This window comes from Ipomoea nil, unplaced genomic scaffold (assembly GCF_001879475.1).
Source record: "Ipomoea nil cultivar Tokyo-kokei standard unplaced genomic scaffold, Asagao_1.1 scaffold2662, whole genome shotgun sequence".
NCBI classification, from domain to species: Eukaryota; Viridiplantae; Streptophyta; class Magnoliopsida; order Solanales; family Convolvulaceae; genus Ipomoea; species Ipomoea nil.
This window is the reverse complement of record NW_017619090.1, coordinates 1470854-1542942: the sequence shown is the minus strand read 5'-3', so window position 1 is coordinate 1542942 and position 72089 is coordinate 1470854. Positions and strand designations below refer to the sequence as shown.

At 35.1% G+C, this 72089-nt stretch overlaps 7 protein-coding genes and 1 long non-coding RNA gene across 10 annotated transcripts; 3 read left to right on the top strand and 5 right to left on the bottom strand.

Moving 5' to 3' along the window:
- The first annotated feature begins 26980 nt into the window (after positions 1-26980).
- On the top strand, positions 26981-28036 carry LOC109154906 (uncharacterized protein At2g29880-like). The gene is made up of 2 exons (XM_019302646.1): positions 26981-27334; positions 27425-28036. Exons 1-2 carry the CDS (start codon positions 26981-26983, stop codon positions 28034-28036), a joined length of 966 nt encoding a protein of 321 aa, XP_019158191.1.
- A 246-nt stretch (positions 28037-28282) lies between these two features.
- Positions 28283-29775, top strand: LOC109154905. The gene is made up of 3 exons (XM_019302645.1): positions 28283-28861; positions 28975-29200; positions 29285-29775. The coding sequence occupies exons 1-3, from the start codon at positions 28283-28285 to the stop codon at positions 29773-29775; spliced, it is 1296 nt and encodes a 431-aa protein (XP_019158190.1).
- Positions 29776-35822: 6047 nt separating this feature from the next.
- LOC109154984 (laccase-12-like) lies at positions 35823-38720 on the bottom strand. The gene is made up of 6 exons (XM_019302723.1): positions 38544-38720; positions 38269-38420; positions 37890-38134; positions 37618-37746; positions 36329-37264; positions 35823-36211 (listed from the first exon to the last, which is right to left on the bottom strand). The coding sequence occupies exons 1-6, from the start codon at positions 38664-38666 to the stop codon at positions 36081-36083; spliced, it is 1716 nt and encodes a 571-aa protein (XP_019158268.1). The 5' UTR covers positions 38667-38720; the 3' UTR covers positions 35823-36080.
- LOC109154985 lies at positions 37157-39224 on the top strand. 2 transcript variants are annotated; one of them, XR_002049830.1, is made up of 3 exons: positions 37157-37226; positions 37917-38043; positions 38570-39224. It is a non-coding gene; the product is annotated as an uncharacterized LOC109154985 (long non-coding RNA). The 2 variants fall into 2 exon arrangements; XR_002049831.1 differs by lacking the exon at positions 37157-37226 and adding an exon at positions 37786-37826.
- Positions 39225-47945: 8721 nt separating this feature from the next.
- On the bottom strand, positions 47946-51009 carry LOC109154982 (probable leucine-rich repeat receptor-like protein kinase IMK3). 2 transcript variants are annotated; one of them, XM_019302722.1, is made up of 3 exons: positions 49977-51009; positions 48924-49904; positions 47946-48795 (listed from the first exon to the last, which is right to left on the bottom strand). In XM_019302722.1, the coding sequence occupies exons 1-3, from the start codon at positions 50578-50580 to the stop codon at positions 48209-48211; spliced, it is 2172 nt and encodes a 723-aa protein (XP_019158267.1). In that variant the 5' UTR covers positions 50581-51009; the 3' UTR covers positions 47946-48208. The 2 variants fall into 2 exon arrangements, with proteins under 2 accessions (XP_019158267.1, XP_019158266.1); XM_019302721.1 differs by having other exon boundaries at positions 48924-51009.
- Positions 51010-54942: 3933 nt separating this feature from the next.
- On the bottom strand, positions 54943-56044 carry LOC109154999 (PRA1 family protein B3-like). Its single transcript, XM_019302739.1, has one exon. It carries the CDS (start codon positions 55911-55913, stop codon positions 55266-55268), a length of 648 nt encoding a protein of 215 aa, XP_019158284.1. The 5' UTR covers positions 55914-56044; the 3' UTR covers positions 54943-55265.
- Positions 56045-58209: 2165 nt separating this feature from the next.
- Positions 58210-62746, bottom strand: LOC109154867 (biotin carboxyl carrier protein of acetyl-CoA carboxylase-like). Its single transcript, XM_019302606.1, has 9 exons — positions 62476-62746; positions 61514-61702; positions 61087-61172; positions 60891-60944; positions 59871-60125; positions 59649-59711; positions 59179-59247; positions 59034-59079; positions 58210-58637 (listed from the first exon to the last, which is right to left on the bottom strand). The coding sequence occupies exons 1-9, from the start codon at positions 62507-62509 to the stop codon at positions 58594-58596; spliced, it is 840 nt and encodes a 279-aa protein (XP_019158151.1). The 5' UTR covers positions 62510-62746; the 3' UTR covers positions 58210-58593.
- Positions 62747-64666: 1920 nt separating this feature from the next.
- On the bottom strand, positions 64667-70902 carry LOC109154874. Its single transcript, XM_019302613.1, has 11 exons — positions 70723-70902; positions 69953-70149; positions 69664-69845; positions 68636-69568; positions 68461-68538; positions 66605-66926; positions 66326-66525; positions 66080-66156; positions 65817-65918; positions 65388-65574; positions 64667-64999 (listed from the first exon to the last, which is right to left on the bottom strand). Exons 2-11 carry the CDS (start codon positions 70107-70109, stop codon positions 64910-64912), a joined length of 2328 nt encoding a protein of 775 aa, XP_019158158.1. The 5' UTR covers positions 70110-70149; positions 70723-70902; the 3' UTR covers positions 64667-64909.
- Positions 70903-72089: the final 1187 nt, after the last annotated feature.

Below are 72089 nucleotides of genomic sequence, written 5' to 3'. Positions count from 1 at the left end.
CATAATTTCTACCACAAATCTATATCCATAATTTCTATACTATAGATCCATAATTTCTATACTATATATCTATAATTTTGAGACTCTCGGTGAGCTAAAAATTATACTTTAGATTCATAATTTTAACTCATTGAGAGTCTAGAAAATTATGAATCTACAGTATAGAAATTATAGATATAGATTCGTGTGCACCATGTGCATGGTGAGCACGTGCTCACAGCATAATTTGCGAGACCACAAGGTCTTGGTAAAAAAATATATGCATGCTTTTTTTACTAGTAATGCCTTTCTTTTTGTAATATGCCTAACCCCCTTCATTTGTTGTTTAATTTATTTGGTTTGCATAATAATTTGGTTGTCTACTAACCATATTATATTAATGTGGTTTGTAGCTGAGCTTGAAAAAACAAGAGCGAAATTAAAGGGCTAGGTGAATAGGTGTATGCACTTTTTTACTGTTGTAATAAACCCTTGTGAAAATTGAACTTCACTAATAGGAAAATTTTACAATGTTTGATCGATAACGGTACAATTATGTATGGTATACATCTTGTATTCGGGACAGTTGACATAAAAAAATTTCCAATAGCATTATGTCTCACATATATAGTTAGGGTCCGACCAATTTGGATATCCAAAAAAGCGATCAGAAATAACAACCACTTTGAGTCATCGGGAAAAAAATAATTGGACGGATTTTGGATTTTCTGACCACTTTAAATTTTCTGTTTCTCTTGCTACTTTTCTACAAATTATCAACTGCTTTAGCAATTTTAAAACAAGTATAAATTTATAGCACTACAATATCACTACAAAAATTATATATTTTAATAGCAAACTAGTATTTGCACCCGTGCGATGCACGGAATGAATTTGTTGTAATATAGTAAGAATATATGAATCGATATATAATCATTTAAATTAGAACATCAAATATTATATAGTGTTATTCAAGATGTAGTTTGGATTATTTATGTGTTTCGATGTTATCATTGCTTGAATTTGAGCAAATAATTGCTCAAATTATAGCTAATGTGTAGATGTACGCATGCGGTGCTGTAACTTTGGAGATTTTATTTATCATTTGTTTAGTATTTTTTTTTATAAATTAGGCAAATGTAGCCGTTCTCTAGCAACACAGCTATAGGAATGAATTGCTATCTTAATTAATTCATTTGTATGGAAGATATATTTTTTTGTCTAGCAAGATACATAGCAATTTTGTCATTTCAAAAAACATAATATCAACGATTGTATTTACACATTATTGAAACTTCTTTGTAGAAGACATTGGTAGTAGCAACACAATCTTGTCCATCATCTTCTAGAGTTAACACCTTCAGTCGGATGAGTAACTCGGATGAAAATATATAATGGTAGAATATTAGTAAATTAACGATCCTTTTATATTTTAAGTCAATTAGTAATATCAGATTCATTTTCAGTCGATTATTATTTTTTATTTTTAGTCAATTAGATTATCATATGCAGTGATATTTTAACCTAATTTCTGTTCCATTTTTTTTTCTATTGATGATGTGTATACTATTATTATTGAAATATTTTCGTTCCATTTTTAATTTACCTTTTACTATTGTTTAAAATATGCATTTACTATTTATGATGTAGAATATTATTATTGAAATATTTCCCTCCAATTTTAGTTTCTGTTCCATTTTTAATTAAAATGCAATGATCTAACCATTTTTTTTCATATTAGTTAATTATTGATCATTTTTTATTTGCAGTCAACTATTAGTATTCATTTCTTTTTATATTTTCAGTCAATTAGTAATATCATATTTATTTTCAGTCAAATAATCTTTTGTATTTCTAGTCAATTAGCCAATTAGGATATCATATGCAGTGATATTTTTACCCAATTTTCGTTCCATTTTTAATTGATGATGTAGAATATTATTATTGAAATATTTCTGTTTCATTTTTAATTTTCGTTGCATTTTAATTTACCTTTACTTTTGTTTAAAATATGTCTTTATTATTGATGATGTAGAATATTATTATTGAAATATTTCATTTTCATTTTTAATTTACCTTTACTTGATGATGTAGAATATTATTATTTTAATATTTCCATTCCATTTTTAATTTCCGTTTCAATTTTTAAAATTGAAAAAAATTTATGACATAATTGTGATTTGATTTATTATACTGTATAATATTATTGTAAAAAACTAAAATGCAATGATTTGACTATTTCCTTTTCTATTTTAGTCAATTATGAATCATTTTTTATTTTCAGTCAATTATTAATATTCATTTCTTTTTTCAATTAATCTAATTTGTGTTCCTTTTTTTCATTTTTAATTTTCAGTCAATTATTAATATTCATTTTTTTTTCAATTTACCTCATTTTTATTTCATTTTTAATTGATGATGATGTAGAATATTATTGTGAAATATTTCTCTTCCTTTTTTTTCCATTTTTTTTATATTTACCTTTACTATTTACTATTGTTTGGATGGGAAATCAAGTAAATATGATTTTGTTTTTAATTATAGTATAGATTAGTATGACACTTGTGTTCAAAAAATATCTCGCATTCCAATTAACCTAATTTATGTTCCTTTTTCCATTTTTAATTTTCAGTCAATTATTAATATTCATTTATTTTTCCAATTTACATAATTTTGTTCCATTTCAATTGATGATGATGTAGAGTATTATTGTGAAATATTTTTGTTCCTTTTTAATTTACCTTTACTGTACTATTTACTATTGTTTGGGCGGGAAATCAAATAAATAAGATTTTGTTTTTATTTATTTATAGTATAGATTTTTATTTTTAAAATATTTTCCGACAACCCAAACACTCCCTTAATTAGTCTCCCATCAAAAACTGATAAAGAAAAGTCATTTCATTAAGAAATTTAAAACTAATTAAAGTAAATCTAATCATGCTATATTTATTTGTAAATGTAGATTAATTTCATTTTGAAATCATTGGTTCACATATTTGAATTATTTATTTTTTTCTTTAATTATTATAAACATAAATGATATTGTACTAATTAATTTATGATATTTATCAAATTTAATTTTTAATAATATAGTTTTTTACCCGTTTGTTGCACGGAAATTTTTTGCTGTTATGAATTTAAAATTGAAAATAGAAAAAAATGAAAAGATGTTAATGTAACACCCCAATTTTCATATTCAAATTTTTCCTTACAATAATTGTTTTTCTCAATTGAAAATTAACTAAAATCATAGCGGAAGCATTTACTAACCAAAATAAATGGATGTTACCACCACACTTAGGCAACCAACAACCTAAGTGCTAAGGCCAAAAATTACAACTTACAAATAAACAATCCAAATTCAACAACACAATAAAGTTAAAATTTCTACACAACTGTATAACCCTCAAAATAACAAATCTTCATCATGTCTATTCTTAGATAGACTTAATTCCTTCACGACTTGAATTCATCTCGAATTCCTATATCCATGTTCACCTATAAAAATAATTTGCAAACAGAATAGGGTGTAGACAAAATTTAGCATAAGCTAAGCAATAATCACCTCACCCCGTAAAATATAGGCTTGGATTTTTATATTCCAAAGCTCATATAATTTTATACTTTTCCAAGATACCTATGGAGTTATACTTTTTCTTTTATAGAGAATTAGTATTTATAAATGAAGAAATAACCAATTTTTTAAAAATCCACTTAGACTAAAACCTATGTGCACACCCCTAGAGGATTCCAAGCCACTGGGTAGTATATGATCCAAGTAGTCAGGTTTTCTAACTACTACCACTCAAACAATTTAAAAACTAGATCATAACATGTGATACACCCTCATGGGATTCCAAATCCAATGAGTAGTAAATAGTCCAAGTGGACAGTACTCACTTTACTGAACACCACACAATATAATATTTTCTCAAAATTACATTATTTCTCCACAAATAAATATCCTTCTCCAAAAATAACATTTTCTCCAAAATATATCATTTCTCCAAAATATTTTCAGAACATATTTTTGTAGACATATTTTATCCAAAATCATCTTTACTCCACAATATAGAGGTAATACAAATTCCACCACATATATACACACCAAAATTTCTCAAGCCAACTTACACACATAGGGCTCGACACGTCGAAGTCCATTCTCGATATTTCGAGAATCACCACACAACAATGAAATTTATCAATAAATTCACATGTGATCACTTAAATATTATAGTTCATATAATATCACACAGTTCATAGCAATACATTTTTGTAACAAATAATTTGATAGATATAAACACTCATGAATATATATATATATATATATATATATGTGTGTGTGTGTGTGTGTGTGTGTGTGTGTGTGTGTGTGTGTGTGTGTGTGTGTGTGTGTGTGTGTGTGTGTGTGTGTGGTGTGTGTGTGTGTGTGTGTGTCACCTCATTGGCTTTTAAGCCCATCGCCCTTGATGTATCAAGGATAGCCTTTCGATTTAGGCCTTTCATGAAAGGATCAGCTATATTCCTTTCAGATCTCACAAATTCCATTGTGATTACCCCATTCAATATTAACTGCCTTACAGACTCATGTCTGACTCTTATGTGTCTTCTCTTACCATTGTAGACACTATTTTGTGCCACACAAATGGCAGTTTGAGGATCACAATGAATTGGCACGGCAGGAGCAGGACTCCCCCACAATGGCACGTCTGCCAACAAATTTCTTAGCCATTCGGCCTCTTGGCTAGCCAGATCTAAAGCTATGAACTCTGCTTCCATAGTTGATCTGGCTATGCATGACAGTTTGGTTGATTTCCACGACACGACAGCCTCACAGAGTGTAAACGCATATCCACTTGTAGAGCTTACATCATCACTATCGTTTACCCAGCTCGCGTCACAAAACCCTTCTAGCATAGCTGGGTATCCTTTGAAGTTGAGACCCCAGTCTAATGTGCCTCTCAGATACCGGAGTATCCTCTTTAGTGCGTCCCAATGTGGACCACTAGGGTTATGAGTGAAGCGACTAAGTTTATTCAACGCAAATGCAATGTCGGGTCGGGTATAGTTCATCAAGAACATTAGACTCCCAATTACTTTTGCATATTTCTCTTGAAACACACCTGACTCCATGTTCTTTATTAGTTTGACACTAGGATCGTAAGGAGTCTTAGCCGGAACAACATCAAAACTGTCAAACTTCCTCAGAAGTTTTTCTGTGTAATGACCTTGGGATAGAAGGTAACCTTCCTTGGTTTTGGTGACCTTTATCCCGAGTATCACATCGGCTTCTCCTAGATCCTTCATTTCAAACTTTTGACATAGAGTTCGTTTGGTTTCATTAATAGCCTCAATACTTGAGCTAAAAATCAACATGTCATCCACATAGAGACATATTATTACAACTGGATTGGACCTCTTTTGAGTACAAACAGGCATCTGACCGTTAGTCGTGTAGCTTAGGTCCATTAAGGTCTTGTGAAATTTTTCATTCCACTGTTTGGGGGCCTGTTTTAGGCCATAAAGAGATCTTTTTAATTTACATACCCTTCCTTCTTGCCCTGGATCAACATAACCAGGTGGTTGTTCCATGTAGATCTCTTCTTCTAATTCACCATTGAGGAATGTAGTTTTTACATCCATTTGGTGAACTATCCAGTTGTGTAAAGAAGCTAATGCAAATAGAACTCGAATGGTTCCCACTTTTGTCACTGGTGAGTATGTGTAAAAATAATCCTCACCGAATCTCTGTGTAAAGTCGTTGGCTACTAGCTTGGCTTTGAACCTTTTAATAGACCCATCTGGTTTAAGTTTTCTTTTGAAGATCCATTTGCAGCCAATTGGCTTGCACCCTTTGGGTAGTTTTACCAACTCCCAGGTGTGGTTGGACTGAATAGAGTCTAATTCACTTTTGATTGCTTCTTTCCACAAAATAGAGTCGACTGACTGCATTGCTTCTTTAAACGTTTTTGGTTCTTCTTCCAATATTAATTGGCACACAAACTGATCACACAGTTCATTTGAATCTTTTAGTTCTGTGACATATGTTATGAAGTCAGAACCAAAATTCTTCTCTATCCTGGGTCTTTTGCTTCTTCTGGGCTCATCCAAATCAATTGTAATGCGAGGAAAATTGGCATTATCATTTTGACACAGAGTATCAACTGGTGAGACATAAGCATTTTTTAAAGGAAAGATATGTTCAAAGAATATTACATTTCTTGATTCACACATAGAACGGTTTTCTAGACACATAAACCTATATGCTGCACTATTCTCGGCATATCCAACAAAAACGGCATCAAAGGTTTTGGGTCCTATGTTGGACCTTTTCAGGGATGGTAGACCCACCTTAGCCAAGCATCCCCACACCTTAAAGTGTTTCAGGTTCGGGGCGTGCCCTTTCTACATCTCATAAGGGGTTTTTTCGAACCCTTTATGTGGGACTCTATTTAAAATGTGGTTCAACGTTAGAACAGCTTCCCCCCACATAGAGGCTGGTTCCCCTGAACTGATCAACATTGCGTCAATCATTTCTTTAAGGGTTCTATTTTTCCTTTCAGCGATGCCATTTTGTTGGGGAGAGTAAGGTGCAGTTACTTCATGGATTATACCCGAAGTTTCACATAAGGTTTTTAGCGATAAAGATTCATACTCTCCACCTCTGTCAGAATGAAGCCTCTTTATTTTCAAGTTTAACTGTTTTCTACCTCAGTTTTAAAAATCACAAATTTGTGTTCACCTTCATCTTTTGTTCTCAAGAGGTATAGTTTTGTAAAGCGAGAATAGTCATCTATAAAAGTTATATAATATAGTTTTCCACCTTCACTTTCAGTGGTTTTAAAATCTGCTAGATCAGAGTGAATCAATTCAAGTACAGATGAAGTTCTATGAGTTACAGCAGAAAAGGGCTTCCTAGCAAATTTTGCTTCAGCACAAGTTTCACATTGGGAGAATGCATCATTAGACAAGTTTGGCAACATATTTAGGCTTTTTAATCTATTTAAGCACTTTGAGCCAACGTGTCATAATCTACCATGCCACAAATTAACTAAAACAGTGATATAAGCCGAAGGGGAAGCATTATTATTATTGATAGATTCTGGTCCAATTACAGATATGTCTAACACAAATAATCCCCTCCCCCCCCCCCCCCCCCCCGCGGCCTGTAGATACCCTTTTCCGGGAAAAGTTCCACACCGATTCATAACCAATAGGTTTGACTCAAGGACAATTTTGATCCCGGCCTTATTACGTAGGCCCCCAGAAATTAAGTTTCTACGCAGAGAGGGAACATACAACACATTGTTCAGTAATAACTTCTTGCCCGAATTAAGCAATAACTCTACTTTTCCTCTACCACTTACCTCAGAAATGATGGAGTTGCCCATGAAGACTTGTTCTCCTCCAGTGACGGGCTCGAACGCCTTGAAAAAGGAATTGTTGTTGCAGAAGTGACGAGATGCCCCCGTGTCCACGACCCACTCGTCTGGGTCTCCGACCATGTTAATCTCAGTAATCACCGCTGCTACGGCCTCGTCATCCTCCGTGGTTTCTACCACATTTGCTTGATTTTTGGATCCGTCCTTCTCTGAATATTTATTTGTGGACCCTTTGCGATGATAGCACTGTGCAGCTCGGTGTCCCCGTTTCCCACAAACATAGCACTCGTCGCCCTTGCCCTTTTTCTGAATTTTTCCATTTTTGATGCGATTGTTGTTATTTTTCGCATTCCTTTTTTGATTTTTATTTTGATCACCTTTTTTATGCCTATCATCTTTTCCTGTAGTCTCAACAATGTTAGCCTTTGAATTAAAAGAAAAGGATTCAGATTTTTGTACCATGCGATTTTCTTCTTCAGTGTTGATGCTATTGATAAGTTCTTGAAGGGTGTATTTGCGTCGCTCGTGTTTCATTTTACTTTTGAAGTCTACCCACGACTCGGGAAACTTATCAACGAGTGCATCACACAGGAATGCATCGTTGACTTTAGCACCTTCAGTTCGCATATCAGAACCATATTTTCGAAGTCATGTACCTGTTCCACCACGGTTTTGGATTCGGTCATTTGAAAATGCAGCCAACGTCCCACAACGTACTTCCTTCTACCGGTGTCATCAGAACCATACTTTTCTTGCAATTGTTCCCAGATAACTTTTGCAGATTTTTCCAAAGAAAACATTTCAAAAATAGAATTTGTTACCAGTTGAAGACTGGATGCCCGTGCAGTTTTGTTGTCTTTCACATATTTTGGACAGACTTGCGACGTGCTTCGTACAGGTCTCGGTGCAGGAGCTTGATCAGCTGCCTTGTCCGATTGATCAGCTATCTTGTCAAACTTGTCAGCTGTCTCGGTTGTGGCAGTAGTCGTGGCCACGGTCGTAGCAGTCAGGATGAAGGTGGCGGGATCATCATAAATCACGTAGTCAACATCCTCTTCTCTTCCAGCAGCATGATGATCCTTGCAGCCCATCATTTGTAGTTCATACCACCGGTTAGAATTTCGATGGGTGTGACATCAGAAGCTGGCTTCGTTGCTGTAGACATCGCCTCCCTGATTTTAAATATCTTTAACTGTTGTGCGTAACAACAAGAATAAATACCTGGAAGGTAGTTTGCGATGCGTCGTTGCTTTGGGACAGGAAACCGGCAGCGTTTTGTGTCATGTTTTGCAACACTATCTTAAAGATATTTAACGACCAGGGTATCGTTATATCTTCGACTGATAGCACAGAAACAAATAAACAGCTTAATTCCAGAACTTAGGGACTAAGAATTTCATGTTGGAGCAAATTGTTTCCTTGTTCTGCTTTAAGTGACACTGCCAAAGGCTTTATTTATAATGGTTTGTGCACTTCTTACACCTTACCACCATTGTAGGCAGTGTGTGGACAATCAGCATAAGATTAGGCTTTGTATGGCCAAGCATCATGCAACCAATGCTGGCCACTTAATTTGCTTGCTTAATTTGTTCAGACAAACTAAGAGATGATCCACTAAAATAAGGATCTCACTTGAAGCCTTTGCTTAGAATTTTTCCCAACAATATATATATATATATTTGGGGAAAAGTAATTTTAGTGAACATGAAAACTTACCTTTGAAGCCTAAAACTCTTATGAATTCTTAATAGCATCTTAGTCACCATTTCACCGTCATCAACTTCATCTCTACGCCATTGACAACTTTAATTATCATCATTATCTAATCATCTCAACAAATTTCATCATCATAATCCTTCATTTTTTTATCACAAAAATAGATATTGCTATATCATTAAAAACTCACCTTCCGTCATCATCATCTTTATCATCAACACATAAGTCGCCGTTACTTTTTCCGACTACACAGCCGGTCAACACTGCGAGAGAGAAAATGCGGGAAAGATCGTGCTTATGTATATGTTGGTGTATATAATTATCTAGAGTAGAGAGATAGACGTGATAGAATAGAGATGAGAGAGAATTTGGGTAGAGCTCTTAAGGAGAGAGACATGAGGGAGGGATGGAAACATATACCGGAAGTTTTCATACACATATATGTAAGTATAACCAAGAGAGATGGAAGGAAAATGATGAAATTATGGAAATTATGAATATATTTAGATTTAGATTAGGAAAAATGAGTAACATATATGTACATATCTTACAATTAGTAACGTATTTATATATACCTATATTTATTATATAATTAATATATATACATATTTAGGTAGGATTAAAAAAAATAGTAGATACATATATATTGTAGATAATAAAAACGTATATCTATATCATATATGTACATATATAAATTCTGTAAATTTGAGGAAAAGAAATATATAAGGTTTAGGAAACAAAGATAATACAAATATATATATATATATATATATATATATATATATATATATAGAGAGAGAGAGAGAGAGAGAGAGTAAATTTCAATTCTGGTCCATTGACTATTGCACTTATGTTAATTGCAACACTTGACTATCAAAAATGTTAATTTAGTACCTTGACTATGCAATTTTTATTAATTTTGGTCACGCCGGGCAAATATGACCAGAAAATATTAATAGGTCAAATAATGAGGGTATTATAGTCATTTTCCTCCTTTTTTTCTTTCTTCCCCGATGAATCCATCTCTTCCCTCTAGTTTCCGGCGATTGTTTCTTCCATCGTTCATGAAGCTGCCGCCGCCATCCTTCATCGTCTCTCCCTGTTCGGATGAGTTTTGTCCTCTCTTCTTTCCAAAGCCAAGAACGGCAGTGACAAAGCAGCGGTGGCATACAGTTCAAGAAACCAGACAACAAAAATAAACACAACCAAACAACAAATATACTATAATACAGTATAGATTATTACTTGAGTTTTATTTATTTATTTATTTATCCAGCAATGATAAAAAGAGGGCGAATTCTGAAGATGAAGGAATCAATCTCTTCGCTCAGAGCTCTGTTCGGAGAATTAATCTGTGGTGCGGCGGTGGCTGGAGGTACTCCAGTCGGTGGCGTGGAAATTTCTCCGGAGCAGCAACGCGCACTACTCTGGTTCTTCTTTCTTTTGCTTTCTTAATTTGTTGCGCAATATGATTCTATATACTCATCTCAATTCCAATTTATTATGTGACTGTGTGCTGCAAATTATTAAGGTTAGTGCCTAAGTATGACACTAATTGCAGGCTTAATTATGCTGCCCATTCGGTGATTGAAAATGGCATCTAAGCTTCAGTAAAAATTTTCCGGCGGCGTAGAATATAAGAAACGGAGAAAAAAAAGAGTTAATGACTAAATTGCCCTCAAAATTTTATCCATTAAAATTTTTCGGTCATGGCCGGTAATTTGGCCGGCGTGACCAAAATTGATAAAAATAGCATAGTCAAGGTACTAAATTAACATTTTTGATAGTCAAGTGTTGCAATTAACACAAGTGCAATAGTCAGTGGACCAAAATTGAAATTTACTATATATATATATATATATATATATATATATATATATATATATATATATATATATATATATATATATATATATATATATATATATATAGGGAAGGGATCAGGTGCATTTGTGCGGTGGCCGTGCGGTTGTGCGGTGGATTAATGTGCATGAGGTTTATACTTAATGTGCGTGAGTGTTGTGCTTAATGTGCCTGAGATTTGTACTTAATGTGCGTAATGTTAATATGCGTGAGTTTTGTACTTAATGTGCTTGAGTATTGTGCTTAATATGCGTGAGATTTGTGTTTAATATGCGTGAGATTTGTGCTTAATGTGCGTGAATAGTTCAGAATTACGAGCTCAGAAGGAAGCAGAACAGAAAACTCACGCACATTAACGCCCAAGCTTCTTGTTACTTCTTCCTTCAATTTGGCCAAGGATTCTGGATTATCAGCTACCTTCAGTACAGTTGAATGTTTATATAGATGACGCACGCACAGCAAAATATGCACACCTGCTAAGTGTGAATTTCTGTTGTATTATTCCCATAATTCTTAATCACCATAGCCCGCCTCCGCATCATCATCATCAGGGAGGGGGCAATGGCTACTGGGGATGGGGAAGAAGCTGACATCCATATTTTCTACTGCATTTTACATATTCACGCACATTAAGTACAAATCTCAGGCAAATTAAGCACAACACTCACGCACATTGAATAAAAATCTCACGCACATTAATCAACCGCACAACCGCACGGGAACCTTTCTATATATATATATATATATATATATATATATATATATATATATATATATATATATATATATATAATTTATTTAAAAAAATATAGAAAGTAAAGTAAGGTAATAAAATTATTATTATTATTATATATATTAAATATTAAATATTAAATATTAATTGTATATAATATCTATATATATAAATGGTTGATACTACAAAAATGTCTCTAAATTTTGGGGGAAAAACTTTGCTAGGACTACTAGGAGGATTTTACTTTTATATATAGATTTAGTTACACTAAAAAAAAGGTTAAAATCTTTGATCTATTTGTATTGCGTGAGAGATTGTGTGTCATCATTGAATCCAATGACATCTAGCCGACTATACCTAACATCTAGCTGACTACCGCAAGCTCTAGTTCAATGACATCTAGCTGACTACCACAAGCTCTAGTTCAATGACATCTAGTTGACTACTGCAAGCTCTAGCGGACTACTGCAAGCTTTAGTCGACAGCCGACCTCCGACCACCGCAAGTTCAATGACATCTAGCCGACTACCGCAAGCTGCATGTGCCGATGATTGTTCAAATTGATTTTTCTATTCATCATCTCTTCTCTCATCATCTATAGTCTAAGCATTCAAAGTCATGTCTCAATGCTATATATGCATTTTATGATGTATTTATCATTTTTTGTATTACATTTCATTATATGTACAAATCTAGGGTATCACGATCAGAAACTTACATATAAAGATGGACAGAAAGATGGATGGAGATAGTATTAGCATTATGTGTGATGTAGATCTTAATAGTTGCATTCAGTTGTTTAAAGCATTATATTGTAATGTAATCGATGGATTTATTATTACCTATGTGTATATATATTTTAGTTAATACCCAAAATCGTCCTCGACTATAGTGGTTTTTCTCAATTTCGTCCTAAACGACTTTGGTGACCTAATATCGTCCCAGACTTTTGTGTTTCGCTCAATTTAGTCCTCCATTTGTTATTCCGTCAAATTGGTGTTAAATTAAGGGACAATTCAGTAATGTCAATATTGATCTCTCTTTACTTTCAACTTGTGAAGTGCGAAATTCCTCTTTCTTGTACGAATTACACGCAGAATTACTCCCGTACCTGCAAATCAAATTTTATATTCGGCAGTTTTAAGAGTAATTCTGGGAGTAATTCGTAAAAAAAAGGGATTTCGCAATTCACTTGTCTATGAGTAAAGAGATGCCAATATTAAAATTACTGAATTGTCTATTTATTTAACACCAAATGGACAGAATAACAAATGAGGGACTAAATTGAGCAAAAACACAAAATTCTGGGACTAAATTGAGCGAAACACAAAAGCCTGGGACGATATTAGGTCATCAAAGTCGTTTAGGACGAAATTGAGAAAAATCACTATAGTCCAGGACGATTTTGGGTATTAACTCATTTTTAAAAAGTTTGAAAATTGACTCATCAAAATGTATAGAATTAGAGTTATATTGAACAATTACAAATAAATCTTATTTTTTTTATTTTAATTGATAATATTATCCACACCTCTCTCTCTCTCTCTCTACATATATATATATATATATATATATATATATATATATATAGGCGAGTTCAGGTGCGGGAGTGTCTTACGGTACAACAGTGCGGCAACACCAATACTTCAACAAATATGCACCATCAACGTTAGGAAAATACACCACAAAAAACAGAGTAAACAGAACCCCGCATCACCAGACACACACCATTAGGTGTGAGTAAAAACACCATACACTGTTCGAAAATACACCATTGGGGTGGTGAATTATATGGTGTATTTTTTTGAGTCTGTTGTGTATTTTGTGATGTTTTATTGCATTTCATTATGGTGTGTTTTTCTTACACTGTTGGTGCATATTGTTAACACTGTTGGTGTATTCTGGAATTCCGTCGCACCGCCTCACGGGAAGACCCCGCCGCATTTGAACTTTATTATTATTATTATATATATATATATATATATATATATATATATATATATATATATATATATCATGGTTGCAAAACTCGGCCGCCTAGGCGCTAGGCGGCACCCATCCTTGTCGTTTTGGCCTATACTCGGCAGGCCGCCTAAGCGGCCAACTCGGCCGACTTGGTCAACTCGGCCAACTTGGTCAACTCGGCTGAGTCGGCCGATTTCGTCCGATTTTGACTAATTTCGTTCCATTTTGACTGATTTCGTCTGATTCCGCCTTTCATTAATTATTGATTTTAATATTATTATGATGTTATGACTTATAAATTATCATTATTTCATTTATTTGGAGGTGTTATTTGATTGAATGTTGAAAACAGGCTCATTAAAATTGTCAAACTATAAGTCTGTGACTATTTTTTTTTTGGTGCCCGCCTAGCGCCGCCTAGGCGCTAGGCGCTGCCCGACCGCCCAACTAGCGCCTAGCGCCTACTGCAACCTTGATATATGAGAACAGGTCTTCCCGTGCGGTCATTGCGACATACACCATTAGGTATGCAAAAATGCACCATACAGTGTTCGAGAATACACCAGAATGAAATGTCAAAAAATGCACCACACACAAAAAAATACACCACACATAACGGTGTATTTTCGAACACTGTGTGGTGCATTTATGCATTTATTATATATATATATATATATATATATATATATATATATATATATATATATATGGATATACTCAGGTGCGAATAAGTGCCCAGGAGGGAATATGCGAACGAATCTGCGCGCGACACGTGTCCAGATCTAATAGATTAAAAAAAAATGTGGTGGAATTTTCGTAAATAATTAAACATCGAAGTGCAAGTAAAATCACTTACAAGTGCATCTACTTTCACCTATAAGTGCATGTAAGTTTTCCTTGTTAACATTCACTTCCCGCAAACATTTATGCACCTGGGTGCACCTACTTATAACTATAGATGAAACTATTTATAACTACATGTGATGAGATAACAGAATATCGATTAAGTTCCAATAGGATAAGAATACAATACAAATAGATGATTAGTTCTACGCAAATAAGTCCTATCTAATAGGCAAGCCACAGAAGACTAAACTATTACAAAGACTAATCAACAATATAATAAAGCGTAACAATATATAAAATATTACTATAGCTAACACACCCCCTCAAGCTCAAGGGTGGTAAGCAACAACATTGAGCTTGTCCCGTAGAGCTGAAAACCGCGGACCTGGCAGTGGTTTTGTGAAAATATCTGCGAGTTGATCTTTTGTTGACACGAAATTGACCAATAAGTCCCCTGACGCGACCTTGTCCCGCACAAAGTGAAAATCAATCTCGACATGTTTTGTCCGGGCATGAAAGACTGGATTCGCACACAGATACGTCGCCCCCAAATTATCACACCAAAGAGTCGGAGGCTCGCCAGTATGTAGTCTAAGTTCCTGAAGTAAAGAAATAACCCAGGTTACCTCCGCAGCCACATCTGCGAGAGCCTTGTACTCAGCTTCAGTCGAGGACCGCGCAACTGTACGCTGTTTCCTGGATAGCCATGAGATCATATTCTTGCCTAAGAACACTGCATACCCACCAGTGCTCTTCCTATCAAGCGGGCAACCTGCCCAATCAGAGTCAGAAAAGGCGTGAACCGCTGCAGAATCTGAAACCATAATGCGGAGACCATAGTGTATAGTACCCTTAATGTAACGCAACACCCTCTTTGCCAAGGCCCAGTGATCAGTAGTCGGTGAGTGGATAAACTGGCACAACCGGTTCACAGCATATGAGAGATCCGGTATGGTGATAGTCAGATACTGTAGAGCTCCGACTATGCGACGGTACTGTGTCGGGTTTTCATGCGGAGTGGTAGTAGCAGATACAGGCTGGGTTACTGCGGCTGGAGTGGCCAACGGCTTGCAGTCCACCATGCCTGCTCGAGTGAGAATATCATTCATGTACCTGCGCTGAGACATCATAAGACCGTCGGGAGTGCGTATGGTCTCAATGCCGAGAAAAAAACCAGGTGAACCAAGGTCCCGTATCTTAAAAGTCGCGGACAGACGCTGCAGTAATGCGGTAATGAGCGTGGGGTCATTGCCCATCATAATTATGTCGTCGACGTATACAAGAAGGTATACTCGGGAATCAGCAGCGGAGTAGTGAAAAAGCGAGACGTCTGTTTTCGAAGACGAGAACCCTGCGGATAGTAAATAATCATGTAGCCTTTTAAACCATGCTCGAAGGGCTTGTTTAAGGCCATATAACGACCGCTGTAAGTGACAAACATGATCTGGATGAGTCGGGTCTTCATACCCCGGAGGTTGTTTCATATATACCGTTTCTGCTAGATGTCCATTTAAGAAGGCATTATGGACATCAAGTTGCCTTAACGTCCAATTACGTGAGATAGCCAGAGAAAATAGTAGCCGGACTGTTGTCGGTTTGACGACAGGGCTAAAAGTATCAAAGAAATCTTCGCCCGCTACCTGGTTGAACCCCTTTGCAACCAGTCGAGCTTTGTAACGTTCAACAGAACCATCAGCAGTCCGCTTGGTCCGGAAGACCCACTTGCAACCAATAATGTTCATATCAGGTTTAGGAGGCACAAGAGTCCAAGTATTATTGTGTAACAACGCATTAAACTCTTGGTCCATAGCGTCACGCCACTCTGGGTGGCCCACTGCTTGTGAGTAACAAGTGGGATCAATAGTCACAGTGAGTGCTTGTAACTCTTCACCCGTACCCCGAGTCATATGTCGTAGTCTCATGACATGGCCTCGCTCCCGAGGCTCAGTGCGTGCGCCCCGCTTCCGCCGAGTAACGGCCCGAACAGGGCCTTGAATAGTTAAAGGAGCGGGTTCTTGGGCCAACGGTATGGGACTCATAGAACGCCGTACAACCGGATCGACAAGATCCATGGACTCCACTTGTGTTACCACTGGGCTAGATGCCCAAGGAAGAGCTGGTAACATAGATACTGGTTTATCCTGTTCTGTCAAGTCTGAAAAAGGAAACACAGTTTCGTCAAAACGTACATGACGACAGATATAAACTTTCCCACTCGTTAGATCCATGCATCTATAGCCCCTAAAGGACGAGGGATACCCTAGGAAGACACAGGGTGTCGAGCGATAATCCATCTTATGGCGATTATAAGGCCTAAGATAAGGAAAAAACCGACACCCGAAGACTCGAAGAAAAGTGTATGGTGGTGTAATTTTGTAGAGATGACTGTAAGGACTTTCATTGTTTAGAACAGTAGTGGGTAAGTAGTTAATTAATGTTGTGGCTGTTTCAAAGGCGTAGTCCCAATATTTTTGGGGAACAGAGCCTTCGGATAGTAAGGATAGACCTGTTTCAACTATGTGTCGGTTTTTGCGTTCAACGCGGCTATTTTGTTCGTGCGTGTACGCACATGATTGACGATGCATAATGCCCAATTTTTCGAATATAAGATGCAGTTTGCGGTATTCACTGCCTAAATCAGACTGAACAGACTTGATAGAACGCGAAAATTGGAGTTCTACCATGACTCGAAACGACTCGAAACATTTATATATATCAGATTTTACCCGTAAGGGATAAAACCAAGTGAAACGTGAATAATCGTCTACAAAGAGCAGAAAGTAATGAAATCCACTAGTAGAGATTACATGTGCCGAACCCCATATGTCCGTGTAAATTAAATCTAACACATTCGCACTAGAAGATGTAACTCTATCTATAGGAAATCTAGAGGATTTGCCGAGTTGGCAAGATGTACATAATTCAGCTGATTTCATATTATTGGATGAAACTGGGCACGACTTTAAGACTTGATTTTGGACATGTGAATGTGGATGCCCCAACCTGCGGTGCCAAATAACTGGAGTGGTACGGGACGTGAGAAAGGCATAATGTGACGATGGAACAGGAAGCTTGTACAACCCGCCTTCCGTAGGACCTTTAAGCAGAACTGCCCGAGTGAGTGAATCCTTCACAATGAAACAATCTTTGTGAAATTCAAAATAGACAGGATTATCATTTGTTAAACGATAAACAGACAATAACGGGACAGATAATTGGGGAACACATAATACATTCGACAGATTTAGTGTTTTAGAAACTTTGGACATGGATGCTATAGAGGCATGACCAATTCGTGAGATTGTCAAACCTACGCCATTACCAACACGCAGGACATCCCCACCATTATATTCATCAGATTGTGATAGCATGGACGCATCAGGTGTAGCATGCGCCGTGGCCCCCGTATCCGGGAACCATCCTGCGGTAGTCGAACCTGCGGCCGTGTCATCTCCCGGCACGGCAATATTGGCCTGAGGTGCGGGCTGCGGAGCATAACGTTTGAAACAATACAAGGCAGTATGCCCCTGCGCCCGGCATATTTGACACCGAGGTCCACGGCCACCATTGCGACCACGACCGCCTCCACCTCCTCTGCCGCAACCCGGATTGCCAGAACTGCCGCGGCCTGCACTCTGCCCGCCTGAGTTGCACCCAGAATTTCGGCCACGCCCTGCATAAAAAGCAGTCGGAGCAGCAGAGTGTTGATCGGACGCCACTGGATAGTCCTCCGCAAGCAGGAACTCCTGTGCCCGGAGATAGTCCGCAATCTGCGGAATTGTTACTGGAGTGCCGGCAGCGGTTAGCGAAGACGCCATGGCTCGGTACTCCTGCCGTAGCCCCCTGAGAACAAACATATTTTGTTCATCGAGGCTGATGGGTCGGCCAGCATGTGCGAGGTCCTCAACCAGCAATTGCGCACGCCCTAAATATTCGGTAGTGCTGCTGCCACCTTGCCGAAGGGCATGGAATTGTCCGAGCAGTCCTAGGCATCTCGCACAGGTGGAGCTCGCAAGGGCAATATTAATGGAATCCCAGACAGCTTTTGACGTAGTATGCCCGACCGCAAGGTGCATCACCTCATCCGAGAGGGATGAGATGAGAAGCGAGAGCAGAGTTTGATCCTGCTTAACCCACGCCTTATGAGCCGGGTTCGGGATCATGGTGATTGTCGAGGTGGTGGATTCACCAGTTGCCGAGGAGGAATTGATCATCGCCGGGGGACACGGAAATTCACCGGTTACATATCCCATGAGTTCTTGACCATTCAAAAATGGCACAAGTTGGGTTCGCCAGAATAAAAAATTACGGTAATTGAGTTTCATGGAAACGAAATGGTAAGCAGTGTTTAGGGGGTTTTAGGCTGGGGAAGAATATGGATTGCCGTCGGACATCGTGCGCTCAGAAGAGGCAGACATGGCGATAGTCGACGGGAAGAAAAACGAAAAAGGAAGGGAATCGGTGGTGGAGAGAGAAACTCAAACCCGGTCTAGCTGATACCAGATGAGATAACAGAATATCGATTAAGTTCCAATAGGATAGGAATACAATACAAATAGATGATTAGTTCTACGCAAATAAGTCCTATCTAATAGGCAAGCCACAGAAGACTAAACTATTACAAAGACTAATCAACAATATAATAAAGCGTAACAATATATAAAATATTACTATAGCTAACATAGGTGCACCTACTTTCACCTATAAGTGCATGTAATTTTGCCTTGTTAACATTCATTTATCTGAGTTCAGCGGGTAGTAATACCCCTGAAACCCACCCGCAAACATTCATGCACCTAGGTGCAACTACTTATAACTATTTGTGCAACTACTTAGAACTATAGATGCAACTACTTATATTTTTGAATGGTGTCAGATGATGTTCTCAACAGATTGGAAGATCTACATGAGGAGCTTCCAATGCTTCCAAGTGACAATGCATTATCCACACTCCTGTTTTATGCAAAATTATGAGTCTTACATATAAACCAATGAGTTGAATTTGAAAAGGAAAATAATGGAAAAAGAAATGACAAAATTGTTAATCTCATCTGGATTATCTGCGACACAATGTATGACTATCGTCCATCCATTGACTGGTACACTCGTTATGTTTCTAAGAGGTGTATGTGTTCACTAGGTTAAACTTAGATGTATCTTTTTTTTTTTTATTGAAGTTTCCGAAACTCTTCGACAGTGATGTAGAAATTATATCCATGAAGGTGGATTGAGTGGTTTTCGGCTATGAAGATACTTGTTCCCTGCAGCACTATTTGCACTCTCTGTCTCATACTATAATTGGTAGGTCTCAGTCTAGGTTGAAAAAACAAAGGATGAAGTCTAGTGAAAGCAATAAACAAACTGAGCTTCAAGTTTATTGAAGTGAAAAATTTGTGGACGAAAGTGTTGAATTTGATATTCTTAGATGTTGGAAACTAAATAGTGAGAGATTTATTATTATCTCTAAAATGGCAAGGGATGTGCTAGCAGTTCCTATATCCACAGTTGCCCCTGAAAGTGCGCTCAGTACTAGTGGTAGGGTATTAGATGCATTTAGAAGTTCCTTAACTCCTAAAATTGTGAAGTCCTAGTATGTGCACAATACTACTGGTTGGGGTTACCAAATCAACCTTGAAAAGCTTGCAAAAAGTAATTTATATTCATAATTCATTTTTTGATAGTACTTTTTTAGTTTTTATTTAGTTTATGTTTTTAAAATGCTTTTTATTTGTAGAGTTGGCCACTATAGTGGATGTATTAGACTTGGGAGTGCTGAATAATTGTGATTTTTTTGTGCATTACTGAATTGTGCTTTTTTATTAAATGCTTTTTTCTATCATTTTTGTACTTGTTTTTTTTTTTTTTGAATTATTGAATTGTGATTTGTGAGGCACTGAGGCAAACTGGCAAGTGAAAATTGGGACAATAGCTTGGCAACAATTGAATTGTTACTATCCATGATTCATTTCCATCGTCAATTCTATGAGGTCCCTTGATTGCCTTGAGTAAAAACCATGCATGTACCAATATAAGTTAAGTAAGCCTTAAAGTCTTTTGCCTTGATTCACTTAATCATGAGCGCATGGGTCTTATGGTCATTTGATATGGTATATCACTCTCCCTTACTTTCATTTTGTTTTTACTAATTACTAGTTTTACTACTTTACCAACTCCATTTGTTGTCAATGACGGCTATTATGATACTTCCACCATTTGTCTGAATCAAAGGACTTTGGGTTGGTATGTTGTCCTGAGTTTTGGGTCCTATTCCAAAACTCAAGTAGCAATTTGCCCCCAATCATACCTTAATATGAAAAAAATAGTAATCTGAACTTTTTTCTTTTATCTGCACAATTGTAATTTCTAAAATACATTTATTTAACTAGTATTTCTGTTCATATATTTTCTCAACCTACTGAAACACAAAGAACCAATAACGCCTCCACTAAGACTTGAACTTACAACCTTCCAAATGGAAGTCCAACCCGGGTACCATTAGATTACATAGTCCTGGTAACTAGTATTTGTACTTTGTAGTTGGCATTTGGCTAATGATTTTAAATTTGAGCAATAAGATGATGAATGTTGAGTTGCTGATTGTTGAGTGTTGAATTATGATTATGTGTTTAACGAAGTTATAATTTGTAAACTTGTAATTTGGAGTATTTAAGTCTTATAATTGGACAATCTAATTTAAAAAAAAAAATGTAATTTTGTATATCTCTAAATTTGTATTTTAATTTTTGTATTTGAACTTTTAAAGTTTTAAGTTACTTCACTATCTATAACAATTAAGTTGTAACATGTAATTTGTATTTTGTAACTTGTAAGTTTAATTCACTAGGTTGTAAGGTTGAACTAGTTTAGTTTGGAATTTTTATTTTTTTATTTCAATCTGAGCAAAATCAAAATCGAACATATTCCGAAAAATAAATATCTGATATGATTAATAACTAAAATTAAACGGATTAAATATATATAAATATTAAAAACAAAAAATCGAACGGGTTAGCGGTTTATAAATTGAACTGCCCGAACCCGTCCGCTGCACCAATTGTTATACTGTGGATAAAGAAATGGTGGCAATTATAATTAACAAATTTTGTATTTATAATATGCTAATAACAAAATGAAACTGTAGTACAGTGTATCTAAAATGAAACTAAATAACATGTCTCACATATTGAGTGTATACTGAAGCGTAGTAAATTTGCAAACAAATAAATACCCGGAGTACGGGTAGTCGAACCACAGGGAAGTGGGGTACTAAGCACTAGCTACTAGACTACTCACGAGAAGCTAGTCCCAAAACAAAACAGGTGATTATGGTGATTGAGAAAATTAAATAACTAAATAAACAGATTGATGAAAACAGAAGAGCAAAATAGGGTTCCTGGGATCTAAGTGTTTAATCCCCTAGTGCCAATCAAAGATGTTATATTCAATTCAATTCTAAACCTGTGTGAGAATGCATATGTGGAATTGAATTACTCCCGTACACTCAATCCCTGGTGATTATCCACTCCCGTGCAACAAACACTCAATAAGAACAAGAAACGACATTCGTTAATTCCTAATTACTACCATCTTCCGAACTGGCAATAATTATTAGGAAAAATTGTAAAAAATGCCCCTCTATAATATGTCAATTATCAATTTCACCCCTGAATTATGAATGGTGTAAATGTTGCCCCTCAATTATCAAAATGGTGCACATATAGCCCCTCCCGTAACGGACCTGTGGTTCCCCACCGCTGTCCATCGTTGGTAATTCGAATCGAGGAAGGGAAAAAACAACTAAATTATATATTTACTCTGACTTAACGGTGTCGTACACTAACGGGGAAGCACATGTCCGTTATAGGAGGGGCTATATGTGCACCGTTTTGATAATTGAGGGGCAACATTTACACCACTCATAATTCAGGGGTAACATTGATAATTATCATATTATAGAGGGGTATTTTTTACAATTTTCCCTAATTATTAATTAAATTCCCTAACAAAATTGTCCTTTCCCAAGGCACAACTGTTAAGTGCAAACGAGTGTGCCCTAATTTATGCCTAACTTCCATTCAGACATGAATATGGCTATGAAGCAAGCAATTTAGGCCTTTAATTAGTAGCAACTTAACAACATTCAGATACGCGAATGCAACACAAGTAATAAGAACTGTCATAAATATAATAAAGAAATTAATCTCTTGGCACATAGGTTCATAAACACATTCACCCAAAAATCCCTAAGGTGTTTTAGCCACTCATGGCCATAATAACAATCAAATCAAAATCAGGAATAAACATAACAACGATTGAAGTAAATTTACAACTCCACAACTCCAAATATTATTTAAGCTTTCATGGTAGTTCATCTGAAATATTAATCTCCATTACTATATAAATTTCCAACAGAGGGCTCCGCCGAGGTGATCCTTTGTCACCATACCTATTTATCATTCTTGCTGAAGGGCTCACTGGTCTCATTCGTAAGAAAGAAGAGGATGGTTCTCTCCATGGAATAGCAATTGCTAAAATCGCCCCTAGAATCTCTCACCTACTGTTTGCGGATGATAGTTATTTGTTCTTCAAAGCCACTTCAAGGGAAAGCCAGGTTTGCAAGGACATCCTAAACATCTACACCAATACTACGGGACAAACGATAAATTATGACAAATCTGAGATAGTCTTTAGTAGCAATGTAGAGGAAGGAGTGAAGGAGGAAACGGGAGCATCTTGGGAGTTAGGAGAGGGGGGAACCAGGGGAAATATTTGGGTCTTCCTTCTATTATGGGTAGGAACAAGAGGGAGATCTTGGGTTTCATTAAAAATAGAGTCGTTAATAGGATCCGAAGTTGGAGTGCAAAATTCCTATCCAAAGCCTGTCGGGAGGTCCTGCTGAAAAGTGTTCTGCAAACACTACCCTCTTACGCTATGAATGTATTTCTACTGCCTATTACCACTGTGGAGAAGATTGAGAGGGAAATGAATGGCTTCTAGTGGGGTAGGGAGAGTGGAGGGAGAAAAGGAATCCGGTGGAAAGCTTGGGACTATTTATGCGTGCCAAAGAAATGGGGTGGGATGGGTTTCAGGAAGCTGAGAGCCTTTAATATTGCCATGTTAGCCAAGCAGGTGTGGAGACTGATCAAACACCGAGAGTTGCAGGTCTCAAAAGTCTCCTATGCAAAATACTATCTAAATAGCAATTTTCTGGAAGCTGAAAAGGGAAGCAATCCCTCCTTTATTTGGACTAGTTTGTTAGAGACGCGAGAAATTATAAGGAAAAACACAAGGTGGAGGATTGGAGATGGGGAATCAGTTTTTATTTGGAGGGACGAATGGCTACTAGATAAATCAAAGCCGACAATCTTAACTCCACTCTATACCCTTTCCTCCACGATGCCAAGGTGTCCTCTATCATGAATGATCTAGGTACGAGGTGGGATGAGGAAATTCTCTACGACATTTTCAACCAAAGGGATGCCCAACTTATCATGTCAATACCTCTATCAACCCATAAGAGGAAGGACGAGCTGATATGAGCTGCTGAAGAAAGAGGATGTTACAGGGTTAAAAGTTGTTATCGTGCCATTATGCAGGAGTTGCCAATTACTGGGACCCCAAGTTGGTCATTGCTTTGGAGTATTCATATCCCACCGAGAATGAAAGTTCTGCTGTGGCAAGCATGTACCTCTTGTCTACCTACATCTTATCAACTAAGGCAAAGGAGAGTGGACTGACCTGCAGAGTGCCAACTTTGCCACAAAGAGGTGGAAACAATTATTCATGCATGGGTGAAATGTGAAGTGGCGAGTGAATGTTGGAGACTCTCTTTGAATGTCAATCAGCAGGATGGCCAAGATGACTTCGCAAACTAGATTTGCCAAAATCTAAATAAGTTGGATGAGGGGAAAACTCTTATGGCGGCAATCTGTTGGTCCATTTGGATGGCAAGCAGTGGCGGAGCCACCTTATATGAGCAGGGGGCCTTGCCCCCCCCCCCCCCCCCCCCCAAAACAAATTCTAGAATTAGTATATAGAGTAGCAGTTACCTGTTTCCAATGGCGGCTTGGCCCCTCTCTACAAATCTTTTTTATTTTATTTTTTATTAATATTGTAATGGTTATTTTGTGACTCCCCTCACCCAATATATATAATTTTCTACCCTCCAAGAAAATTTCTAGGCTAGGTTTTGACAAATTATTGTGTGAACCATAATAAAAGTACATTTTTAATATATTAAATGTACATTATTTGTATATTTAATGTACATTATATAAAATAATGTACTTTCTCTAAATACAATATACATTATTAATATATTAAAAATACATTATTTTTGTACTAAATGTTATTTTATAACATATAAAATATGGTCCACACAGTTTGTGTGGACTATGGTCCACAAAATAATGATTGCTAAGTTTTATACACGATCCAAATTCCAAACCTGTAAACCAGAAACGCAATACGCAGACATACAGTCAGATTTTCTTCAATTTTCAAACTGCAAATCTATAGGTACTTTTTCATTTCTTTTTTATTCTTAAAATCTTTGAATTTTTGTTATGAATTATTCTTTATTGGAGATGGATTCATCAGTCCTTACAACAACAAAAAGTTTAGATATTGCATGTAGTAGTTAAATGATAGCTAAATGCCTAAATCCTTTCTTTGATTTCCTTAGTTCACGACGACAACCGCAGTGATCGGCCCCTCGCACCAACGAATCCTGGCTCCGCCCCTGATGGCAAGGAATGATAAAATCTGGAGTAACAAGTCAACCCCCAAGAGTTATCGTGGAGAGGGCAAAAGTCAACCTCAGAAGCTGGAAAGATGCAAATATACCTGCCAATTCTTACCCAAATGATCATCCCAAGTTCATTGTTAAATGGGAGAGACCTCCATCAAGCTGGTGTAAAATAAATATAGATGCTGTTGTTGACAAAGTAGGAAAGAGAATGGGCTTGGGATGGATCCTGCGAGACGAGTTTCGGAAGTTTTATAAGAGGAGTATCCATGCCATGGAAGGGTGTATTCCCGTCATTGGAAGCTGAAGTCATTGCCATTAGGGAAGCACTAAGTTAGCTAAAAGAGAAGCAATTGGACAAAGTGAAAGGTAGAGAAGCAGAAGCTGTAGGGAATGAATGACCTATTGGTTCACCTAGTTTGGTGGAACAATGGAGCTTATGGCAAATGACTTGTTTGCTCTATGGGAATTATTTTGTTGCTGGGAAGGTTGTTTGATACATGGTGGCCTTGGGATTTAATTAGCCGGATGGGCTGTATGATTTGGGAGATTATTTCCCACATGGGCCGAATGGGAATTTAATTCCTAAAGCTGGGTTGATTTAATTGTAAGGCCTAATGGGCCCAGTCCAGGCTTAGAGCATCTCAGATTTGGCTTTGTTGGCCCTTTGAAGTTGGGCAGCATTATGGCCTGATTGGCCTTGGAAGCTGGTTTCATATATGATGGCCGAATGGGCCTCATGGCCCGTTTGGGCCTTTTGGTTAAATTCTTGTGAGCCCTTTGGGCCTTTTCTAGAATAGGCTTTTTAGCCCTTTGTAGTTAGCCTTGTTTGGTTTTTTAGTCTATTATGGACCTTTCTTGTAAGGGCCTTTGGCCCCTTGGTTGGATAGGCTTTTTAAGTCCTTGTATTTGCGGGTCACTTTTGGGTTTAAGGCGTCTGTTTGTAAGGTTTTGGCCTCTTTTGATCATAGAATAAAAGCTTCGGCTTGTTTTAAAAAATAAATAAATAAAATAAAATAAAAAAGACAAAGTGAAAGTTGAATAAGATGCCAGGGTCGTAGTTAAAGGCTTAGGGGGGTGTATTCAATCCAAACTTTTAAATAATTTTAATGACTTTTAACAACTTTCAAAGTTTGGTGGTATTCAATTTAGACTTTTAAAGACTCTTTAAAAGTCTACCTGTATTCGATTCAGACTTTTCAGAAGTCTTTAAAAGTATACAGGTATTCGTTTCAGACTTTTAGAGTCTTTAAAAGCCTACTGGTATTCAAATATTTATCAACTTTCATAGACTTTATCAGAATAGGATTTCTGTAGACTTTTTCTTCATTAATATAAATAGATGAAATCCGACCCTCCAACCTCAAACTTTTCAATTTTCTCTACAAGACTTTTTTTCCTCTATCAACCAGACATCTTTTTCATCAAATTGTCGGTACGTCTATACGTTGTAATTTTTTATTATTATTTTTTTAATATTTATGCAACTTTGTTTGCTGCGAACAGCAGGGTGTTCGCAGCAGATTTTAAATACGCTTATCTGCTGCGAACAGCAGCATCTCTGCTGTTGTTCGCAGCATAAATATTCTATAATTTTTCTTGTAATGAATTGAATTAATATACTCAAATTTTTACAATTTTTTTTTTATAATTAATATAATTTTATGTTATTATATGTTCATTAATTATTAATATTTGTATTTGTGTTAAGTTGAATTATTTGAGGTTCTTATTTATTTGATAGTAATGGGGGATCAAGAAAGGACTAAAGGTAAAAGTAAAGTTAATGGAAATTATGCATTATGGGCACCTGAGGAGAGTAATGAGTTGTTACAACTTATGGTTGATGCGATAAAAAATGGATGGCGTGATAGTAGTGGGGGTTTAAGCAAGTTAACTGTGGAGAAGAGGATACTTCCGGCTCTTAATGAAAAGCTTGGTTGTCAAAGATCGTATGCACAATACCAAAGCAGATTGAAATGGTTCAAGCATCGTTTTAACAATTTTTCTGAGCTTATGCGTCATAATTCTGGATTTGGTTGGGATCCAATCACAAAGAGGTTTACTGCTAGCGATGAGGTGTGGGAAGATTATTTTAAGGTGAGATTTTTATATCGTTTAATTAACATAGATGTTTCTTAAATTTTATATTTTAAATAATTTATTAACTATTTTATTTTCCTTTTCTAGTCTCATCCTACTCATAAAAATCTACGGACAGATACGATTGCTGACTATGACGATTTAGCATTTGTATTTGGAAGTAGTACTGCTGTAGGAAAAAACTCTATCGAATTGGGTGATGAAACTGATGCAAGAATCTATAGTGTTGAAGAAGATAATCAGTGTAGAATTGATCAACTACACTTTGATTTTGCTATCGATGGATTTACACAAAATGATATACAAGTAGATTCTCAAGATCCACGATTATCACAATATACTTCATCAGCACCTCAAGAGATAAATGTGGAAGCAACTTCAACAAAGTATTATAAGAGAAAAAGGAATAGAATTGAATATGAAGGAAATAGTAGTTCAACAGAGGAAACAAATCGATCTAATGTGTTAGATAAATTATCTAATACTCTTGATTCGATTGCGGCTGATATCCATATTTTGGTGCAAAAAAGGGAAAAAGAAAGTGGTTGTTGGGATGCTATTAAGGAACTCCCTGACTTGGATAGTGATACTTGTTTCAAGGTTTTGGAATGGCTGAACACGAAATCAAAGAAAGATACATTTATAAATATGTCACCCCAAGATCGCTATAAGTGGATAATGTTCAAATTGTCCAAATGAGAGTTCATAGTATTATTATTATTAGTACTATTATTAGTTTCATAAATTTTGTTCCATGCATTAACAATATTTGTGTTGGATTTTTTACATGAAGTTTGATAGAATTATTGTTAGTATTACTATTTTTTTTTTTACTATAAATTCTTTTCTTTACTTTTTTTTAAAAAAAAAAATATTTTTTATTGTTTCATATAAATACTTTTGTTTGTAGGTACTATTTAATACCATTTAGGTGATTGATATATAATGTCAAGCTCTAGTATTGATAGCAATGACGACTTTGAGATGGTTGATGTGGAGGAAGAACAAGTAGATGAAGAAATTGAAGAAGTAGAGTTTTATGAAATCATTCAACGTTTATCGGAAATAATTTCTATGATTATACAAGTATTAAAAGAGGTTATTATTGATAATAATGGTGAACGAATTGAACATCCACTAGCTCGACGACCGATTACTTCACGTGGATACAATTACATACAAAACGTATTGGCTGAAGATTCTGATAACTTTCGGCAAGTATACAGAATGTATCCAAATGTGTTTTTAAAGTTATGTCATATTATAAGAGAGAAAACACTTCTAAAGGATACAAGATACATTACTGTTGAAGAAATGGTTGCAACATTTTTACTAACAGTTGGCCAGAACTCTAGATATTGCCATACTCGTGAAACATTTTATCGGTCACACTTTGCTACAAGTAAGAATTTTAACAAAGTTTTAAAGGCTCTTAACACAATAGCACCTGAGATGATGGTCAAACCTAGTTTCACAGTGCCTACACGAATAAGAGAAAGTACAAGGTTTTACCCATACTTTAAGGTAAGCAATAAATCACCCTATTTGATTAATTATTGTTCTATTTTTTATGCGTGTCATAGATATTCTTATAAATGTGAATATGAAATCATATTTATGTGTTGAATTTACTTTAGGATTGTGTTGGAGCTATTGATGGCACACATATTCCAGCAATGGTAACTGGGCGTGATGTAAGCAGTTATCGTAATCGTCATGGAATAATTTCACAAAATGTATTGGCTGCTTGTAACTTTGATTTAGAATTCATATATGTTCTTAGCGGGTGGGAGGGTTCAGCACATGATTCAAATTTGCTAAGTGACAGTTTATCAAGGAGGAATGGCCTTAAAGTACCACAAGGTCAGTTTAGTTTAGTTTTTTTTTTTTTAAAATAATATTAAATAAATTTACATATTGGATAATTAATATTTTAAATGTGTGTAGGTAAATACTTTTTAGTGGATTGTGGATTTCCAAACCGACAGCAATTTTTAGCTCCATATCGAGGTGTACGTTATCATCTTCAAGATTTTTTCGGACAAGGTCGTGACCCTGAAAATGATGTTGAGTTATTCAATCTACGACATTCTTCTTTGAGGAATGTAATTGAGAGGATATTTGGTATATTCAAATCGAGATTTACGATCTTCAAGTCAGCACCTCCATTCCCTTATAAGACTCAAGCAGAACTTGTACTAGCTTGTGCCGGGCTTCATAATTTTCTTCGCAAGGAGTGTCGTAGGGATGAGTTTCCAATTGAGCTAAATGATGATGAATCTCCTTCACCTTTACCGACGAATGATGTAGATAATTTTGAACATCTATTTGAAACTCAAGAGCAACAACGTGAGCATGCCAATGAATGGAGGGCTAAAATAGCTTTGGATATGTGGAGAGACACCCAACAAGGTGAAAACAATTCCAATCAAAGATAATTGTACTAACAAGATGAATATTTTAATTTGTACTTTTTCATTTTAGACATTTTGATAATTATATTACTCAATATTAGTTGTTTCATTAGTACTTGAAATATTTTTGTTGGTTATATTTAGTGAAAATAGATTATATTAATTGATTAATCTATTTTCTTTATGTATAATATAATCTATTTTTGTGACAATCAATATTTATTTTTTATTTTTTTGCAATGCATTAATTTATTTATGGTTTATATAAATATATTTTTGTACGAAAATTATAAATATAATGTATTAGTAGAAGTTATGGAATGTTTGTAAGGGTGTATTCAATTTAGAATTTTAATGACTTTTGTAGACTTTTTAATATGAAAAAGTTTTTAAAAGTCTATAAATGTTTGTCTTATGGATTTTTAAAGACTCTTACAAAGTTGATGAAAGTTTAAAAGATTCTAGGAAAGTCTACGAAATCTCTACAAAAGTCATTTAAAATCCATCACTTTAAAAGTCTTTAAAACTCTTTAAAAGTCTTGATTGAATACACCCCCCTTAGATTCAAAGTTGGGAGTTTTTTCTCTTGATCCGTTATTGTTGGATATTAAAGATATGATCAGTATGTTTGTTAATATTGATATCTTAAATTATTTTTATTTTTCACTATATTATACATCATTCGCACATTTATTTCTCTAAGTATTGTTTTTGTTAAATTTATTGCACAATTTCTTTTCACAATTATACCCGGCCCAAACCTCCAATAAATAATAAGTGGGATATTACATTTTTGGTTTAAAATCATATTACTTTGAACATTCATTTTTTGTTTTAAATCATATTCTTTTAACATTTCAACATTTTTAGGAAAAAAAATGTATGATTACAAATTTAAAATGTAACACAATCGAAATTGAAATAGGACGTCATATCTTTTAAAAATTGAACGAACGACATCAGTTTTTGTGTAAAAATAGACGTGGTATCTCATCAATATTTTTTTTATAAAATAAACATCGGTGTTTAATAAATATTTAATTTTTTTTTTAAATGATAAACGTCGTATCATTTATATTTATAATAAATGATAAATTAACAACATTGGTGTTTTTGCTTGGTGTTAGTTCGTTGTTACTTGAGTAGTGTCTAGATTTGTTGGAATGAATGAAAATTACAACTTGTGCAAATGTCAGGACTACCTTGGAGCTGGCTAGAAAATATAAGGCGTTGGCAAGGCTTTAATCACAGCATATAATTTAGCTTCTTGCTGATAAATATTATAGAGTATTACATTGTAAAGTTACACTAATATCTATATAAAACTAACCTAGCTATCTCTTACTTCCTATAATGGCCCTGTTTGGTAAAAAATTGACCTATAGGCCAATTTTAGCTTATTTGACTACTATTAATTGTTTGATTTAGTTAAAATATCAATATAAATGTTTGGTTAATTAGTTTTTTGCAATTCCAAAAGGCTAAAATTAAAAAAGCTACTCCTTGCAACTTTTTCAATTAGCTTTTTGAGAAAAGAAATTACACCAAACAGCTATCAGCTAACAGCTAATTTACCAAACACTTTTCTACAATCAGCTAATGTTATCAACTATTTACCCTCTAATTAACACAATCAGCTAGCAGCAAACAGCTATCAGCTAACAGCCATTTTACCAAACAGGGCCAATATCTCTAATAGAGAAATAGGTTCCTACAACTGAAATGAAAGACCCTAAAAGTAAAATCATGACAATAATAGCAATGAATATTGATATTAGCCATCTTCCTTTGTTCCCAAATGCTCTTCCTCCAATATGGGGATATGTTGTATTCATTGCTTGTGATGAATCCATACATCTTTGGAGGAGTAATCCAGTGTAACAGCATGCTATTGCATGCTATTAACACCATAAACAAGAGACCTAGCCAACTTCCCTCGGAAAGTGCATAAGGGACAAACAATATCCCTATACCTAACAACATACAATACAACAAAATATTAATAGTTTGTAGAGTATTTAATATCTTAACCACCTTTTACCAAGAAGTGAGCAATTAGGTCATCAATTCCATAAAATAGAAATATTATTTTATATTTTAAGCATAAAAACTAAAATTTTCAAATATGCACTAGTAGAAATCTATATATTTTCAAAGTTCAAATCAGTAAATAAATTATTATTATTATTATTATTATAAAATGATAACTAATGATATATCTAATCGACAATACACAGTAACTTCACAAATCAGGTGTATGTGCATTATATATATATATATATATATATATATATATATATATATATATATATATATATATATATATATTCACAATACATGCATATTGAACTTATTCACAATACATGCATATTGAACTTAAAGAATATAAAAGCTAGCAAAATATATACATGCATACACACGGAACAATACTAAACATTATATTATGGTTGATTTTCCGGTTGAAAATAACCTGAAAAGTCAAAAAATTTTAAAATTGAATAATCGAAATCGACCAAAAACCCTCAGTTATGTTTTTGGTTGACGGTTATAGGACAATTAACCAAATATTTACTCACCCCTTAAACTTTATATAATTCTCCTTTCAAAAAAAAAAAAAAAAAAAAAAAAAAAAAAAAACCTTATATAATTCTTTGTCCACTTTTTGAGGTGATGATCAAAGATGAATGATATTATTTAAGGTGCAGTGTGGGTAAGAAATGTGAATTATGATGAACTAATAAGTATCTAACCTGATAGACTGATAGTGTATTGAGGCCATTGAATGAGGTGCCGCCTTGATCATCATCATCACTTTGAATATAATGAGGTCTCACCTCTCATCTCTCTGCACTGCTACTTTGTTTTAATTTCTTGATTGTTCCATCTACAAAATTTGTGCTAATTTATAGCAGGCCGGATATGCTAATAACAGACTTTAATTTGTATTTGACAAAATTAAATATTTAATTTAATGGATATACACAACTACTCAATGGAAGCAAGTTTAACGTGAATATTAATCCCAAAAAACGCATTCTAGCTGGTGATCTGATCTGAGGTTCTTTTTGCATGCATGCTGCATGCTCCGCATGTATTATACATGCATTACCTAATACTACAAATGGCACAAAATATGCAAATGGCTTTTCCTTATAACTCTCTTTTCCTTACATGCCCGAACCCGTCCACTGCACCAATTGTTATATGGTGGACCATGGTCCATACAGCTGTGTGGATTATGGTCCAAAAACGATACCCTTTTTTGAAGTAAAGAAATGGCAGTCGTTATATTTAAATAATTTCGTATTTATAATGTGCTTAGAATAAAATGAAACTACAGTGTTTCTAAAATAACCTGAATAACATGTCTCACATATTGAATGTATATTGTTAAATAAAATTATAGTTGGATTAGAATGATACTTTAATTGTGCTGTAATAAAACTATATTGTATCTAAAATGAAAATGAATAACAAGTCTCATATGTGTATATTATCAAATGAAACTATAGTTAAATTAAAATGATACTTTAGTTGTGCTGAAATGAAACTAAAGTATGTACAAATTGAAATTGAATAACATGTCTCACATATTGAATATATATTGTCGAATGAAACTATAGTTATATCAAAATGATACTTTACTTGTGTTGTAATGAAACTACAGTGTATATAAAATGAAATTGAGTAACAATTTCACATATTTGAGTGTATATTCTCTAATAAAATCGTAGTTGAATTAAAATTGTACTTTAGTGGTGTTGTAATAGGCAAATTATGCTATGAGCACGTGACCACGTTGTAAGGTGGGCACGGTTCCATATTCATAATTTCTATACTATAGATTCATAATTTCTATACTATAGATACATAATTTCTATACTGTAGATTCATAAAATTTATACTTTAGATTTCAATTGTTGAACTCTGTTTTCACAAATCAGAGAACTATATGTTCATAATTTGATAACTATACAGTTTAGAAATTATGAATTTACAGTACAGAAATTATGAATCTACAGTACAGAACTACAGATATTATAAATATGTCGTAGTATAGAAATTATGAATCTACTGTATTTAAATTATGAATCTAAGGTTTAGAAATTATGAATCTACAGTATAGAAACTATGGATCTACAATATAGAAATTATGAATCTACAGTATAAAAATTATGGATATGGAACCGTGCCCACCTTGCAAGGTGGGCACGTGCTCACAGCATAATGTTCCGTTGTAATAAGACTACAGTGTGTACAAAATGAAATTCAATAACATGTCTCAGATATTGAGTGTATAATGTCAAATAAAACTGTAATTGAAACAAAATAAGATTTTAGTTGTGCTAAAATGAAACTATAATGAGGGACGGAGCCAAGATGGGAGGGTGCGGGGGGGGGGGGGGGGGCAACGACAATAGAAGTTTACTAAATCAAATACGTTGATATCCATTTAACATATTTCAACATAATCAATATGTTATAAATTTACTAAAATTTAGATCTAGATCACAATCCGTGAACTCTGCAATATACCATAATCTGTCAACAAATCACGCATAATAACCAGACAAAAAAAGAGCTAAGAATCTGCAGTAAAAGAGGAAGAAGCGGCAAATGAAGAGGCAGTTAGTTGGTTACCAAAAATGGATTGACTTCTTGCTCTTCCTCATCGAAAGGGTTGAGATCGGCTGGCTGATTTATGGTGTAATTAAAACCTTCAAATTCGCCCAAAAAAAAAAAAAAAACTCTCTAGAAAAACTAATTAATACGAAAATAAATCAGTTTTGAAGGAACACTAGAGTAATTCATCAAAATTCAAATGATTCAAAAATTCAAAAAGAAAAAGGAAAAATTACTGTAGACTTGTAGCGTGAAGAAAAAGATATGAACTATTGTCTACTTGTCTGGTATGAGATTGAAAGCCAATAAAAATTATGTATAAAATTTACTCTAAAAGCTTGATTGAAGGGGCCAAAACATTTTGATAAGGGAAAAATTTCTACACTTTCCACTTTGTTAAGTGGCATTATAATATTAAAAAAAAAAAAAATTGAGAAGAGGCTGCACTGTCCATGTGGCTCTGTCCCTAACTATAATGTATATAAAAAGAAACTAAATACATCACACAATTAAAATTAATTGGACATAGCGAGTATTATTTCTTTTAATGACATCGTTTCACTGCATAGGGCTACCTATGGGATACAGGCATACAATAGTGGTCCGGGAAATCGGGAATTAAAGTCGGGTCACATTTTAGCGGGAAACCATTCAGGAATTCAGATATAACCAAATTGACCCGCTAAATTAACTACTTTTTCTTAAATTCAAACCCTAGCCTAATCTAAGGCTTCAGTTGAGCTGTTTTGGAAGAATATCAAGAAAAAATTCTCTTTATGAACTCCAGTAGACACCGAAAGGTACGATGAATCCTACATCTTTTCCTGATCATTAGACCCCAATCCCCATTTCCTAGTTTGCATAATGGGGATTTTGTTTATTGCTATTTCTAAATGCAAACGCTGTAAATTGATTTTCGTTTTCTTTGGAAAACTAGAAAAGTTTTTATTTAATCTTTCTGGATTTCTGTTCTCTTCCTCCTTTTTTCAGAATTCAAGTTTGATTTTGAACTAAAGCCTTACACTACACGTACTCTATAGTCTATCCTGTTCTTGTAACATACTTTTTCTTTCCCCTGGGAAGAATGATTCAGGTGTGCAAAGAGTGGATGAACAAACCTTGGGAGATCAACCGGGATGAGGTACTATAAATTTTACATCTTTTCCTATAAGTTCCCCTTTCATTGTTTCTACAATGCGAATTCTAATCATTGCCAGTTTCTAAATGCAAAGGCAGTTAATTCATTTTCATTCTTATTGGAAAAGGAAGTGAAATTTTCGATTACTATTATGGATTTTTTTTTTTTTGTTTAACACATTTTTTCTCTGCTCAAGAATTGATAAGATCAAGTGTATTTTAGGTGCTCAATATTATGCAAAGTTAATGCAAATAGTTAAAAACCGAAACAAACTTCAGTTCATAATGCTACAAAGAATTGAATACAAGGAAACTACAATCATTGAACACTGAATTAATGTCAAATTCAAATGAACACTGCTTTGTTTTGCACTGTCAAGTTTCACCCTTTATCCAAACAAAACACAATTAAAGAAATGCAGGCGAATTGAAGGTGGATGCTAGAAATGAAAGTAACTAGCCAGCCCCAAATGCAGGGAATAAAATTGAGGACTATACTTAGAAGCTAAAGCATGAAAAGTTTATTTTTTTGGATTTTGTTGAATGGTGTGAGCGGATGTTCTCAACTCTCAACAGATTGGAAGATCTGCAGGAGGAGCCTCCAATGCTTCCAATTCAGTAACTCCGTTCTCCACTATGAAAGCCATGGCCAACCCCCATGTAATGTGGACATCCAAGTGACAATGCATTATCCAAACTCCTGTTTGATGCAAAATTATTATGAGTTAGTTTATATATAAGCAACCAATGAGCTGAGTTTTATTTGAAAAGAAGAAATAAATGAAAAAGAATTGACAAAATTGTTAGTTAATCTCACCTGGATTATCTGCAACAAAACGGATGACTGTCCATCCATTGACTGGTACACTCGCTGTGTTTCTAAGAGGTGGGTTCACTAGGTTAAACTTAGCTGTATCTTTTTTTGGATTGAAGTTTCCAAAACCCTCGGCAATGATGTAGAAATCATATCCATGAAGGTGGATTGGGTGGTTTTCAGCTGTGAAGATACTTGTTCCCTGCAGCACTACCTGCACTCTTGCCCCATATTTCAATCTGTACACCTTTGTTCCAGAAGCAGGTTGCCAAAGTGATCGGCTAACATTACCAGTATAATCAAACTTAGCTGGTGGAGCGGCTGGAAAGTCAGTTGTGAAAACTCCTGGGATACCTTGGTGATGTGCCTGCAGTAGTGAAAAGTTGGATGGGAGCACAAAAGACACATTGTTCATGCTGGCAGTGAACCGAGTTCCATTTGGTCCCTGACAATTTTGGGAACTTGCGCCCTTGGGGCAGTTATTGAGTCCTAGACCAACTGTGATAAAGAGGTTTTCGTCAATTTCAGTAGGCACCTCAACATTTCTTAGACTTCTGAAACTCTTTGTGAAGGCTGTGGCGGTTGCTGTATCATTATACGCTGGTAGAGATGGGAGAACCGGACTTGTCTGACCACCCTTGTACTGTAGGATGGCTGTGGTTGTAGTGTTATCAAACGGTGCACCTTGTGCACTGGCATATGCTCGTGCTGCCATGTAGTAACGGGCCGGTGGTTGATTGGTGTTAATTAGGACATCAGTAGTCTGGCCTGGACCCAGCATTATGACTGAGGTTGTAAAGGGCTTCACATAAGATGCATCCGCTCCAACCACTGTGAGTGTGTGGTTGGCTACCGAGAAGAAAAGCTGTTGATTGAGTGCAGCGTTGATAACTCTAAGGAGGTTAGTCTCGCCTGAGTCCACTTGGACTACTACAGTTTCTGTATCAAAATATAGTAAAAGTGATTAATTTCTTAATAACTGCCAGCCAACCCAATGAAGAATGAAATTTCATGCTTGGTCATTCTGGATTGGCTTTGAAGTCTGAAATTTTCTTAAAAACTGTGTTCTTTGCTTCAATTTGCTAGTTCTTTCATAAATTAAATTTTTAATTCATGGACAGTTTTGGATTAGTTTAATGGATGCTGGATCTTAAGACTTTTAGCCATTTTACTGAAATCCTTACCGTCTATGATGCAGAACAGCGCAATCATGTCTGTTTTTTTTTTTTTTAATATCTATTGAAAATTGTTTCAAGGAAATGCTGGAGACTAGAAGTGCTCATAAAGCTTACCTTGGCTGGAGCACTTGTACAGATCACCAGGTTGACCATTGATAGTGAATGCATTTGATACATTTGGAGCTGCTCCAGTTTTCTGAGCTTGTCTTATGACATCAATGGGGTTTGCATCCCACCACTCACCTGGTCATCATTGTTATCAAAACGTTTTCAGAAAATTTTGTTTAAAAGCAAAATATTGCAGAAACTGGAGGCCAAGAGCAGTTAAAGAATTGTTTGCTTAATCTTTTCGTCCATTTAAGCCTTTGGTTAACAAGGAAACTCACCAAGTATAACGGGCGTTTCTCTTGTAGGCTTAGAGAATGGATAGGATTCCCCTGCCCTTGGGTGGATGATAAGAGCTCCATAGACAGTTGCCCTAAGCCATGAGCTGTGGGCATGCCACCAAAGTGTTCCTTCCTGACCGTTAACTGTAAATCTGTAAGTATAGCTCCCTCCTGGTCTAATTGGGCACTGTGTAATGAACTCTGGTCCATCTGCCCATGCTGTTCTAATCTGCCGGATACCATGCCTTTTTTGGTACATAATGAGGAGACAAAATAAAAAAGTATTATAATAAGCCAATAAATTCATTTTCTTTATTTGCAAATATATTTACTAGTAAATTGGTTCACTTGGAAAGTATTGCTTTGTTTATTAACTTACCAGTGAATGGTGACATTGTATTGTGCCTTATTGATAACCTTGATCTCTAAGGTATCGCCATTGTTCACTTCCAAGGTTGGTCCAGGGAACTGTCCATTCACCGTTATTGTGTTATGGGTATTACACAGCCTCTTCACTGGTGTTGCTTGAATCTGTTACATAACAACTCACATCAGTATCCTCCGGTTTCTGATCGAGAGCCAAATAGAAACCAAATGAAATTGAAAAATTAAGAACCAAAGAAAGAGTATAGTTAAGACTGATCGAATTCATACAACAAACTGGTGCTTGTGAACTTCAGCATTTGCCAAAGAAAATGCATTTGCATAGAGAACCAGAAGGCCAATGAACAAGAAAGGGCAGAGCGGTTTAGCAATGCTGTGGCTGAATGCTTCCATGTCGCACTTCGGGGTTTATCAGGTAATGATAGATGTTTTATGGTTTTACTTGGTGAAGAGAAAGAGTAGCAATGCCATTCTTTTATACTGGGGGATGAGGTTGGTAGATTTGGTTTCAGCATGATTGTCAGCTTAAAGGGCATACTTAGTTCAACCCTATAGGAGTTGGTGCATCCACTAACCTATCAAACTGCTAAATTCTCATAATACTTTGCTTCCTTAGACTTTTCTTGAGCATGTTTTTCTATGCATAAGCATCATTAGATTTTGCTTCACATTTCACCTTTCAATTATTCCTTGTAACTGAAAGTTCATTGTTTTGCATAATAGTTTGGTGGTCTACTAACCAGATTAATGTGGTGGGAAGGTTGAAGAAACAATATGAAAGGGCTAGGAAAATGGGTATATGCTTTTTTCTGGAGTTGTTAATCTTTACTGTGCTGGGTATTTATACGGTTTGATATTTTCTTGGCTGGCCTTCGTTCACTCCTGATAGAAGATTGTATATTTGTATTGGTGTTGTTTTGTCACGTTTCTTGTAGTCATTTCGTGTTTCTTAGAAAAAAAAAAAATTTGACTAATTTACTTTATCTAGTTATCTATCACAGACTCATAATTAATTATATTAACATTTGATATTTTTTTGAGTGGCCTTCGTTCACTCCTGATAGAAAATTGTATTAGTGTAATAGTGTTGTTTTGTCATGTTTGTTGTAGTTATTTCATGTTTTTTAGAAAAAAAAAAAATGGCTATTTTAAAGTTATCTATCATAGACTCAGTTAATTATATTAGTGTCATGATCTTTGTCTTGCAAATATAGTTGATTATATACGGAGTAATATTTAGTTGAAATGTGATTAGTATAATGATATTTATCTAATTCAAATGTCTTGGTGATAAAGCAATGATCTTGAAAGTCAACTATCATTAGGTGTCCATTGGAAAATGTTAATTACTACTACTATTATGTTTTATAGCGTTTGTGAATAAATTCAAGAATTTTTTTTAAATTTTTTTTTATTATTATTAAAAAAAGTTTTAAGCTTTAAACTGCTCAAAGTAGCTTTTTCGATTGAGTTTTTGAAAAAGTCATTTTGCATGTAATCCGTTATTAACTAACAGTTAATTTACCAAAGATCTCTCTACAATTAACTAATGTGATCAATTAGTCAAAACCTCTAACCTAATCAGCTAAAAGTTATTTACCAAACACCACCAAAATCTAAAAGTTTTCATATATCTTAATCTTAAATTTGATAATTAATACATTTTTTTTTTCAAATTCAAACAAAATTTAGTTAAGAGAAACTTTGCAAAATGCAAAGACAAGTTACCTTAACAAATTAACAATAATGTCTCCTATAGTGGGTAGGCTGTCAAGAAAAATTCACATTCCCTTCATTAATTTCTATTTATCTATCTTTAAAATTATTTAAAAAAAAAAAAAAAAAAAAAAACTGTCTGTACTGTTAAGTTAACGGCAAGAAATTGTAATGGACAACCGTTAGTGTCTTAAAGATGAAGCAATATCTATCAGTCAAAGTAGGGATATAGTCAATGTGTAGAGAATGTGTTGATTGTTGAACAATAAATAAACTTCTCATCACTTCTAACCACCCATAATTTTATGCAAATAATTCCGAAATCTTCTAGAAACACAAAATTTGGGTATTTTCTTTATCAAATTGACGAGTTTATTTATTCTTTACAAATATTCTGGTAAGTTTTAGTGTAATTAACACTTCTAATTATCAATTGATATCTCTATCAATCCAATGGTTGTAAGAAACATAACTTAATGACCCTGTTTGGTAACCTAGTTAGCTTATCAGTTAATTTTAGTTTATTTGATCACTATTAGCTATTTGACTTGGTTAAACAATTCAGGCCCGTATTTTGACTTGGTTAAACAATTAACAATCAAAACGAGTGTTTGATTAATTAGCATTTTATAACAGCTTATTGCTCCAAAATGCTAAAATTCAAAAAGCTATTCAAAACAGTTTTTCAATCAACTGTTTGAAAAAGTCATTTTACAAGTAATCAACTATCAATTAATAACTAATTTACCAAACACTTTTCTATAATTAACTAATGTCCTTAACTAGTCAAATTTATTAACACAATCAGTTAACATCTATCAGCTATTTACCAAACACCCCATATCTATTTTTGGTAAACTAATGAGAATGGTGGTATAGGTATTAATTTGGTTCTCAATATAATAGTGATCTCATGACAAAGTTAGCTTGATTGTTTTAAAATAATAATAATAATAATAATAATAATAATAATAATAATAATAATAATAATAAAACTTACTCAGATGCATATGGTTCGAATTATTATATTTTTACTTTTACATCACTGAAAATCTTATGTTATTTAAGAATGTCGAAAGATCTAATTATTAAGAATATGGTAAAAAACGAATTACAACATCATTCTCAGAAATTTCAATTCATGTGCTTTGAAATTAAACAATATCATATAATATTATTCTTGTCTCAGTTTACTTGTTATGTTTAATATTCATTAGTCAAATTAACTCTACTTTATTTTTTTTTAGTATTTTTTAATTTTTAAATTTGATTTTTTTTTTGTGTAATAGTACTTTTAATGTAATTGCTAAATATATAAATTTAACTTTACCTTTTTTTTTTTTAGTATTTTTTAATTTTTAAATTTAATTTTTTTTTGTGTAATAGTACTTTTAATGTAATTGCTAAATATATAAATTTTATATCTTACGAGTACTTAACTTAATATTATAAAAAATAAAATTATAAATTACTTTGTTCAAGTCATGGGATGAGGAGAGTATTAACCTTAGTAACTTGAAATTTCTGAACACATATAAAAGTTTGGCTTTAATGATAAGTATGTAACGAATTATAGTGGGAAAGTCTTTACTTAGTAGTTGAAAATGTTGAAAAATAATAACTAAAAGTGATAGATTAACTATTACTCCGTATTATTGTTTAGAGGGCTAACAACTAGTTAGCTGGTCAAAATACACATCATTACTTACTCTTGTTCATCATTGTCTTGCTAAAAGTCCAAGAAATTACAGATAATTTAGCACTAAAGAGAAGCTTACCAAAGTAATCAATTACTATTATCTTAGATGATTTTTTTTTTTTTTAATGACGAGAGAGCTAGGTAAATCATGTTCCTTTGTAATAGTTATCAAATTATACAAAATAGGTAAATCACACTATAAAAGAAAAAAGTGTCATTTCGATAGATGAAGCATCACTAAAAAGCATTTCAACTTTAAAATATAAAACAATTAAAAAGAAAAGGGAAAAGGGTCAAATAAGCTCTCAAACTTTATTTATAAATTAAGCCCCTAAATATTATAAAGTTGCAATTACACTCATAAACATGTCATTTTGATGCATTGAAGCCCACCAACCAGTTAATGACCTGTTATTACAGGTCACTAAAATTCCGGTGACCTTCTAACCCACTCCAGCGACATTCTGATTAACTCCGGCGAATTTTCGGTCAACTCCACCAAAATTTAAAGAAAAACACTGAAAAAAAGTGACCATAAGCTGGGCTCTGCGTTTCCAGACTGGGTTTCTTCTACTGCACCGCCGACGCTTGGCTCTGCGTTCTGGAAAAGCTCCGGGCCGTCGAAATCCAGTGCCCTCTCGACTCGGAGCTCACCAATAAAGTCTTCACTTTCCACACCTCCACCAAAAATTTCTTCAGCTCCGTCGAGGTCATGGAGGCCAACCAATATACACTCGTGAGAATTGCCGGAGGCATGTGACTTTTGGTCACTTTTTCCAGTGTTTTACTTTAAATTTTGGTGGGGTTGATCGGAAATTCGCCGGAGTTAATTGGAATGTCGTCGGAGAGGGTTAGAAGGTCACCGAAATTTTAGTGACCTGCAATAACAGGTAATTAACTTGTTGGTGGGCTTCAATGCATCAAAATGATATGTTTATGGGTGTTATTGCAACTTTGTAATGTTTAGGAGCTTAATTGACTTTATAGATAAAGTTTGAGGGCTTATTTGACCATTTTTCCCAAAAGAAAATGAATTGTCAAGGACTTTTGTAGTTTTATGGTGTAGACGTGAGATTATATAAAATTGGGCTTGTTTGGCAATCAGTAGTTAGCGATTAGTGGTTATCAGATAGTGGATTGTATTAGCGGCTTTGACCAACGAATTTTATTAGCGGTTTGTAAAAAAATATTTACAAACCGCTATTTTACCAAACATACATTTTGATGTTTTGACATGATCAAAATGTCAAAAATATCGGATTCGCCATTTACCAAATATGACCGAAATGTCTCAAAATGGATTTCATCACAATGTATGATTTGTATCAGCAATGGGTTGGGCCCTCGGCTTAGAAGGGACTTCGAGGGCAATTTATATCGTGCACCAGGGTGTGCACAACACTCTGCGTCCTGGTGCAAAGCGACGTTGTTTTGGAATTTTTTTTTTTTTTTTTTTTTTTTGGAATTCCGCTTCCTCTGTCGATTGTTAATTTTCTTTAAAAAAAATCTCATGTTTAAAAAATGTACATAATTGTATACTAAAATGTACATAATTATATATTAGAATGCACATAATTGTATAACAAAATACACATACATTTTTTGAAAAGATAATACACATAATCTAACATAATACATAAAACACATAAACTTTTAACATAATACACATAAACTCTTAACATAATACACATGAATTCATTGTTTCGGATGTACATAATTGTATAAAAAAAATGTACATAATTGTATAAAAAATATACATAATTATATAAATAAATGTACATAATTGTATACCATAATGTACATAATCGCGTCAACTTCCTACACAACTTCACAAAACGACGTCGTTTTGGGAGACATGGAGCGCACAGTGTTGTGTGCGCCATGGTGTAGGGTATAACGATTGGTCTTCGAGCTTGATAACCAAGATGTGAACATTGTTGAACATATAATATATAAATGAGATAAAGTACAAATAAACCATTGAACTATTTGGGAAACAACAATTAAGTCATCGAACTCAAATAACCCCTAAATAAGTCATTGAATCCGATAAAAAGAGCAAATAAGCCATTGAACCAGGATTAAAAAAAAAAAAAAAAAAAAAAAAAAAAAAGGCAATTAACATTTGTAATAAGTTAACTCCAGGTTTTTGTTAATTGTATTGTCAAATGTTTATTTTATTTACGTTTATTATTATTATTATTATTATTATTATTATTATTATTATTATTATTATTATTATTTCACTGGATCTTCTATTTTGTCTGGTTAAGATTTGATTTATTATTATTTATTATTATTATTTTTTTACTGAATCTTCTATTTAAAAAATAATAAATAAATAAATTAGACCTACAAAACTATTTTGTTTTATAATTACTTTAAAATATATTACTATGTAGGTGGATTATAATAATAATAAAAAAAAAAGTAAATAAAATAAACATTTGACAATCCAATCAACAAAAACCTGGAGTTAACTTGTTAAAAATGTTAATTGCTCTTTTTTCCGAGTTCAATGACTTATTTGGGAGTTATTTGAGTTTGATGATTTAATTGTTGTTTTCCAAATAATTCAGTGGTTTTGTACTTTATCCCTATATAATATATATGTGCAATCCAATTATCAATTTAGCATTTTAGTTGAGATGAAACATATCTTTCAATTTGATATCAGAGATAATAATCACATGCCAAAAGTCATGTCCGTTAATCGGAGTAATAATTATATTTGTTCAGTTATTCTAATTCAATAGATAATTTTAAAATGTCTCACACCTAACATCTATCAGCATATTTTGTTGATGTGAAATTTGGCCAAAGTGGACACTGTAACATTATTTATTCTTCAATCAAAATTTTGGATTATTACCATGACTTTTTAATGCAAATGTAACTTTAATTAGCAGCGATTAGCACTATAATAGACACCTCTCCATATATCATTTTTTTCATCTACAAGCATTATTGACCAAATCAATCATTATCATCACCCATCCATGTAACAAGACCATTTTGTTTCTAATATAAATTTTTTTTTGGACTGCATAGCTTCATTAAAAAACATCAAAAACAAAAACTTTATAACACACCAGTTTAAGAATGTTTTTTTTTTTTTTTAAAGTTACTGGCTCTATTACATTGTAGTATCTGTTCATATACTTTCTCAACCTACTGAAACACAAAGAACCAATAACGCCTCCACTGAGGCTTGGACTCATAATCTTTCAAATGAAAGTCCAACCCGGGTACCATTAGACCACATAGTCCTGGTCACCAGTTTGAGAATGTAAATAAACAAATGTCAATGTAATTGAAAGGTCGTAATTTCACGACAATAGAGAATTATTAATTTGTAATGTAAGATCGATAGTTTCCTAATAATAGAGATTCCAAAAAAAAAATAAAAAAAATCATGTATACGCATTCATCTAATTAATCATGATCATCACCACCCAAGTTATATAAACCAAAAGGGGTGTTGGACAAATAGATGTTAGTTGATAGCTAATAGCTGATTGATTTAGCTAGTAACTAATACTTTCTATTACATTTTACATATCATACTTATTATTCATTAGTCAAATCAACACTTTTTTCTTTGTTTATTTTCTTTAATATTGTTACTTATTTTTAAATTTGACTTTTTGTGTTCAATAGTACTTTTAGTGTAGTTTCTAAATATATAAATTTTGTATATTAATATTAAACTTAATATTATGAAAAATTAGATAAAAAAAAAAAAAAAAAAAACTTCAGTCAAGCCTCGGTAATCGAATCATACACACAAAATGGGGCGGAGGGAGTAGCTTATTGTGTTAGTTGGTTTGACCAACTGAAGTATTAGCTGGTTATAGAAATGTGTGTTGGTAAATTAGTTGTATACTATTACGGAGTAACTAATTACATATAAAATGACATTTAAGGACATGAGTTTATTGTATTATTTTAAATTTAAAATATAACAAATATTGTCTCTTAAATACATATGTTTTGTCTTTCTCTCTATCTAACCTTTTTCCAATGAAATAAAAATTAAGAGCGCAAAGTATACTGGCAAGGTGAGAACTTCAAGACTGACGGAGTGATTTTTGATTTATTTCCTCCGATAATTCTTAAATTGGAACTTTAAAGATATAGAATTAGTTTAGCGTAAATTAAGATATATAATGTATAAAAAAATAAAATAAAATAAAAACCAAACATAAAGATAGCGAGAAAAACACACATTTATTTTGTCTTACTTCATATAGTCTTATTATATGTTTTTTTTGGGTACCCACATTAAGATTTAAGAGAGAGGCAACGTTAGGGGATCAGGGGATGGCAACTAAATTGTAACCGAGTTGTAATGAAACACTAAATACTCAATCAAATAGCGACATGTCACGAGGAAAAATTAGGCGTGAGCAGTATTACTCTTTATATATATATATATATATATATATATATATATATATATATAGTTTACAAATAAAATATTTATTTAATATTTAAAAAGATATGCATCACTATAAAAGCAACCTCATTTATGAATTTTGGAGGTTTTTTTCAAGACAAAAAAATAAATAAATAAATAAATCATGGACTAGTTGTTGAACAAATGGGAACATGAGTTTTTTTTTTCTACTACAAATTCAAGTTTTTTTATGGACCCCAATAGTTAGAAGGAATTGAGAAATAAATTGCAAAATGTGCGTGAAAGATATTGCGTCGTGCCCAGCTGGACGCGTGAAAATCATATTTTGTTTTTCTATTTTTTGCTTTTTTTTTCCCTTGCTCTCTTTTTCTCTTTCCTTATCATATCTACCGTTTTTTCCCCCTCCCTCCCCTTTTCTCTTTCCTTGTCATACCTACAAAAACCCAATAAAAAAATAATTATTGTTGTTGCTCTAATGTTTGTTAATAATTTCATTATTTATATATGATAACTTTATCAAGACTGGATCTACCATAAACTAGTTATGAATGTAAAGAATGAGAATAGTAATATTATTGCTCGGGGTGCTAGGCGTTAAAGAGTATATACAATGTCCGAGATACTTACACAAAGAATAAATAAATAAATAATAAATACTATAAAAAGTAGAGACCAAAAACCACCCAGCTAGGGGTGGTGTAGTGATACAGCGATGTCTAGGACGGAGGCAGGACTGTAAATAGTGTAGAAGCCCCTCCAAATGGTTTGCCTTCTACACCATTCATGTGTCTCTTCTCTCTCCCTAGCTTCTTCCCACGCACCCATGTTGCCACCTTCTCATGCCTTCACCGCCTCTTTACCACATGCCATACAGCTAATGCCGATGCCTTCACCACCACCCCCTGGGCAGTGGGGCACCACTCCCACCAGCCATGCCATGGCAAGAGGAAACTGGCAAGGCCTCCTCCGACCCGGAGTGGATTCTAGCCATTCGGGCGCACCACTTATGCCAACCACGCCGCTGCTGAGCGCCGACCTGCCATGGGCAATTTTAGTCCCGCGGTAGTGGCAACTTGCCCTCCTTATCCTTTCGGTCCAATCAACGCCACCTGTCACTTGGGCTCCCATGTCTTCCTCCTTACTAGCTCACGCAAATTATGCTGTGCAACCGTGTGCACCATGTACCATACATGGTGCACACGGTTGCAAAAACGACGTCGTTTTGAGTAAAATCGTGCGTCCCACTTAAAAAAAAAAAAAAAAAAACAGGTTCGATTCCCGGCAATAGTATTTTTTTGTGCATAATTTAAATTATATATCCACAAATTCATAATTATATATCCCCAGTGAATGAATAACACAAAATCCAGAATGAATGAACTAAATATCAACAATAAATGAACTAAATATCCACAAATTCATAACTATATATCCACAATAATTCATAACTATATATCAACAATAATGCTATTGAAGGGAATCAAAACTATTTTTTTTTATTATTAAATGGGACGCACGTTTTTAGTCAAAACGACGTCGTTTTGCAACCGTGTGCACCACAGCATAACTATTGACTAGCTCATCAATAATCCGTCCTTCTTAAACCACCATTCTTCTTTACCACTCTTTAGGCCAAGACTTTCTTAATAAGATAGCCCGAGCTGAGGCCCATGGCCCCATTAATATAAATTAAAGATAATAGCCAATGATTTTTTTCTTTGTTTGCAAAATGTATATACAAATATGAAAGTAGACATCATAAATCATAAAAAATCAAACACATTTAAATGTTCAAATTGCAAGACTTAAGAATGAAAGAATAGTTACATGTGCCTCCTAAATCCTAATACATTAGTGTGATAAAGGCACAAGAAAATTTTACAACAACTCAACAGTGATGCCATAGTCTAAAATAAAGACATTACTTTTCTCTTTTTAAATTTTTTACCTTAATTTCATTCTTACAAACTCCAACCTCGTCTTCCTATTTTTGGACTACAACGTTACTGTTTGATGTCATATGGCATCGTCTGATATCTCCACCACTGTAAGACTAATACAGATTCGACCCGAGTCGGGAAATTGAGGCAAATAGAGCTCTTACTCCCTTGTTGAAGTAGGGGAAGGACTGAGTTCTTCCAGTTGCTGGAGGACCTGCTGAGCTTCAGGTCTAGCAGAGGGGGAAGGATGGACACAATGCAAGGCTAGCTTCAATGCAGTCAACAGCTCATCACCGATAATCGACGCATCGTTCATCAAATCCACATCGAAAACTTGATTGCTCGATTCCTCTTTCGCCATCGAGGCAACCCATCGAGGCAAATCCACGCTGTTCATCACCTCCCGGGCTGGAGACTTCCCCGTGAGGAGCTCCAGCATGACGACTCCAAGGCTGTGAACATCGGTCTTCCTGTTGGCCTTCTTGAGCTTCGACAGCTCGGGAGCCCGGTATCCAAGACCTCCCGAAGTCGCAATCGCGTTCGCATTTGCAGCTGCAGTCATCAAACGAGAAAGTGCGTAGTCTGCAATCTTGGCATTCGTGTTTTCGTCTAGTAACACATTCCCGGATGTGAGATTCCCGTGAATGAGCTTCACATTGTTGTGAAGGAACACCAAGCCTCTCGCTATTCCTTTAGCTATTCCCATTCTCGTACCCCAGTTAATTGGTGAATCCTCGGGCCTACGAGCTGCAGGGTGCAGAAAATGGACCAAATTATTTCGGGGAATTAGTATCAAAGCAATAGAATCAATCCCAAACAACTATAACAAGCTCAATTGACAAAACGAGAAGAGGCGATTAGGACTTTAAGCTTACCATGAAGAAAAGTTGCGAGACTCCCTCTAGGCATGTAATCGAAAACGAGGAGTTTCTCCCCTTTGGGACCCAAGTAGTAAGCTCTAAGAGCAAGAATGTTTGGGTGCCTGATTTTACCAAGAGAATTGACTTCACTTTCGAATTCTTTTGGGCTTACGGTGAACCTTTCTCTCAACCTCTTGACCGCAATTTGGTTGCCATCCCCTAACGTCGCCTTGTACACTGTCCCATAAGTGCTCCTCCCCATTATATCAGCCGTGGCACTTAGAAGATCATCTGCAGTAAAAGCCTTACTCCCTTGAAAACGAACGAGCTTTCCTGGCGTCTCTCCCGCTTCCCCGACTTCCCCACTACCCTTTGCTACCCGGGACTGGCCTTCCTCAACTTTGGCTCTTTTCTTGAACAAACAGCACATCAGAACGCAACAAATCACGAGCAATATGACAAGGAGCACCCCTGCAGCTACGAGAATAATGTTTTTGGTGCGTTGTCTATGACAACGCCTTTCTAGATTCCCCGGAGAGGGAGCTATTGAAGAAGGACACGGAGTTGAACCATTGTACCCACACAGCCGAAGATTACCCACAAATGCACTCTCGTTGAACACCTTAGCAAGGCGAGCAGGAACACGACCCGATAGGTTGTTATACGACACATTGAAAAAACCAAGGCTTGGTAGATCATCAAGGGAAACCGGGATTTCACCGATGAAGTTGTTGTGGGATAAATCTAGTCTCGTAAGGGCAGAGACATTTCCAATTGTAACAGGAACACTACCAAAAAACTGGTTATTACTCAAGTCAAGAACCGACAACTTCTGCAATCTGTATATCGAGTCCGGGATTAAGCCACTTAACTTGTTGTGATCAAGCGAAAGCTCTTGAAGCCCACTCATATTCCCCAGCGAGTCAGGAACCGAGCCAGACAAATCATTGAAACCGAGAACAAGGAAACTAAGGGACGAGGATCGAGTGAGATTCACCGGGATTGAACCAGACAAAGAATTGTAGCTAAGATTAAGCAAAAAGAGCTTAGTTGAATCCCCAAGATTAGGTGGGATTGAACCAGACAATGAATTGTTACTAAGATCAAGTGTTTGAAGAACAGGACAGAAGCCAAGTGAAGCAGGAATGGAACCCGAAAACCGGTTATTGAAGAGCTGAACACCTCTAAGATCAGGCAAGAACCCCAGAGAAGTTGGGACAAGCCCTCCAATGACATTATCATGGAGGCTTAGTTTCCTTAGGGCTTGAAATTGGCCAATGTTTTCACTGATTCTACCCCCTAGCCCTTTGTTTGGAAGGTCAATCACAATAACTTGGCCTTGGGCACATTTAATCCCAACCCATCCACCAGAACAGGCACCATATCCACTACCATTCCAGCTTTTCAAGAACCCTTCTGGGTCAACAAAATCATGCTTTAAGCCTTGAAGAGCCTGGTAATCATTTTGGGTCACAAATACACCATCCCAAGCCTGGGTACAAACTAACTGAACCCTACACATTAACAGCTGAAACAAGAACACAAATTGAGCATAAAGAAAGAACCTTTTTGACTTTGGGCACCTCATTTGAGAAGCATCCTCTCCTTTCCATCTCAAAAACCCAAATGGGTATTTGCAGAACCCAATAACATTCTTCCTTGGAGCTTCCATGGCCACTAACAAGCTATCTGCAGCTTCTTGAAAATGCACACAAAAAGACAAGGAAATAGATTAGTATGTACCATGAAGGGGAAATTCCAAAGGAAAGAGGAGTTCATCAAAGTAGAGAGCCCAAAGGGATGAGGGTTTCTTTGAGAGAAATGGATAGAATGAAAATAGAGCCAAAGTGGAGGAATCTAAGTTTTCTTTAGGGGGACATGAGCATTGTCAAGTGCCAATACACTGCTCAAACTCACTTTTCTTTCTCTTTCCCATTCTTGGTTTACAAAAAAAGATTAGCAACCACCTTATTATAATACTAAAACTTTTTGTCACTGTTTTTCTGTGTATTTACTGTGGGATGTCAGAAACATATATTGTTGTGGATACTAATTTTCTAGATTCCATTTTGGTCATCCGAGGTTACCTCGGTAATCATTTCCTGCTCTCCTCTCTCAGGCTACTATATACTTATTTATTGATAAAAATTCAACTTCTTTCCCTCTTTTTTTTTTTTTTTTTTGGAGCAAACACTCTGAAGGTAGCTTGAGGAGTGAGTCAAAGTAAGGACTAAACTAAGAACAACTTTATTTATAGTTTTTTGTGGTTTTTTTGTGGAGTCCAATATAAGGTGAAGGATAGAGAAGTAGAGAGAATGTATTTTAAATCCGGCAAAAGACTGGTTTTTTGTAGGCCCCATCAGAGAAGAAAAAAAACGGAGGAAAGAATGCTGACATACAGCGCTCAGCTTGGCGCGTGCACTGGCGCATTTAGGCACTATCTTTTTTTTTCTTTGCCTTAGAGAACAGATTTTTCCTTCTTTTTTTTCTTCTCTCTCCTACTTGGCTTCTTAAATACTGTGCAAAAAATCAACTGATGTAGATGCTCTAAGAATAAATACCTAATGTTGTAAGGTGTGCGTGACCGCGTGGGATGAGAGGTAAGTCATCAGAATTACGTAAATTAAACTTATAATAATAAAATAGTAGACAAATTCGACAAAGTATTCTAACAAATTAAGTCTTTTTTTTATCAGCAAAATATTCCCTCAACTCGTAAATACACATCATCTCATCTATATCCATGGGTAATACAAATTTAGTCTTTGTGTCTTGATTATAAAATCTTTTACACATTCAAGAATCAAGATAGGGTGCTTTAAAATACTTTTGTCAAGTAGTAAAGGTGAAAAGGGGGGGCATTTATAGCATGATTAGCAGTAGAATTTTGTTGTATGAAGAGTAGAATAATTGAAGATGTTGCTGCATGAGCTGATGGAGACCACATATGCGGTCCACGCTTTGAGTGGTCACGCCAATTAAAATAGTCAACAACAAAGGACCACGGCAATAATTCCCCTCCACACTTCATTTGTCTCCCAATTGATTACAATTTATTTGTTTCAAAAGATACAAGAAGTTCAACCAATTATTTTTAAATCTTATTATTTCTAATAACACCACCCTAAATCACTCATATTATGTCACCCTTTTTAACGATGAGACTCCGAATAATATCAAAATATACTAAAGATTTGACGGAAGTTGTTCAACCCATTGTAAACTCTATAGTGATAAATCGAGCTAGAGGTTAGACCATCAAGAGTCCAATTTTGTTTCCTATATACATGTGCAACCACTCATAACCAATAATCTCCCACCACCCTTTTGAGCAACGAGACTCCACAATGATAACATAATATGTTGAAGACCCAGCGAAGACAATTTAACCCATCGCAAATCTTGATCATGATGAATTGAGCTAGAAGTAAGATCATTAATAGTTTTGTTTTGTTCCCTATATACATCTATAATATGCATTTCCACTACCAAGATATTTCTCACTTATACTCCAATTAAAGTGATTAGGACGTTATATATTTTCTCTATGCAACTACTCTGATCTGTCTCAAATAAAATTTAAAAAAAAATTATTTCATTCTTTAAAATTATTTTTAATAATTGGAACTTTTTAAAAATATATATATTTTAATAGGAAGTAATTTTCATTGGACAAAAACATTAATTGACCATTAACAGTTGATGTTGGATGCTTCCTAAAATTGGGGTTGGCTCATTTGCAACCACCAAACAAGCCTAGGCTATAGCATTAAAAAGAGAGGGGGCAAGGAGTGAAGAATGACAGTGTTGCCAACTATATAAAAAGCTGTTTTCACATACTATAGAAACACTGATTTTGACCCTTAACTGTTGCCACTGCCAGTGACCTGCACTTGAAGTCCAGTAGAACACCAATCAGGCATCAACCATATTCCAACACAGCTTATTGACTGCCAAGAGTAACACTTCTATGGGTTTTTTACCCCCTACTTTAGTCTCAGTTATTTTAGAATTTTGACAATTGGATTTTTTATTTTTATTTTTAATGTTCAAATCATCATTCTCTGTAGTTACAAGACTTTTTTCCAAGGGCTTCTGTCAAATACTAAAGGTGACCACATGTGCAAGCAACACACGTGAGTTATTTTTCCAAATTTTGGTCCCTATTGTTTGCTGTCTTCTGGTATATTGTCCTTATTCCACAACCCATAGCTAAATCCAGTAGGTAGGACCAGATTTTGACAAATTATACCATGGATCAAGATACCCTAATTCAAAAATAACCTTCAAATTTTGTACCTGCAGTTAACGTATTCTATTAAGTGCATACACATAACATGTTAACCAACATCTTATACTCTTTTGTGTTTGCAATTAACATAATTTGTACATATAGTTCACAATTTGTGTCTGTAGTTGTTATGTTTTGTGTCTTTCATTTGTTTACAACTACAGAAAGTGTTAACTGCATGTACAAAATGTGTTAACTACATTGTACAAAGGATGTGTTAACCGCAGGTATAGAATTTTTGGACTAGGGTTCACAATGCAATATCAACCCTGGTCCATGATATAACAATTGCCAAATTTTGGGGTGGGGGTGGGGGTGGGGGAAGAACCCTCCATTTCCATCAAGATATGCCCTTCCAAACTAAAACCCTCCATTTCTTGTCAGTTCTCAACTGTTTCTTTTGGTACATCATTTCATCAAGAAAAGACATTCTCACATTCAGAATTCAACCAGGCCCATCACATGAAGAATGCATTGAAATATCAAGATCCATTACCATAGATCAATTGGTTGCAGGCCCATCACAGACTCAAAGGGGTTGCTGCATCATGTAGTTCTGTCAACACAACTGTTAGAGTGTAGTATTAGGAAGCCAATCAAGGCTTAACTTCTTGGAAGAACAATTTCACCATATGAACAGCATCCACTGTCTTGGCACAAGGATAAGTCGTGCCGTTTTCAGAAAACAATCAGCCACCACAACGATGGAGTCATGGTCTCGAATGGTTTTTGGCACCCAAGTACAAAGTCCATGCTTAGTTCCTGCAAAGGGTTATGAGATGAGGAATTGGGAGAGACATGTGAAGGCCTGTGTGATTCTTTCCCTTGGCCATTTGACATTGGGAAACCAGAACTGCAAAATCATGTGTAAGACAAAGCCACACAATATCTCTCTTCTGCACCTGCATTTTTATCCTGCCTAAACTAACTTCCACCATGTAATTCCCATGTGACCAGAACAGTGGTATTAGTTTGTGACTCTAAGTAGTAGGTCATCCAATCCCCGTTTCCCTCAAATGTACCCCCAAAAAAATAAAAAATAAAAAATAAAAAAAATTATATCCACAAACCATGCTCTTAGAGTAGGTTTACTAAGCTAAGACATGTGACTAGAATTATCACTATCATCATAGTATATTTATGTTTTACACTTCATGCATGTTCTTCGACAGGAAGGAAATAAATAAAAAGGTATTCTTAGCTATAACAACTCAACTTGGGAATGAAGTTTGTTTCCAAGGCTGGAAGTGTTAAAACCTAGCCTACACTTGCATTGCCACACAGATAAAGAAAAGATCTCAGACACTATAGACTATAGTGCACCAACAATGACACACCAATTGATTGTGAGAATGCAAGCAACACAAACAGAATAAGATTAGCACATATAATATCCTAAGACACTCCAGCTAAGAAATTCAAAAAGAATGGGCTTTCAGAAGAAACCATTGCATAATCTCTCTTTCAATGTAAATTTTTTCAACTTCTAGTACTCATGCAAAGAACTTGTTACAGGTCTTGCCAAACAACTTGTAAAATCATGAACTAAAACCCAAAGGGCACTATGCTGTGTCAACCCTTTATGTTCTTAAATATCTTGAATTGTTCATAATATTATTCGAATTCACAGCAAGCTAGATAAGAAATTCGAATTGAAAGACTGCATTGCTGAGTTCATTCACTCTTAGGGCCATAGAAGCAAATACATATAATAGAGAACAGTATGACCCATGGAAACATCAATGAAATGAAAGCCAAGACCCAAGATTCATATTGAAATGTAACAATTAACAGATTGCAAACTCCATCAGGAAAATCAATGATTTAATGATACAGACACAGGAAATCAAAGATAGCAAATGTATATAGATCTAAACTAGGAGATAACAGATTCAAACTAGATACAGAGTATCTAACGAATTTCTGCAAAATCAGTGGCTATTTCTCATTTTAATATCACAGTTCAATCTGAGTAGGTAACCAAATTAACCACGTATGTGTAGAAGCCTTAACGAACCTCCTTTGAGTTTCTCCACTTGAATGAGATCTAATCAGATGCGATCTGATTACACGCGAGTTGCGACGGCTGGGGCAGCGGCAGCGGCTGCGGTGGAGGCCGCACCGCCGAGAAAGGAGAGGAATCCGGCGTTGGCTGGCTCCTGATCGTCAAGGAACAAGTCCTCCGGCATCCTAAAAGCTCCATGAGTACACACGAGAGCTAATCCGACAAGGAGAGCGGAGATGAGTAGCGATCCGACGCTAGTGAGGAACACAACAACAATGGTAGACACAACTAAGATCCCGAGCGTTTCACGGTCGGAGAAGGTGCGGCCGAAGATGACGACCGGCTGATCCGACGGGCGGAAGAGGTAGAGGAAGAACCAGGCGGCGAGGAGGGCCAGGAGAACGAGGAGAGACAGCGGGTGAGAGAGGAGCGAGAAAGCGAGTACGGCGGCGAGTAAAGTAACGTAGTTGACGCGGAAGTATGAGAAGTTCTTGCGCACGCGCGAGGCGGCCTCGGAGAGAGTGTCCGGCCGGGAAAAGGAGGTCCGATCCAGAAGCTCCGACCACGGGCGTCGCAGAGACAAGCCTTGCCTGATGGAGGAGGAAATCCGGGAGATGAACGCCCGGAAAGCTGGAGTGGAGATTGCCGTCTGAGCTTGGCCGGCGGCGGATTGAGGAGCCGAGATCGGAATCGTCGCGGGTGAAGCCATCTTTGTGTGTTCTCTGAATCTCTCTCTCTCCTTGTGTAATCGAGGGTGGAGAGAAGAGAGAGACGGCCGACTCAGACGTTAACAAGTGCGATTCTTTTACTGGGGCCGGAAACGAGTGTTAACCAATTATAAAAAGGAGTAAGCCAATGTCGGTCCAATGCTCAAACTTATAGCTTAATCCCAATTCCCCAACTCATACGATCCACCGTCATTTTGCTGCAATACTCTCCCTAAAGATAGATTTGAGAATGATTGGAATATTCGTTTAGGTGTATAACAATCTACTTTCTTTTTTTTTTTTTTTAGTAATAATGACTTTATTACAATATAGTATCTATAAATATTTTCTACTTTCACAACTTAGTAAAGCACAAAAAATCAATATTTTCATTGGGGTTCAAATATGTGACTTTTCATTTGAGAAAATCATATAGGTGTTATTGAGTTACAAACTACTTGACTAATAATAATTTATTTGTTTCACCGCACTTAAACTAATTTAGGACAATTCAAATGGGATACTAGTTAGGTAATATTTAGTTGAGATTTTTGTATCTTAGTATCATATTTGATACACACTATCATATTTATTTACCTAAAATGCATTATTCTTTGTGTTTTCTACTTTCAAACAATGGAATCAAATATGAAGAAAAATAAAAATAATAGAAAGATAATTGTTCATTGAATATGAAACCTTCATATTTATTTACCTAAAATGCATTATTCTTTGAGTTTTCTACTTTCAAACAATGAAATCAAATATGAAGAAAAATAAAAATAATAGAAAGATAATTGTTCATTGAATATGAAACCTTAATATAATATTATACATACATACATACATGCATACATGTATGTATGTATGTATGTATGTATGTATGTGTATATATATATATATATATATATATATATATATATATATATATATATATACATACATATATATATATATATATATATATATATACATACATATATATATATATATATATATATATATATATATATACATACATACATACATACATGTATGTATGTATGTATATTTTATATTTTTATTTAATTATGAGAAAATGGTCAAATAGGCCCCTTAACTTTAACTCAAAGGTCAATTAGCCCCCTAAACTTTACAAAAGTGCAATTAAACCCTTAAACATGTCAAATTGGGTCAATGAAATCCAAAAATTGATAAATGACCTGTTATTACAGGTTATTTTAATTCCGGCGATAGATTCCGGGCACCGGTGAAAAATCCGGTCACCGACGACAAAATCCAGCCGTTTGGTGACCGGACGGCCGCCTTCTCCAATGGAGAAGACGACCAGATCTGGTCGTTCTTCTCCAATGGAGAAGCGTCTTCTCCATTGGAGAAGGCAGCCGGCCGGTCGTCTTCTCCAGTGGAAGACGACCGGCCAACCGGATTTTGTCGTCGATCGTCGGAATGTCGCCGGAATCTATTGTCGAAATTGAAATGACCTGTAATAACAGGTCATTTATCGGTTTTTGGGCTTTCATTGACCCAATTTGATATGTTTGAGAGTTTAATTACACTTTTGTAAAGTTTAGGGAGCTAATTGACCTTTGAAATAAAGTTTAGGGATCTATTTGACCCTTTTCTCTTTAATTATTTATTTATTTTGATTTTAATTATTATTTACTATCAAACATTATTTGATTTCAATTACTATTCTGATTCCAATGTTTGATCTAAACATCGTTTTAATTTTTATTCAAAAAAATCAACTCAAAGTTTTTAATGTAAAACACCCTTGCAAAAGTCCAAGCATTAGATTTTGATGTATTCTTTCCCTTGCAATATTAAAGGATGGGATGGCTTAAAAGAAGTGAGTAAGATAAAATCTCGCAAGAAAGCAAAACAAAGAACTCAGCAAATTTTATTCGGAATTTGAGTTTTCTAGACTATAAATTTATTTCTAAAATCTCCCTATATTCTATGAATCTCAGCTATCCGCATCGTTGGTATTTTGGCAATAACAAAGCTTGACATTTTTTTTTTTTTTTAAATTACGTGTTGCAATTCTAGTGCCAGAATTGTAACACAATTGCAAGTAGCCTTTTGAATACTTTTTTAATAAAATAATATGAAAGTGGTACCGCTAGTGAAATAAAAGAGAGAATTGCATTGATAAACAGTAAATAGTGAATAATTGTAAATTTAGTGATGATATTTTAAAAGTGAGAGAAGATTGCAAATTACAAACAAGTTTACATCTTTAGTATCAAAGCAAGTCACTTAACAAAATCTTTCTTTATCACCTCTAACAAAGCATGGTAAACATTATGAATAGTGTTCGTAATATTTATAATGAATACCCATACAGTAATGGATGTTTTTCACTGTTCTAAACAAAAAAATGTTCATTAATATTCACGTTAATGTTCGCCACATCTGTAGAAAAGGTTCATTGAGGATCCATAGCATCATGCCAAATAGTGGAAAATCACTTATTCTGGATCAATAGCAAACTTAGCTCTCAAAAAGTAACAACAGTAAACACCACCCATCTATACCCTATTCTACCAAATCAAGATTATGATGCAAACTTGGAATAGCGGAGAATTACTAGAAAACTAAGAACTCGTCTGCTTGATCTCTTAAAATGTGAACCAACACAACATAGTATTGCCACAAAAATCTTCGGTTCATACCATGAAACTATGGCAGCACAGCAACAAGCGGATCTCCATAGCCAACAGCTTCTGTAAACGAAAAGAAAGCAGTTGAACAACAAGAAATATCTCTGGGGAGATTATAGTAAACTTCAGTGTCAAAAGGGCGGGTGAAGAACGAGAAAAATGCTTCGGGACATGAATCAACAATGAACTTATAACATACATGGAAAATGATTCTGACACAATTAATATTACATATACTCACATTTTTTTACACCCTAGTTGCGTGGCACGATTGATCAGAAACAATGAGTCACAATTCTTATTTAGGGGCATACTGAGCTGCCTATTGGTTGTAAAATTTCTATAGATTATATAGAAGGAATTTGAGATAAATTATATACGAAACCTGAGTTTTGAAAAGATTTGAGAATATACTTTATTAGAAAAACTCATTCCATAATGAATAAATAAAAGGCATACCTCCATCATCATAGAGGATCTTCAAGACTTTTCCAGCCACATCTGCCTGCTCAGCAAAATAATTCAGAGGAAAAAGGAAGAATCATGAAATCATCCCACGTTAAAAGTCAATGCATATTATAAAAAGTAAATTTTAGAAGCTCACTTTGACTGGAACCTCAGAACCAAACTGATCCAGAAAGCCAATAGTTTGTCCTGCTTTTATAATATCGCCCTGCATATTTAAGTAGCAATTTTATGCAATTCATGGATTCGGGGGAACTCCAATAGATGTAGCTAGCATTCAGTAAAAGCATAAACAACTAATATCGGTTTCAAAAACTCAACCAAAAAAGTGAGTTCCGGGGGTATAGAAGCAAATACAAAATGAAAGGTCCTACTAATCTTTTCCAACCCATGAAGCATAAAGACATGCCAACCGTAAATATTTATATTTTCTAAACTATTTGGGAATGACACCCATCATGTACTCAACAGATAGAAATTGAAAGCTATATAACTTGTACTGAAGAAAAAGTTAGCTGATAGAGTTCAGTGTTATGGCATGAGGGTTATGTTCGGTTCATTGAAAATATATTTGCTTCAAATATATTAGAGGGGGTTCATGAGTGCTACCTCCTTGCAAGCAAGTGGTAGCTTCTTTCCCTTTGAAGTTCTAGCCCTTCGAAACGAGCCAACCTATCAAGAAGAGAGAAAGTTACTAATAAACAATGACATACAATACAGCATTTTAGGCCCTTTGATATGAGTAAACTTATCAAGAAGAGAGAGAAAGTTGCTAGTAAATGATACCACAATATACAAAACACAATGTTACCATAGACATGAAATACGTACAGCTTGAGATAATACTAGGACATAACCACTAGATCCGGAAGCCTCTAGTGCAGCTAACTTTGTTGACTTCTCGGAAGAGACATTTATAAATGGGCTAGATTTTTCAGATGGTTTTGATGGAGATGCTGAAGAAGCGGCAGGCAATGAGTCAACCACTGGTTGACTTGGACTAGGTGGTGGTGTGGGAGAGACAACTGGCGCTGGGACTGCTGTAGCCTCAATTTTCCGCAATAGGTGCATCTCAAAATCCCCAGCCTATAGCAAACATGAAGAAAATACTTAATAAAAAATCCTCGCAACAAAACCCCACTAAAGGTATGTTTGTGAATGCATACTACCATATGTCCAAATGCATTCGAAACACATTCAGCATTGGTAGATGCGCAGTTACATAACAAGACAATTTAAAATAAATGGTTGTTTAGAGTCAACCCCAACTCTTGTTGCTACATTTACAGAAAGATGAATAATTTTACTTTGAAACCAAGGATGTAAGACCTTAGATATACAAAATATTTCTTCCTTTTCAATATAAATTTTTTTTTAAAAAAAAATATGATCCTGATCTCATACTAATAAATTACACAAAGTGCCGACCGATTTAGGAATTGCAATATGTATTTTATATCAAATTCTTATTTTATAATAGCAGATAAATATAATTTCCTAGTGTTTTAAGCAAAGATTACATGTACTGTCACAAATGTAAATTTCAGATTGATACTGATCTAGTTCTTGTTTTCGTAGAATTCTTTAGCCCAATCTATAGTTACGTTTTAGCTAAAGATAGAATACAGTGGAGATACTTTTTCCCTTGCACAATGCATAACTCCTGAAACTCATTCTTTCGAGTTAGGGTGCATGCCAGTATTGTACCAACTACTAACTCTATGCAGTATACTCAAACGCCTGAAACAATTCCATTTTCATAATCGAATTTCGCTTTCCAGAATATTTTCTATAAGACCAAGAAGACAGGAGGGACACAAAGATAACGCAACAGATAAAGAAATTTATTACCTTAAGTTTCAACTCAGCAATTTCTGTGTCATCACAGACTTCTGTGATTAGGGCCTGAAAGAAAACAAAGACGAAACCATCTCATGCTTCAAGCCATAATAAAAGGAGTTTTCATATTTGTATCAAAATAATAATGCACGAGAAGCTATGATAAAAAGAAAGGTTATAAGTAGCAATATCCAAAAAGATAAACCACCTCAAAACCATCAGGGAATATAGCTTGTGTCAGGGAATTCTTCTCATCTGGCACAGTTTGTTGGCTATGACTCAGAACAGCTGCTCCTTTAGCATCAACCATATTCAGGTTTAGAAATTGGAAATCTTAAAAACAATAAAAATTCACATGTTACAGTAAATAACTATGGCATCAAGACTCTTTCATCCACTATACAATATGCTAATGTTAAAATATGGAAACAAAAACAAGAGTCTAAGCTTCAAGATACATTCATTCATGATTAGTGAAGAAGATTACAGGAAATAGAAATCAATAGTGAATTAAGAGAGAAAGCATATCAGTTTTGGATACACAAAAAGTAGGTGGTTGAATGGTACCAAAAAAAATGAGTTAACATCATACAAGTCTGATGCAAATTCACATAATTGAAAGAACAGCAACTGACCATTCAAATTTGCTGGTACAGTTTCTGGTGTCTTTGCAGATGACATTACTAATCTGTTGTGCCTGTTTCGCGAACAAATGAGCTTCCCACCAAATGTCAAGCCACTTCTGTTGGAGAATGCAGCACTATTCATGGGAACCACACCAGCCATATCCAATATCGACTTCAGGTGAGAATTACCAACACAATCTTGAAAAGACACGAAACTTATTTTAGCATCAAAATGATCAAGCACTTCGACATGGGACACCAAAAATCATATCACAACCCCACCCGAAAACTAGATAGAAAGAATCCATTCTATCCGCCTAAGCATAAATATCAAACTGCAGATTCAGATAATATGCTAACCTCAAAGAGCCTTGGTCTTTAGACTCTTTTCTATAGATGGGAAAACACACTAAACAACCCATGAATCCATGATTCATAACACTCCATGATTTTTCAAGTCAACTGTGGAACATTGCACAGCTTGCTCTACTTATATATCTAATAATGCCCAAAGCAACAATAAGCCAACAGCCAAGTAACCATCCCATCTTCCAAAATACCCCAAGAGAGACAGAGAGGACATTCATATCCAAACATCAAGGTGAATTTATATAAAAGAAAAAAAAAAATCAGTGCTTGGTTGACAAATGTACCCTCAATTCCAAGAATCATTCATTTTTAATTTAATTAGGCAATTAATCCCAAAGAGATAGTTATATTTAAAAAAACCAAAAAAAAAAAAAAAACAAAAAAAAACAAAAAATCAAAAAAACAAAAAACAAAACAAAACAGAGCCTCATGGATCTAAGGAAACAAACATTAATTTTAGCAGTAGACGAGCATGCGGAGCTCAATCTCAGAATGAGGTGGTATAAGAGGTAAAGAAGTTTATTAGTGCATAAATGAACACGCATTCAACATACAAATACACAGATACATATGTGGAGAGAGAGAGAGAGAGAGAGAATTACGGTGGGGGGAGCGGAGAATGGCGGCTGACTCCATCGGCGGAGAAAGAAATGCAGATCTCTCCGGGAAGTTAGGACTTAGGAATAAATGAGGTTTAGAGAAGAGATATGGAAAGGAACTTTATAGCACGCAAGATAGCTGTGAAAACAAAGAGAATCTGAAGCACTGCTTTGAAATGTCCGTCACTCTCATTTCTTTCTTCACCCACTCTCCTAACCGTATGCTGTCCCTTGGCTCCCTGCTAACGTGCGCTCGTCTCGTCTCGCTATAGATTCAGATCGGCTCACCATATATATATATATATATATATATATATATATATATATATATATATATATATATATATATATATATATGGTGATCCATCTTGAGCCATTCATTTGAATAAAAAATTTGACCGTCATTTTTTGTTTCAGAACAGATTTCTCTTGCGGTCAGTGCGGCATACACCATTAGATATGCATAAATGCATCATACAGTGTTTAAGAATACACGGGAATGAAATGCCATAAAATGCACCACACAAAAAAAATGAATACACCACACATAATGGTGTATTTTCGAATACTGTATGATGTATTTATACATATCTAATGGTGTATGTCGCACAGATCACACGGAAAGACCTATTGATAAATACTCAAATATATTTATTTCCATTAGCTATTTTATATCAATTTGATCTATTTCTTATTTAGATTCATTGAATTTGATACATAGTTTTTTAACATTTGATTTTTGAGTATTCTAAATTTTAAGTAAGAATGATAAAATAGAACAATTTGTAACATGTTAAAATATTTTGACTATAACTCTGTCATACAAAGTTCAATTGAAGTTATTCAAGTATAAATGAAAGCTAATGAAGTCCTCTATGACTTTCGTATTGAACACTTTGAAAGATTCATAGCGTATTGATATTAGAAAATTAGAAGATTCATACACATCCTAAGAAATTCGTCCGGCAACATATCAATAATGTTTAGATTATCATATCTCCCCCTTAGTGGCTATGGAAACTAAGAGAGTGTCATGATAGTAATTCAAAATTGAAAATGATAATCGACACACCTGATCAACAATTCAACATGACGATGACATGCCCGTGTCATTAAAATAATACTTCAATTTTGCTCTAATACATCTATTATGTGTATAAAATAAAATTAAATAGCAGAGCTCATATATATAGATGCATATTGTCAAATAAATATGTTTTGAAATTAAACTTGATATTTTAGGGTTGCTATAATGAACTTGTGCGTATAAAATGAAACTAAATAGCATGTACAAGAAGAATTATACTTCAACATTATTATAATAAAACTAAGAGCAAATACCAATTTTGACCTCACGAGTATTAGCAAAATGATAATTTTGGTTCACCTGTTTAATTCCTACCAATTTTCATCGACTGCTATTGTTATAGTACCAATTTTCATCCACGATTATTATTTTAGTACCAAAATTCATCATAATGGTCACCGCTCCGTTTAAAGCATGTTGAAATTTAAAAATTTCAAGGGTATTTTCATTCATTTTCAAATTAAGATCTCAATTTGAGCATGAATAAAAGGATTTAAACCCTAAGATCAATCACAATTCGCAGTTCTCAATTTCTCATCCTTATCTTACTTTAATTTGAGGAGAAGAACTGCGAATTAAGATTAATCTTAGGGTTCAAATCCCTTTATTTATGCTCAAATTGAGATTTTAATTTGAAAATGACGAAAATATCCTTAATAATTTCATATTTCGGCGTGTCTTAAACGGAAGGGGTGACCGTCGTTATGAATTTTGGCACTAAAATAATAGTCATGGATGAAAATTGGTACTAAACAATAATTATGGATGAAAATTAGTACTAAAACAATAGTCATAAATGAAAATTAGTACTAAAACAATAGTCTTGAATGAAAATTAGTAGGAATTAAATATGTGGACCAAAACAGTCATTTTGCTAATACTAGTGGGGACATAAATTGGTATTTGCTCATAAAACTAATGTGTAAAAATAAAACTAAAACAGAGTTCATACCATGATCCACAGTAAAATTTGCCCAACCCAAACACCCGGGGGGCATGCACTTGTGCTGCTGCTCCACACATACCACCATTTTATAATGACTTACTGGGTTAATAAAGTTTTACTAGGCAAAAATAAATCGTAAAATGGCCAAGGGACAGTACAAATTGAAGAAAGTGAAAGTAATTTCTATGCACAGACCAACTCTGGTGTATACAACTTTTTATGAAATGAGCAGCAGAGCTAGTCCTCCAAATCATACATTTCTCATGGTGTTAGTATTGCCAGACAAAAGTTATCCATTTACGATGAAATGAGCAGCAGAGCTAATTCTCCAAGTCATACATTTCTCAGGTGTTAGTATTGCCAGACAAGTTATCAATTTACGATGAGTTAGGACACTGCAGAACTCACAATACAATGGCAGAGAAATCACATCTCTTTCCAACACCTCTCAGGTTAGTCAGCTGCCACCCACATCCATCCTCGTAACATTCGACCTGTCATTAAGGAATATACAAAACCAGCTCAGATAGGTAGATAGGTGTTGAGATTAATGAAAATAAAAAAAAGGATAAGAGTGACAAGACAAGATTTACGTGATTCGACAATGTCCCTACATCCACAAAAACAAAGCAGTGCTTTTATTAATTGTAGTGGTTATAGAACACCTAGAGATACAAACGACGTATTTATATGCATCTCTAAACACGGTACATGTACAAAATTACCCTTGTACCGTACCACAAGGGCGCTGCCCCTGCACCCCGAGCCACCTCGGGTTACGTAACTAAAGATGGATAGGTGTAGACATCATTCTGCTCCGTTCTGTCGAACACCTATCATCCAGTACATATGAGGCATATACATGAATAGGGGCTTACATACCGTTGCTAAAATTTCTTCACTGTTGTTTATCCCCCCAATGGCATATATCTTTCCACCAATCACAACTGAGCCGAAATGACCTCTAGAGTCCTTCATCTGCTCTCCCATCATCCAAGAACCAACCCGAGGATCAAAAACTTCAACACTTGGGACCATCCTTTCTCCATCATAGCCACCGAGAGTATACCTGTTGGATCATTATAGAGCTATGCTATGAATTAACAAAGAATATAAAAGATTGCACTCCTTGAAATGTCCAATTTAGAGGTTGCACATAGATTGCACACCAACCCTGCCCTCAAATGGTGCTCGTGTTTTAGAATAGGTAATAACAGCTAGACCAATTCAATGGTTTCCATGGTAAAGACATAAACAGTACAGTTTATTAAACAATCCACCAAACACAATCATTATGGAAATAAAACTTACAATTTCTCATTATATGCAACCAAACAATGGTATGCCCTCTTCGTTCTCATGTTCGCTAATCTTCTCCATGTATGCTCCCTTGGGTCAAATCTTTCAGCAGATCTAACATACCAAATAGGAATCACTATAAGCCATTATTAAATTTAAAAGGTAAAATTTGCAAGGAACTTGGTTTGAAAAAAACATGTTTCAAAAAGTATGAGCGAGGGAAAAATTTACATGGCAAGCATATGAGAGTTAAACATAGCATGATGGTGTCTTACTTTAAATAATCTTGTCCATCCATACCACCAACCACGTAGAGAGCACCCTTAATTTCTACCGCAGCTGTTGCAACCCGCTGAAGAAAGAAACACGACCAATTGACAGAACTAAGCAGACTTTTAACATAGATGAATACTTCTGAGCTAGAAGGCAAATCATATAGATAACAAGGACAAACAGTAGTGGAACTCCCTCAAACATCAAATTAGAGTAGAAGGTAAAACTCAAATGGTTCACACTGATACCTTTTCAAGCATTGATCCAGAATGGATCCACTTTCCTATGTTCAAGTCAAGCATTTCCACCTCCGAAAAATATTCCACTCCATCTCCACCACCAACTGCAAAAATTTTGTCGTACAAAGATGCTCCAGCAAGACTTTGTTTCTTCTGATTTAGTGAAGGCATTTGACACCATTGATTTGTCTTTGGATTATATGATTCAACTGAATATTTAAAAGAGCTAATAGCTTTAACTATGAAAAATTGATATTAAACCTATGTAAAACAAATAAGTAAAATTACCTGTGTCATAGGTCTCGTCACCATACACACCACCCAATACATAAACCTCACTGTTCAATTTTGCTACAGAATGGTATGTACGACAAAATGTCATTGGGCTAAGAGATTCCATCCGATCATGCAATGGAGAGTATGAACTCATTTCATGCAACAAAGCATACCCATCGAACCCTCCCACTACAAGTGCATAATCATCCGTCTTAAGATTGCAGTTTAGTGGTTCACAATCAACTCCTTCGAACTGCTGGCTTGAAGGCCCTGGTCCAGCTTGCAATAGATTACACCAATTTTGTAATTTTTTATATTCATCTCTTGATTGAACCTGATAAGGCAAAAGAATAATAATGTCTAATTTCCTTAACTCAAGGTCATGGATAAATCATATATTAAAAAGAGAAAAGTTGCTCAAGAAAAAATAAAGGGCATGAACTTTCAAAATACAACCAATTAGCTAGTCTAACCCATGACCTTATAAACTTATTTTATCAATGTAGGACTCTCAACACTTGGATTGGACCCCCCCCCTAAAACGAAAGCTCTAGACTCCACCAATACCCATAACCGGGTGGGTGGAGAATAACTACCCCGCCAGTTTGGCAGAAGCAGAGATAAAGAATCAAGGAATGAGAAAATATATATTGTATGAAAGTGAATAGAAGGTTTATAAATCTGTGTTAGAAAGGGGAATACACAGCCATATAAATGCATATTAGAAGATTTTTAACAAGGAAACAAGTTTCCTTATGATTACCTACTCAAAACCCTAAAACTCCAGGCTGCCTAATATACATAGATTCCATATTACTTATATATTTCATAACACCGGCTAAAATTTTTGTTTCTGGTTCTCCCATCCAACGTTTCCATTTTCCCTAGAAGCAAACTATCAAGTAACATTTTATAAATGGTAATATATGGATTGATCAGTTTTGGGGAAAGAAAGTCGTATAAATCCTGAGTGATTTCCAGTAGTACAGTTGTAAGTTATGCAGTTTTTCATTCCAATTCATAGGAAACTTTTAATGCATTGTTTCCTTGTTTATGACTGGATAATACCAGTCACTTTCCTATAAATATTTGGTCCTATTCATAAACAGTTGATATGAAGAACAAAGTTGTCTCTCATTCTCAAAGACTTAAAGTTTATATATACACACATTGAAAGGAGAAAGGGCTCCTGGACTAGTGAACTATGTAAGAATTTAATACTTCAATGGATTCAAGTCATTCAACATGACTCAAAGCAACCTAGAATTAACGGGTCGACTATTTTAGAGCATTATTTCTAAGAATATTAAATTATAAAACAATATTATTTTAGAATAAGATTCTAAAAAGGTTTACCCTTCATGAATTCATTTGTTTACATGTTATCAAAATACACATGTTTGTTTGACTAAAAAGAGCTGAGCAGATTACAAAGTAACCAGTTGAGGAAGCATAACTAGGACAGCTAGGCTATGAAGCCATGTGTTGTGTGACTTGTGTCCAATGACCAGTGAAAAGTTAAATGGAGGATCAAATGACTACATGTGCCAAAAAAGCATTAAAAATATTTCAGGCTTGAGCATGATGGAGAAGCTTTTTCTCATAGCTTAAACATTCTCAATCATGCTCAAGCTAGAAAGGCTTTATAGCCAAGAACTAGTCAGAAATAACATCTCTGTAAAGACTGGTAGAAAAAGAAAACAGATGAAAACTAAAGAGGAAATTATAAACCAAAATATTTACTGTTGAATGAAAAGTGTGAATTGATGCAATTTGTTAATAATTAGCAGGCTCCTGATCATCTTGTATCTCAAGACAAATGGAAAATTTACCCAACTCACAAAAGATATTTGGCAAGGAGCACATACCAGATCCTTCTCAAGAGTCCAAATTCTTTCTTCTTGTTTTCTTTGCCTATCCTTCAACGTTTCAACAACTTGCATCAACTATCAAGAAAATATCATAAATAAATTAGTTGGAGAAGAAGAAATCAAGAGGAATTCAAAGACAAAGTATAATTGGAGGAACAATCTATCAACTTGCCTCAACATATTCCTCTACACAGGCTTTATGTAATTCCCCACTGTAGTTGATTAAATATGAAGTCCGTGACTTCCATTCCTCATTAGATTGCATAGACAAGGGGGAATTTGGATGTGAAGACACAATCTTCAAATTTCGATCTTTGTTCACAATATCGGAAGTTGAATCATCACTCAACGGTGCACTCCATCTATTCTGTTCAAATGGAACATGAGCATTACTCTGTCCGAGAGAGGTACTAGCTTCAGCCCACTCCTCTGCACAGACCTTGTGTAATTCCCCACCTTTGTTGATTAATTGTGACGTCGGTGACTTCCATTCCTCATTAGATTGAGTAGACAAGGGGGAATTTGGATGTGAAGTCACAATCTTCAAATTTTCAAATGTGTTCACCATGTCAGAAGTTGAATTATCTTTGAACAGTGAGCTCCAAGCTTTCTGTTCAAATGGAACATGAGCATTACTCTGTCCAAGAGAGGTACTAGCTTCAGCCCACTCCTCTGCACAGACCTTGTGTAATTCCCCACCTTTGTTGATTAAATGTGAAGTCGGTGACTTCCATTCCTCATAAGATTGCTTAGACAAGGGGGTATTTGGATGTGAAGACACAATCTTCAAATTCCGATCTTTGTTCACCGTATCAGAAGTTGAATCGTCACTCAACAGTGCACTCCATCTATTCTGTTCAAATGGAACATGAGCATTACTCTGTCCGAGAGAGGTACTAGCTTCACTTGCAATTCTAGGAATATTGCGAGAATGAAGACCATCATTAGGCACTGATGAAGATGAAAACAATTCAATCAGTTTAGCAGTTTGAAACTTGTCCAGCTCAAACCAGAAAAGCTTCGTTTCATAGTAGTTATCAGCAATGATGGGGGAAAACTGGTCTTCTGTCAAAGCATGGCACCCCTTGTGGATATAAAATTTCACCTTGAATGACAGAATATGCTAAGATATGAGCACCACTAACTATTTTATATATAAAAGCTTTTAAAAATCAAAGAAGGCAGAAAGGGTATAACTACCTGTGCAGGGTATTCTGTGAGCTCCACACTACCACCAGTCCACGCATGTGGATCAATATTTAATTGTCCATAACCAGCAGCCTTAAATATACCGTGAAGCTTCCGATCACTATAGTTAAAAAGAAAAAGTGGAAGCCCAGGACTAACCTTCTTCACATATTGAGAATGTAGATGTGGCAATCCTATCCAACAAAAAATTGGAATCAAATATTAGATCAACAAAATAATCATCAAACACTGCAAAATTTCTTCAAGGTAGAAAAGCACAATACGTGAAGGAGTGACTAACCAAATAACTTCTTGGAAAAGCATTCTTGAATTGTATAATGTTTACATCCAAAGATAACTGCTCCTAAATCACTCATAGATAGATTACGAACAGGTGCACTAAAATTGGGTGCCGCTTTGTTTACATGGCTTCCAGCCTTCTTCTTCTTAGAACCCATTCTACCAAGCACTCAATGTAGACAGAAGATAACACACACTCTGCCAAACACCGTATGAAATCAATTGCACAAACTGAAAAACATAAACAAATACCAGCACTAGTCACCTAAAATTTCACAACATCAATTTCTTTTCAGTTTTATTTCCATCAACATTTAGAAAACGCAACATCAATAGCTAACCCTGTAATTGAAGGATGTGTTATATATTTGTGCGTGTGTGTATATACATGTATCTAAAATCAAAATACACCGCACTTCAATACTTGCATAAAACACAAAATATGTATGCGTATTTTTATGTATCTACACAGCTACACTCAGATACACCCCAGTTCACACAAAAAAAAAAAATAGAATATCAAAACAATAGCCGCTAACATGATCAAACAACAAATATTCGTACACACGGATGAAATACACAAAGCGATCATCACATTACAGCCATAATGCTTCGATAATCACTAGCACAAAATCTCTTTTTCCAGAAAAAGGAAACATAAAGTAAGGTTAAAACCACCGATACTTGCCTGTTTAGGCAAATGAAATGTAAAATCACGCGGAGAGAGTGATGAAATGCAGATTAGACGTGCTATTTCTATCCGAGACTTACAAACAAACATAAGCAAATGCCGTGACGGTTCAGTTCGTGCTTTGGAGTAGTATTTCTGGAAACAGAGTTGAAACGTGAAGAGAGAGAAGGAAGCGCAAGAACTGGAGACTGATAACGGCTACTTTTATTGGAGTACAGAGTAAGGGCTACTGGTCGGAGTAACGTCAGAGGCATAGTGGTGGAAGAAGAGTGGAAACGTGTCCAACGGGAATAGACATTTTTGGGAAGAAAAGAAAAATAATGGACAAAAATATGAAAGTTCTTTTTAATTGGATAAAAATTTAAAAAATAAAAATAAAAAATGCATTTTTTTTTAGTGTTGTGTGTTGAGGGGGTCTCAAAATATTTTTCCTGTTAAATTCTCAATCCTCACATGACAAAGCATTTGGGAGGATCTCAAAATATTTTTTAAATATATCAATGTTTTGTTTTGTTTTGTTTTTTTTTTTTTTTGTTTTGTTTTTTGAAAAATATACACATTGAACTATTTAGGAAATAACAATTAAGTTACTAAATTCAAATAAGTTCCAAAATCATCAACGAACCTGATAAAAAAAAATAATTGACATTTTTAACATGTTAATAATCGATTTGTACTGATTGGGATGCATGTATTTATTTTATTATTATTATAATCTACCGATTCTTCTCTTCCTTGAGTTCAAGTAACATTTATGTGGTAAAATTTTATTGGATTACACACAAAGATGAAAGCATAGAATCATTGGAAACCTAGAAAAAATGTCTTCACTTTGCGAAAACCTAATAGAAATGGGAGAAATAGTTACCTAGATGGGTAAGAAGCCCTTGTAATTCAAAAGGCAGTGAGAGAAGGAAATGCAAGTAGGGTCACGGAGATGGACGGCGTACAAGTCATCCACGGTGGTTGCACGGAGGGACGGATCGGAGGAGAAGGTAAGCCAAGCTACATAGAATCATTTTTCTGAAAATCCACAATGCAAAGAGGAATAAAGGAAGCCATGACCCTCCACCGCAGCTGTAGCAGGAGGTCGCAGCCCTCCGCCGCAGCCCCTTCCCTCCGTCGCCTCCCTAACCCAACAGTAGGAATGTAGGATTAAAGAATAAAGAAGAAAAATCACCTCTCAGCGCGCGTTCGGCATCCGATTGTTTCGGCGTCCTTGAGAAGAAGACGATGACTTTCCTTATCAGCGAGCCACTGGAATGTGATGTTTGCGAGAAGAAAGGCGTAGTAGTTGTGACTCTTAGGAAGAAGAAAAATCGAGAAGAAAGGCTAGCAGCTGCGACTCTTGACTTTGAAGAAAAACATACGCACAAGGAAACAAAGAAAATATCACGATTTTGATAAGGAAAGAAATAAATGCGTGTGCAAAATTACTCCATTACCC

Coding starts and splice junctions, on each gene's coding strand:
- LOC109154906 (XM_019302646.1), top strand. CDS start 26,981: ATGGGGGATCAAGAAAGGACTAAAGGTAAAAGTAAAGTTAATGGAAAT. Junction 27,335..27,424: donor TGTGGGAAGATTATTTTAAG/GTGAGATTTTTA, acceptor TTCCTTTTCTAG/TCTCATCCTACTCATAAAAA.
- LOC109154905 (XM_019302645.1), top strand. CDS start 28,283: ATGTCAAGCTCTAGTATTGATAGCAATGACGACTTTGAGATGGTTGAT. Junction 28,862..28,974: donor GGTTTTACCCATACTTTAAG/GTAAGCAATAAA, acceptor AATTTACTTTAG/GATTGTGTTGGAGCTATTGA. Junction 29,201..29,284: donor TGGCCTTAAAGTACCACAAG/GTCAGTTTAGTT, acceptor AAATGTGTGTAG/GTAAATACTTTTTAGTGGAT.
- LOC109154984 (XM_019302723.1), bottom strand. CDS start 38,666: ATGGAAGCATTCAGCCACAGCATTGCTAAACCGCTCTGCCCTTTCTTG. Junction 37,265..37,617: donor GTACAAGTGCTCCAGCCAAG/GTAAGCTTTATG, acceptor ATTTTGATACAG/AAACTGTAGTAGTCCAAGTG. Junction 36,212..36,328: donor TTTTGTTGCAGATAATCCAG/GTGAGATTAACT, acceptor TGCATCAAACAG/GAGTTTGGATAATGCATTGT.
- LOC109154982 (XM_019302721.1), bottom strand. CDS start 50,580: ATGGAAGCTCCAAGGAAGAATGTTATTGGGTTCTGCAAATACCCATTT. Junction 48,796..48,923: donor TCTCGCAACTTTTCTTCATG/GTAAGCTTAAAG, acceptor TGCACCCTGCAG/CTCGTAGGCCCGAGGATTCA.
- LOC109154999 (XM_019302739.1), bottom strand. CDS start 55,913: ATGGCTTCACCCGCGACGATTCCGATCTCGGCTCCTCAATCCGCCGCC.
- LOC109154867 (XM_019302606.1), bottom strand. CDS start 62,509: ATGGAGTCAGCCGCCATTCTCCGCTCCCCCCACC. Junction 60,126..60,890: donor TTGCTGAGTTGAAACTTAAG/GTAATAAATTTC, acceptor TGTTTGCTATAG/GCTGGGGATTTTGAGATGCA. Junction 59,712..59,870: donor TCCTAGTATTATCTCAAGCT/GTACGTATTTCA, acceptor TCTTCTTGATAG/GTTGGCTCGTTTCGAAGGGC.
- LOC109154874 (XM_019302613.1), bottom strand. CDS start 70,109: ATGGGTTCTAAGAAGAAGAAGGCTGGAAGCCATGTAAACAAAGCGGCA. Junction 68,539..68,635: donor GTGTAGAGGAATATGTTGAG/GCAAGTTGATAG, acceptor TTTTCTTGATAG/TTGATGCAAGTTGTTGAAAC. Junction 65,000..65,387: donor GTGAAGAAATTTTAGCAACG/GTATGTAAGCCC, acceptor CCTTAATGACAG/GTCGAATGTTACGAGGATGG.